Source organism: Brassica napus, chromosome C5, assembly GCF_020379485.1.
Source record: "Brassica napus cultivar Da-Ae chromosome C5, Da-Ae, whole genome shotgun sequence".
In the NCBI taxonomy this organism is placed as follows: Eukaryota; Viridiplantae; Streptophyta; class Magnoliopsida; order Brassicales; family Brassicaceae; genus Brassica; species Brassica napus.
Genome location: NC_063448.1, coordinates 29,850,953 through 29,923,041, shown reverse-complemented (window position 1 = coordinate 29,923,041; position 72,089 = coordinate 29,850,953). Strand labels below are relative to the sequence as shown.

The 72,089-nt window shown below is 39.3% G+C and overlaps 2 protein-coding genes and 1 long non-coding RNA gene across 6 annotated transcripts; 1 reads left to right on the top strand and 2 right to left on the bottom strand.

The window, feature by feature from the left end:
* The first annotated feature begins 6,219 nt into the window (after positions 1-6,219).
* LOC125587197 lies at positions 6,220-6,906 on the top strand. Its single transcript, XM_048757391.1, has one exon. The coding sequence runs from the start codon at positions 6,220-6,222 to the stop codon at positions 6,904-6,906; it is 687 nt and encodes a 228-aa protein (XP_048613348.1).
* Positions 6,907-30,392: 23,486 nt separating this feature from the next.
* Positions 30,393-36,826, bottom strand: LOC106376392 (protein argonaute 1). Of its 4 annotated transcripts, none has more exons than XM_048756594.1 (22): positions 36,574-36,826; positions 35,243-36,060; positions 34,951-35,159; positions 34,719-34,868; positions 34,494-34,633; positions 34,283-34,392; positions 34,072-34,178; positions 33,840-33,978; positions 33,649-33,765; positions 33,160-33,267; positions 32,992-33,063; positions 32,780-32,902; positions 32,541-32,703; positions 32,191-32,450; positions 31,942-32,084; positions 31,778-31,840; positions 31,622-31,685; positions 31,398-31,533; positions 31,227-31,300; positions 31,053-31,147; positions 30,925-30,956; positions 30,393-30,828 (listed from the first exon to the last, which is right to left on the bottom strand). In XM_048756594.1, the coding sequence occupies exons 2-22, from the start codon at positions 36,050-36,052 to the stop codon at positions 30,614-30,616; spliced, it is 3,330 nt and encodes a 1,109-aa protein (XP_048612551.1). In that variant the 5' UTR covers positions 36,053-36,060; positions 36,574-36,826; the 3' UTR covers positions 30,393-30,613. The 4 variants fall into 4 exon arrangements, with proteins under 4 accessions (XP_048612551.1, XP_048612552.1, XP_048612550.1 ...); XM_048756595.1 differs by having other exon boundaries at positions 36,565-36,824; XM_048756593.1 differs by having other exon boundaries at positions 35,243-36,075; positions 36,574-36,822.
* A 3,876-nt stretch (positions 36,827-40,702) lies between these two features.
* Positions 40,703-45,321, bottom strand: LOC111207995. The gene is made up of 2 exons (XR_007323365.1): positions 41,581-45,321; positions 40,703-41,495 (listed from the first exon to the last, which is right to left on the bottom strand). It is a non-coding gene; the product is annotated as an uncharacterized LOC111207995 (long non-coding RNA).
* Positions 45,322-72,089: the final 26,768 nt, after the last annotated feature.

Below are 72,089 nucleotides of genomic sequence, written 5' to 3'. Positions count from 1 at the left end.
GATGCCCCGCGGTGGCGTCGACCAGCTTGTCGATGTGAGGCAGAGGGAAGGGGTCCTTTGGGCAGAACTTGTTGAGGTCTGTGAAATCTATGCAGACTCTCCACTTCCCATTCTTTTTCTTGACTACGACTACTTTGGCTAGCCATTCCGGATATTTCACCTCGCGAATGAACCCCGCGCCGAGCAGGCTTTTGACTTCCTCGTTGATGTTTGCGTCCCTTTCGGGAGAAAACTTCCTCCTCTTTTGTCTGACGGGTTGATGTAGGGGATCCACCTGGAGCTTGTGCATGATGATCTCCAGTTCGATCCCGGGCATATCTGCGTGGGACCAAGCGAAGCAGTCGGAGTTAGACTTGAGGAAGTCTATTAACCTCCTCCTTAGTCCTTCGGTCAGCTTAGAGCTGACCTTGAGATGTTGGGTCTGGTCCCTTCGTTCAATGGCACGTCATCCATTTCTTCGACCTCCGTTTCCTCGGTGTGATGAGCCGGAGGGTTGCTTTGTAATTGGTATAAAACCTTGGTCTTTCCATTCAAGGTGGTCTGGTAGCAGGAGCGGGAATTCTCTTGATCCCCTCTGATTGCTCTTATGCCCCAGGGTGTAGGGAATTTCACCATCTGGTGAAGAGTCGAAGGGACGGCTCCCATGCCATGAATCCAGGGTCGTCTCAGGATCATGTTGTAAGATGAATCACAGTCAACGACAAGGAACTTGGTTGACATGTTGATTACTTCAGCATATATCGGGAGGGTCACCTCTCCGGTGGTCTGTTTGACTTCTCCGCTGAACCCTATGAGTGGGGTTATCCTCCGAGTTAGAGCGCTTTCCTCCAGCCCCAAATCCTTGTATGCGGCCTGGAAGATGATGTTGCCGGAGCTTCCATTATCTACCTGTATCCTTTTTATCAGGCAATTCGCTACAGTAAGCGATATGACCAGGACGTCGTGATGTGGCGTGAGAACCTTTTCCTGCTCCTTGGCCGTGAAGCTTATTTCGTCTGTACCCAGGAGCATGCGTTTCAACTTGGCTGCCTCCAGGACGTGCCTGGCGTTCCAACTTGGCTGCCTCCAGGAGCATGCGTTCCAACTTGGCCACATGGACACTGCCATCCTTTCTGCATTCTCGATCGGCCGGTTCTGGTATCTGCCCCGGTTTCTGTTCCCGGAATCCCTAGCTGATCTTGGAGAGGGTTTCTCGTCTCGCTCGGTTCGGTCCGGTTTGGCCGCCTTGGGGTCTTGCTTTAGCTGCGCCTTAGCGCGACTGGCAACCGCGACTGGCAACGTCTTCCTCCCATTTTACCTGCACCAAGGCTCGGGACAGGACGTCTTCCAAGGTCTTGCACTGATATTTGGTCAGCTCCCTATAGAGGTCCCCGTCGGGGAGCGCATACCTTCTCTTGATTGAAGTGGGCTATGTAGCCTCGCAGGGGCTACACCCGGTGTTGGAGGATTTTGTAGAGGCTATCAGGTCCCTGCTGCTGGCGAATTGTTCTACAAACTTGTCGCTGATAATTAGGAGGCTATGGATCTGGAGGGTAGGGTGATGTACCATTGCAGAGAGGGTCCTGTCAGGGTTGAACCAAACCCTTTGCACATGGTAGCTTCACGCGACTCCTTTGGGAGTGCTACAGCGAGCATCCTTTGTCTGTATTGGGCGACATGATCGTCTGGATCGCTGGTTCCGTCATATGCCTTTATGTCGGGCAAGGAGAACTTCCTATGCATCTCGATTAAGGTGATCTCATCCGTGAAAGGAGTGTCGGCATAAGAGTCGGGGTTGCTCCTCCAGATGGGGGGAGCTACTCCTGGGAGCCTCTCTACCATGGACTGAGTGGCGTCGAGCCTCTTGGAGAACATCTACTCAAGGTAAGCAACCAGGGGAGACTCCGCTTTTGCTGCTCCCACAAGTGCTTCTTTGTCGGGTTCCGGCTCAGATTTGCTGTCTTCTACGTCGTAGGTCTGAGCACTCTTAGCCTTTTCGCGCATTGCTGCGTCTACTTGCGACGCCGTAGGTGGGAGATTCAAACCCGTTCCAGAGTTGGGTGTCTCCAGAGTCGGCATGGGCCGGATCTTAGCCCGGAATTGACACTTCTTAGAAACTTTAGAAACTTTAGGCATTATTCTCGACATGTTATGTTTCTATGACTGGCACTCGATTACTAGACGAACTCGCAAAGGCGGTTCGATCTCTTGCTCTACTCTTTTAATCAAAATACGTTCGACTTAATCCTCGAAAGGGGTACGTAGGCACCCTTTCATAAGGTTCAGTCTGAAATCAATCTTTTTCGTCTTCTGTTATCGAGCTGCGACTCAATTAGGTTTAAGGTTTTAGGTTGCTAGAACTAGGTAATTCGCTGACAGCTCTTTCGGCCAAAGCTTTTATAATCTCTTTTAGTGATCGCAACGCTCTTACGCGGATTCGAAATAAGATCAACCTTTTTCAATGAGTTCGTTTTGTTATATTTTCGTATTTTTCGCATTTATTTGGTCACTTGTCGTTGGCTCTCACAGAGAATCCGGACCTCAGGGAAAGTTAGGGTTTCTTGACTTTCCTCCTATTACGGAAATCGATGGTGTGAATTTCGGTTCCCACAGCTACATTCGCGCAGGAGCCTACAGAGTCATTCAGAAGCTCCTGGATCAGATTCAAGTCTTACCAGCGAGATCGTCCACACCATGGATGCAATGAAGTACAACTGCTCAGTACTTAATTCAGAGGCATCGCAGTGCAGTATCAGATGGCTCTTGATGCTTCCAGCGATGGGAACTTCAACACTTGGAATCCAGAAGAGGCTGTGAGCGTTATTGAGAACTTGGCATCCAGCAATAGCACCAAGAACAATGATTTTGAGAGAAAGAGATCTGCAGCCATCCTTGGGAAAGACCAGATGGATGAGGTGAAAGCAAAGCTGGACAGTGTTCACAAGCTTCTCGGGAAGCAGGCTTGCTTTGTAGAGGATGTGAACTTCATCGGTGGAACTGTATTTCAGAGGTCTGGAAACCAGCGTGGAAACTTCTATGGCAATGGGAAGAGGAGTAATTCCAACCAGAGTTCACGGTACCAGAAACCTTGTAGCCAGAACTACAGCAGCAACAACAACAGGAGTTATGGAAACTCATCTTACCAGAAGTCACCACCACATACTCAGGAGAGCAAGATTGAAACAATGCTTGATTGGGTTCTTGAAGGACAGCAGAGCATGACGGTGAACTTCAATGGGAAGATTGATTATGTCTACAACAATCTGAATACAAAGTTTGAGACTTTGAGCACTCATGTGAAGAAGCTGGAGATGCAGGTAGTTCAGACAGGAGAAGCTGTTAAGAGGCAAGAAGCCTTAACGAGGGGGGTAGGAGATGATGTAATGAAGCACCACGTGAATGACATCATAGATGATGATTTCTGGCAAGTGGTGAAACATGAGAAGCTGCAAGAAGGAGATTTCGAAGTAGAGAGTTCGATGAGTTTCGGCGGATCGCATTGGTGTCGATCGACGTAAGACTTCGAACATCGATCGACGTATTTCAACCAAAACCGATCGACAGCCTGTCCAGAGAATCTACAGAGTCGACTGCATCAAGCAATGCCGTGAGGATCATGACTCACGAGGAGTTCGCAGCAAGACACCCACATCCGCCCAGCCCTATTTTTTTAAACATCGATCGGCAAACAGAGCTCGCCATCGATCGACAACGAGAGACTGCCATCGATCGATAAACTCCAGCACCCATCGATCGACGAGCACCTATCACATACTGAGTGTAGTTGCCTAAGATATACATCGCCCGAATCAATGAACTCAAGCCACAGCCCAAACCTTCAGCTAACCCACCAGAGACCACAAGTACACATTCAGAGGATGCAACAGAGCCTATGAAAGTTGATAAGGCTCCTATGGGGAAAACCTTGAGGAAAAGAAAGGAAAAGGTTGCCAAGCATCTGAAGAGGGGAGCTAATGAGAAGGAGATGGAAAGTTTTCGAAAGAGAGTCCTTAGGATTCCACTGGAGAAACCATTCGAGGAGACCTACTTTACCCACGGATTGTGGATGTTCTTCAGAGAGACCAAGGAGACTGAAGAGGACATTAGGAGAATGTTCTATGAGGCTAGAGATAAGATGAAGAATAGGAATTACACTGAAGAAGAAGAGTGATCCTGGGAAATTCACAATACCATGTATGATGAAGAGTATTAAGTTCCCACATGCATTGTGTGACATAGGAGCATCCGACAGCATCTTACCTAGGGTTATGGCAGACCATCTAGGTCTGAAAGTGGAGCCTTCCAAGGAATCATTCACTTTTGTGGATTGTTCTCAAAGGAGCTCAGGAGAAATTGTCAGAGACCTTGAGGTGCAGATTTGTAATGCCCTCGTTCCACTTGATTTCCATGTCTTGGATATCAAGCTTGTTGGAGAAAAATACTCAGGTATTGATTTTCTCCAGACCCCAGGTAGGACACCGGCCTCAGGGTTCCCGCCAGGAGGCACCCCGGTTCCCCGCTATGAAGTATTCAGGGTCCGGTCCCAGGGACCGCCCCCTTCCCCCGGGAAAAGAAAAACTTCTGATAAGGAGAACCTTCCATATTTCCGAATATGGAAGAGTTTAACCTACTCCAACCGACTAAGGCCCACCTTGAGAAGACTATATGAAGGGAACCTAAACCCTAAAGCAAGGCTCGACACTTCAAGACTTAGAGATTAGAGTTAGACGGCTAGAACTAGGGTTTATACACCAATCATTCTAGTTCCGGCTTCTTTACTCAATAAAACATCTCTTCAAGTCTATTTCTCTCAAACTATATACGAAATCTATACAAATACCAGCCTTGTCCATCGTTCTGTGGTACTCACAAAGATCATACACAAAAATCCCCTAACAGTTTGGCGCTAGGAAGGGAGTAATCTAAACTACATGATAATGGTGGTGGATGAGCAGAACGAGCTACCCGAAGCTACCCAAAGAGAAGCCAAACTCCAGAGGCAAATCGATGGTCTGCAAAGTCAAGTAACCGAGTTGCATAAAAATGAGGAGGAGGCTAATCCCGAGCTCTCCTAGGAATTCCAGAGCTTGAAGGAGAAGCTCAACGAACACTCAAAGCAACTGGAGCAAAGCGCCGAGAAGCTCAGCCAGCTCGAATTAGAGAATCTTAACCTCCGAGACGAGAACCAAGCCCTCAACACGGCGAGTAACAAGAAGCGTCGATTCCGGGCTCAGGTCCTCCCCATGCCAACTCTGGAGACACCCAACTCCAGAACGGGTGTGAATCTCCCACCTACGGCGTCGGGAGGAGAAACGTCAACGCACGAAAAGGCTAAGGATGCTCAGACATATGACATGGAAGACAGCGAATCTGAACCGGAACCCGATAAGGAAGCACCTGACGGAGCAACGAAAGCGGAGTCTCCTATGGTCGCTTACCTGGAGCAGATGTTCTCCAAGAGGCTCGATGCCATGCAGTCCATGGTAGAGAGGCTCCAAGGAGTAGCTCCCCCATCCGGAAGAGCGACCCCAACTCTTATGCTGATACTCCTTTCACGGATGCGATCACCTTGATCGAGATGTCCAGGAAGTTAGCTTCCCCAGAATAAAGGCGTATGACGGCACCACTGATCCGGACGACCACGTCGCCCAATACAGACAAAGGATGCTCACTGTAGCACTCCCAAAGGAGTCACGTGAAGCTACCATGTGCAAAGGGTTCGGCTCAATCCTGACCGACCCACTCTGCAATGGTACATCAACCTACCCTCCAGGTCCATAGCCTCCTTCGCGATTCTCAGCGATAAGTTCGTGGAACAATTCGCCAGCAGCAGGGACCTAGAGAAAACCTCTGATGGCCTCTACGAAATCCTCCAACACCGGACGGAACCCCTACGAGGCTACATAGCCCGCTTCAATCAAGAGAAGGTGGCTATCCCTGAATGCAGCATCCCCACTGCTATCTCTGCCTTCAAGAGAGGCCTGCTCCCCGACGGGGACCTCTATAAGGACCTAACCAAAAAACAATGCAAAACCATGGAAGATGTCCTGTCCCAAGCTTGGGCGCAGGTAAAATGGGAGGAAGATGTCGCCAGACGCGCTAAGGCGCATCAAAAGCAAGATCCCAAGATGATCAGATCAGACCGAACCGAGCGAGACGAGAAACCCTCTCAAAGACCAGCCAGGGACTCTGGGAAACCGGGGCAGATACCAGAACCGGGCGATCGGGAAGGCAGAAGGGATGGTAGTGTCCACGTGGCCAGATATCTCTCACCTCTCCATATCAAGGGCGGAGCTGATCAATGTTCTGATGCAGATGGGCCAACAGGTCAAGTGGCCTCAGAAGATGAAACCACCCGACTCTTTCCGGAACCCTGGTCCCTGGTGCGACTTCCACCGAGACAACGGTCACAAAACGGAGGACTGTGTCGCACTGAAGATCGAGGTCAATGAGTTGCTTAAGAAAGGACACCTCAGGGAGTTCCTTTCCGAGACGGCCAAGAGCCATCTAGGCAAGGAGACAACGGGGAAGCCCACTGAAGCTGCTCCCGTCTCGCCACCTCGACAGGACCGGGTGATTCACGTCATATCGGGCGGTTCGGAGATCAGCGGCATAAGACACGTAGCGGTGGAGAAAAGCACCTGGAATGCCAAGCACGGCCTAGAGGCAGCCAAGCGAAAACGCCTGCTCCTAGGTACAGCCGAAATAAGTTTCACGGCCAAGGAGCAGGAAAAGGTTCTCACCCCACATCATGATGCCCTGGTCATATCGCTCACTGTAGCAAGCCTGGTAAAAAGGATACTGGTAGATAATGGAAGCTCCGGCAATATCATCTTCCAGGCCGTATACAAGGATTTGGGGCTGGAGGAAAGCGCTCTAACTCGGAGGATAACCCCACTCATAGGGTTCAGCGGAGAAGTCAAGTAGACCACCGGAGAGGTGACCATCCCGGTATACGCTGAAGGGATCAATATGTCAACTAATTTCCTTGTCGTTGACTGCGATTCATCCTACAATATGATTCTGGGACGGCCTTGGATCCACGGCATTGGAGCCGTACCATCAACTCTTCAGCAGATGGTGAAATTCCCTACACCCTGGTGCATAAGGGCAATAAGAGGTGAAATTCCCGCTCCTGCTACCAGACTACGCTGAAGGGAAAGACCAAGGTCTTATAGCAATTACAGAGTAAGCCTCCGGCTCATCACACCGAGGAACTGGAGGTAGAGGAAATGGACGATGTGCCATTAACCGAAGGAGATCAGACCCGACATCTAAAGATCGGTTCTAAGCTGACCAAAGGATTAAGGAGGAGATTAATAGACTTCCTCAGGTCTAACTCCGACTGCTTCGCATGGTCCCATGCAGAAATGCATGGAACGACCCGGAGATCATCATGCACAAACTGCAGGTGGATCCCCTACATAAACCCGTCAGGCAAAAGAGAAGGAAGTTTGCTCCCGAAAGGGACGCGATCATCAACGATGAGGTCAAAATCCTGCTCGGCGTGGGGTTAATTCGCGAGGTGCAGTATCTGGAATGGCTAGGCAGCGTTGTCATAGTCAATAAAAAGAACGGGAAGTGGAGAGTTTGCATAGACTTCACGGACCTCAACAAGTCATGTCCAAAGGACCCCTTCCCTCTACCTCATATCGACAAGCTGGTGGACGCCACTGTGGGACATCGGCTTATGAGCTTCATGGATGCGTTCTCTGGATACAATCAAATACTTATGCATCCGGAAGACCAGGAGAAAACATCCTTCATGACGTCCAGAGGGATCTATTGCTACAAGGTTATGCCCTTCGGCCTAAAAAACGCAGGATCAACCTACCAGCGACTGGTGAACATGATGTTTGCGGACCAGATAGGGTGAACCATGGAGGTCTACATCGACGACATGCTGGTCAAATCCCTAGAGGCTGAGGGCCATATATCTCATCTGCAGCAAGCCTTCTCCACTCTCCGGAAGTATAACATGAACCTCAACCCAGCTAAATGCTCATTTGGGGTCAGTTGTAACCCACCGGGGCATCGAGGCCAACCCGGAGCAAGGCCATTCATTCAATCCCTTCCCCGAAGAATGTCAAAGAGGTCCAAAAGCTAACAGGAAGAATCGCGGCCTTAAGCAGATTCATCTCCAGACTCTCCGACAAATCTAAGGCCGTCTTTGGAACCCTCAAAAACCCAAAGGACTTCCAGTGGACGGGGGAGTGTGAATCCGCTCTCCATGAGCTAAAGGCGTATCTCACCACTCCTCCTCTCCTATCCAAGCCACTACTCGGTGAGGTCCTACTGCTATACCTAGCAGTCTCGGAACACGCCGTAAGCGCCGTCCTAATACGGGAGGAGGGAAGCAAGCAGCTACCAATCTACTACGTAAGTAACGCTCTTCTGGATGCGGAAACCCGCTATAGCCATCTAGAGAAGCTGGTCTTAGCCCTGATAGTCGCCGCTCGTAAGCTACGACCCTACTTCCAGGCTCACCCAATCGTGGTCGTCACCTCCTTCCCAATAAAGTTGGTTCTCCACAAACCCGAAGTCTCCGGAACTAGGGGAGTACGACGTAATCTTTTGACCTGCTACAGCTATAAAGTCACAGGTCCTAGCAGACTTCGTAGCCGAATTCTCCCCTGCCTTGCTCCCAGCTTTGGAGCAAGAAGTACGCCTCCGAAGCGAAATTAAGGAAGAGGGAGAATGGATCATGCACGTTGATGGATCCAGCAACGTCAGAGGAGCTGGAGTGGGAATAGTGCTTACCTCGCCGACAGGGAACACGGCCTCAAGGGCCGTGAAATGCAACTTCAAAGCAACCAACAACGAAAGCGAGTACGAGGCCTTAATCGCAGGACTAACTCTCGCCCATCAAATGGGGGCAGAAAACATCCAGGTCTTCGGTGACTCCCAGCTAATAATCGACCAGGTGCAGGGAGAGTACCAAGCAAAAGACGACACCATGATCCAGTATCTGGCGGTTGCACAGCGACCGATCAAGAAGTTCAAGAGTTGCAAGGTCACTCAAATCCCCCGGGAACAAAACTCGCAAGCCGATGCCATGGCTAATCTGGGGTACGCCCTCAACACAAACAGCCAGATGAGCATACCCTTGCTTGTGCTTCAATGGCCAGCCACCCTGGAGGAACCCCCGTCAGAGGAGGTCTCCACTGTCGAAGAAGGCAAAACCTGGATGACCCCCTAGTCCGGTACCTGGAGGTCGAAATTCTCCCAGAAGATCGAACGAGGCCAGAAAAATTAAGAAGCTAGCCGCAAGGTACTATATCTCCCAAGAGAAGCTATACCGAAGATCCTTCTCAGGCCCATACCTAAGGTGCGTCACACCTCAAGAAGCCGCTAGAATCCTTGTAGAACTACATGAAGGAGATTGTGGATCCCACTTTAGCGGCAGGAGCCTGGTGCTCAGAGCCAGAAGGGCAGGCTACTATTGGCCCACGATGGCCGCCGACGCCAACAGACAAGCCAAACGCTGCGACCAGTGTCAGAGGCACGCTCCAGTTTCCAAGCTCCCTCCGGAGAACCTCAAATCCATAAGCTCACCGTGGCCCTTCAGAAAGTGGGGCATGGACATAGTGGAGAAATTCCCTATGGCACCGGGGCAGAAGGTCTTCCTTCTGGTTGTCACTGACTACTTCTTCAAGTGGGTCCAAGCAGAAGCACTCAACAGGATAACAGACCTCCAGATCCGCAAATTCATGTGGACCTACGTAATCACTCGCTTCGGTGTCCCCCACGAAATCGTCACTGACAATGGACCCTAGTTCATGAGCAACAACTTCAAGGAGTTCTGCAAGAACTGGGGCATAAAGCTAACCTTCGCCACACCCCGACACCCCCAGTCTAACGGACAAGCTGAGTCCACGAACAAAACCGTGGTCAACATGCTTAAAAATCGACTGGAGGGCTCTCACGGGAAATGGGCTGAAGAACTACACGGAGTCCTCTTGGCCTACCGGACCACTCCCAAAACAGCAACAGGGGAAACTCCCTACTTGCCGGTCTACGGCTCTGAAGCCATAATACCCACGAAGATGCACGTGAGAACGACGGTCTTAGGGTCTAACTCTCAGGAGGAGAACAATGAGCTGATGGCGCTGAGCCTCGACCTACTCGACGAAAGAAGAGAGGCCGCTCGGCTAAGAAATTGGTCCTACCAGCAAGACGTCGCCAGGACATACAACAAAAAAGTCAGAACCAGGACCTTCCAGCAAGGGGATTGGGTTCTACGACGAGCAGAAAAAACAACGGGGAAACTCACCCCCGTGTGGGAAGGACCCTATAAGGTCATCGAGGTGCGGAGAGCTGGCGCCTACAGGCTGCAAGATAGCAAAGGTAAAACACAACCCAACTGCTGGAATTCCTTGCACCTCAAAGCCTATCATTATTAATACGGTCCCCGGACCATGATTTCTATTATACTACTATATACTATTTAAGCATTATGATTTCCTACTCCTATGTATGCTAAACGTCTCCGGACAAAGCTTATAATAAAATAGTTCCGACTATAAGGGCAGAGGGGAAATCATTATACTTAAAGGATACAAGCTGGATCAGGTCTCCAGATACCTCCGATCCTGGCCAACCCTTGCAAAACGTGGCACGTCCACAAAATCAAAACGAGTATGAGACATAAAGCAGGAATGGGTATGCGCAAGCCTGAGTATGCTGTCGAAACAACCTAAACCCTCGAAACTACCTAAACCCCCTATGCAGCCTAAGGCGCATCGGGGTCGCTAGAGTACCAATGTGAAAAGTACTTGTATTAAAACGCTACTAGCTACACAATACATGGAACACATGGTATATTTATTGCAAAAGTACTGCGAAATACAGGGAGCAATCAAAGTCCTGCTTCTACAGACGTGGAAAGCAGCGAAGCCTGGCACTTGAGTCATAACACCCACACCAGCACCCTCTAAGCATGTCAGTGACTTCCTGCAGAAGTAGAATACAACATAGGAACTCGATAGTGGCCAGCTTCTGAGCGGCAGAATGCGAAATCCAAACAGGTACTGGTAGTAGTATTGCCTAGGAAGGCAGAGTATGGTCCCTGCGAAAGGAAATATTCCGGGTTCCCAAGGAACTTCGGGTCCTTATGCAAGCCCCCGATCTAAAGAGGAAACCCACGGTTCCCCATACGATTTTGGGTCCTATGTATAAAATATGAGGAAGGACCTCCGGGTTCCAATCAAAGATCTCAGGATCTAAGGAAGAACCCTTGGGTTCCTATATGGCCTCAGGGTTCCAGAGATAAAAAAGAAGCTAGAACCCCTGTGCAGCCTAAGGCGCATCGGGGTGATTACAACTTCAAGAACCTCTGGGTTCCAATCTAAGATCTCCGGATCTAAGGTAGAAACCTCCGGGTTCCTATACGGCCTCAGAGGCCTAAATATGATTTTAGAAAGTGGATAGAACCCATGTGCAGCCTAAGGCGCATCAGGGTCATTACATCCCTAAGAACCTTCGGGTTCCCATGCGACCTCAGGGTCCAAAGACAAACACCAGGGTCCCGATACGATCTCCGGATCTAAGGGAAAATCATGTATTCTCACACGACCTCAGGGTCCAATCACTATTTTGAAAACCTTTGGGTTCCAACTACGATCTCAGGATCTATCAAGGAACCTCCGGGTTCCCATACCGCCTCCGGGCTCCAGTCATGATCCCAGGATCTAGAGAAGGAACTCCGGGTCACAAATAAGACCTCATGGTCTAGGGGAACCTCCGGGTCCCGAATGCGATCTCAGGATCCAAGGAGAACCTCCGGGCTCCTCCATGACCTCAGGGTCCCCAGACCACCCCCGGGTCCTCACGCAACCTCCGGGTTACGAGATCAGTCTCCAGACTCCAAGAGTCCATATTTTAGCTCGAAACCTCCGGGTTTATAGCCCATCTCCTGGGATCCTGTTATCTAACCTACGGAAAGAGAGGGATCATAGACTACAAAGTTCCACTTCGATTGTAAAACAGGCAGAAGGAGATCCTCTTAAAAGAAACACGCAAAACACTACTATCAAAAGCATGCGAAGCAACAGGAAGGAGTGGATAAAGAAGAAAAAACTATGAAGCATCATTATTCGAAAAATCAAAGGGGGCTACAAAGAGCCTTTATTCAAAAAAGCCACAAAAACCAGAGTCTCTAAACAAAGAAAGGAATCATTCAGAAAGAAGGCTCCTCCGAGAATCGCGACCCCACAACGGATCTCGGGGTAGCAGCCTGGGAGAAGCTCCCCGACTGATGGTTGATCCCTCCGGATAGGAACAAGTGACGCCGATACTCTTCTTCCGGATTCTAATGTTCCACACGCTTCTCCAGCCATTCCTTCATGAGCTCCCATCTAGTCGAGGCTTTCACTTGCTGAACTAGTAGATCCCGGCGAGCCACCATGTCCTGCATCTGGCCATGAAGAAGGAATACCTCGCCGATCAATCTCCGGTGAGCGTCTACCAAAGGATCACGGTTAGGCCCAACCTCAACACTTGTTGATGAGGTGGAAGATAGACCATTAGCCGATAAAGCAGCCCTGGTCAGTCTTGGCGGAGGAGTGTAAGAAGGACGCCGCTTCCGCGCTTTAGCCTTCTGATACTCATCATAGACAACCGATACCGGGAGCCTCGCCACGTTCCCTGGAAAAAGCTATGTAAGAAATAAACGAGACAAAGTCTTACCGAATAGAAAAAGGGAAGGCTTACCCCAAACACGACTATGACGCAAGGTTTCCCTGCTCACCAGAAAGGTCACCCATCGGAATCGTCGAGGAACTCCCATTATAAGCTTCGCTACTGCTTCTCCAGCAAAGGAAACCGGGTGGGACACATCTGACAAGCGAAAGCCCAACATTAAATCGGGCTCCCAAAGGAATGGTAAAACTCTAAACCCAAAGGAGAACTTACCAACAGTACGCCAAGACGTAGGATAACCAGCCGGCTCCTGGATCTTCACAAACACGTATCGGCTGTTCCAGCCATCCCCGAAGGGGTAATTGCCCCTGATACCCTCGAAGGTTCCTCGACAAGAGGAGTGCCATCACGGGATCGAAGGTGATAGAACCCCGCTTTGTTCACCAGAGGAGCAAAGTAATAAGAGTATTAAATCTCATGTACCCCGATAGAAAAGCCATGGAGTTCCCCAAGTACTTGGATGGCCATTAAAGTCCTCCAGGTTAGAGGAGTAAGTTGAGAAGGACAGAAACCAAAGAAAGATGATACTTCGCCTATAAGAGAAGGGATAACGCCCCGAAAGCTTGCTTCCAGATATGCTTCATAGACAGCTACCTCACCCGCTCCCCCATCAGGAACACGTTCGAACTCGGTCGGACTCCTCATCCCCACTGAAGGATGAATAGCATACTTCCTCCTCATGTTAGCCAGGTCTCCCTCTCGGATTTCATAACGGGGACTGTCGTCGAAGAAACAAGAACGGCGCCTTCTCAGGGGTGCCATCAGAACCGCTTCACTATCAGCGTACGGAAACATGAGCAACTCGGGATTCATCTTTCTCAACTAGGAATCAGCACTGAGGATGGAGTGACGCCAGTTAGAAGATATTGTGAGCCCTTATATACATCCGATCATTCCCTTTCGTGGGATGAGAAAAGGAAATAAGGATTTTCCCAAATATTCTGAAGAATCCCTGACATAAAGGATAAAGCAGCAAAAAGGAAATCCGGCCCCTTCAGGAAAAAGGGAAATCCTTCCTAAAAAAAGGAAAGTTTCGAGAAAAGATACGCGCTTTTGAAGAATAAGAAGAGCATCTAGCATCATCAACCGAACGGGCACCAGCCTCCTGATCTATTCCCATGCATCAAGCCTTTAAGCTCCTCCTTAGGAAACATCAGAGCTCCAGGCTCCGCCGTCTCCAAGACGCCATCACAAGCCCAGAGCTTCTCCATCTTCGACAAGAAATCAGCGATTCAGAAATAGCGCCCGACCCTGGTCTGGTATAAGGGAACCGGTCCTCCCCTGGGTTTAGAGTGTGGTTCCGACCTGAGTGGAACCCGGGATCGCAGGATTACTGGAGCGATGTCCTGCCTAAGGGAAGCCTGCTGAGAATGAGCAACTCCGGTTGACTTGAGTGCACAGGTTATTCCCCGAGTTCGATGACGAAATCGAGCAATAAGGGGCAAACTGTTGGGAAAAAATACTCAGGTATTGAATTTCTCCAGACCCCAGGCAGGACACCGGCCTCTGGGTCCCTGTTAGGAGGCACCCCGGTTCCCCGCTATGAAGTATTCCGGGTCTGGTCCCAGGGACCCCCCCCCCCCCCCATTCCCCCCGAGAAAAGGAAAACTTCCGATAAGGAGAACCTTCCATATTTCTGAATATGGAAGAGTTTAACCTACTCCAACCGACTAAGGTCCGCCTTCAGAAGACTATATAAAGGGAACCTAAACCCTAAAGCAAGGGATTGACACTTCAAGATTTAGAGATTAGAGTTAGACGGCTAGTACTAGGGTTTATACAGCAATCATTGTAGTTCCGGCTTCTTTATTCAATAAAACATCTCTTCAAGTCTATTTCTCTCAAACTATATACGAAATCTATACAAATACCAGCCTTGTCCATCGTTCTGCGGCACTCACAAAGATCCTACACAAAAAAACCCTAACAAGGCTGAACTGGAACTCTTCTCTGTTGCTTGGAAGAGCTTTCTTGTCAACAGTAGGAGCAGTATGCAATATGCAAACCAACCAGTTGTTCCTGACGCTCATAGACCCACATGTCCACTATGATCCATTCCAGTCATAAATTTACAGACGTCCTCCAGAAGAATCGATGATCCAAGACTCATAGCAGCATGCCACTGTGGAGCAGAGTACGAGACAGAGTATGTCACGTCGATCGAAACTCACAACCCCACATTGATCGAAAATCACCTCAAAGAATCGATCGACAGTAGTCTAGACGATTGGGAGAATGACTACTACAATCCGGCCTTGGCATTACACACTGCAGGACCTTTAGCCAGAGCTACTCTGCATACAGAAGAGTATGATGAGGATTATGAGGAGGAACGAGCTACAGAGTATAGAGGAATTCGTTCTGAGGAAGATAGACTCCTCCACCATTCCTATCGGACATGTAATGCGACGTCGATCGATAGAGGAATTAGAACATCGATCGACACTCATCATCACAAGACAAACCGTAAACGAGCATTGACCGACATTGCCTACTACACATTGATCGATGATGGAGTCGACCGTGCACAAAAAGGAAACTACTCCATTGGCAGTTAGGCAGATGATCGTTATCATGAGAGCTATGCAGTAGAAACAGCAGTACATGAGCCAGGACCAGACGAGTTACATGAAGGTTTCACGACTGAGGAACTTTTCAACCACCAGGAACGTTCAGATACAGATTCACTCTTCGCAGAAGCTTGTGGAAGAGGCACTCGTTTCTATCGTTCTTTCACCAGGGCTAAACGCCCATCGATCGACATCAACGCCTCCACATCGATTGACATTCGTTCACAACCACCATCCACTGTAAGGGAAAAAGCTAAACAGAATAGTAACTATCTAAAACCGGATGAGTTTGGTATAGGGATCCAGAACGCTATGCAAGAGCGCTGCAAGTACCAAGAGAGGACACTGCAGACATCCTTCAGATGGCTAATAGAGCAGAAAATCTCTTCATGCAACAATGCAACATTCCAGAGCACCAGCAGAGAGTTGCAAACAAGTTCTATGACACAGCTGGTGGAGTAGATAATTGTTTCAAGTCAAAGTATCGAGAGCATACTCGACCTTCGATCGACATTGGAGACCCAACATCGATCGACAGACGTCTAGAGTTTGGAAAAAGAGCCTATGACCGTGATGGAACTAGGAGATTTCACTAGGAGGAGAAGGATGAGTATGGCGTCTACAGAGATGATCATGGACATGCCCGAGATGTAGATGGACACATCATCCGTGTATCCATAGATGATATCAGAAATTTTCCGGAAAGAGCTTCAATGGACGAGCACAGCTACCTATGTTTTCCAGAACATGCTAGGTCATTCACACAGACCAAGCTAGTACCAGAAATCTACACCAAGGATGAAATAAATGAGATGCTTTATGGAATTTTTGAAGCCCAAGAAAAGAATGAAGATGACTTCCAGGTGAAGCTTGATGGTGTCTACTACCCACTGAATGATAGCATCGGTTGGTTGACTACATGCATGGAGGAGATGAGGCAAGACATAGCCAGAATGCAGACACAGCGTGCGGCCAAAGCAACTAGACCAGCATCGATCGACAAAAACCTTCCAACATCGATCGACAGAGACCTTCCAACATCGATCGATGATGACCCATCACCATCAAATCTAATGAAGTCTCAACAAGATTCTTACACCAGAGCAGAGATTGATCAGATGGTAGAAGAGATCTGCAGAACTCTGGGAGCTGCAGAAGAGAGGCTTGATAAGAGATGTGATGACATCTATTTCCCATGGGACATCACCATCAGTTCTTTGACTTCTCACACAGAAGCAATGCAGAGGGAGATAGTGCAGATTCAGAAATACATCGCTCGTCGACAAGAGGCATCGACATCGATCGATAGACGCATCAACATATCGACTGACAGTCACAGAAGGACATCGATCGATGAAGCTACACCAACAAACCGAGGAGGGCTAGTACAAAAGGTGAAATCGGATATGTCTGATATAAACAACCATGGAGAGGAGATCTCAGCTGACACATACACCACATTTGTGAGACATCAGTTCAAACTTGAATGTCTTGGAGAAAGATTGCAGAAGATAGAGAATGCAACTGTAACAATGAATGACAAATGGCGCAGAGGAGACAAGGCAATGAGAGACTTCACTGGTACATGGTTCAACAAGAGCAGAGCAGAGATGGAAACTTGCTTCCCAACAAGTACCATCTCTCCACATTACTAGACAAATCACCTCCAAAGTCAAGCTAAATGACTATAACAAAGCGCTGAGTAGGAGGCAACCCACTATTAGGTAATTTCTAATTGGATTTTATTAGTTTAGTACTTATGTTAGTTTTAAAATTTTTGTCGGTCATAAAAAAAAAGAGAGAGAGATCAAAGTAGACAATTGCCAAGAGTATCGACCGACGAAACACTGCCGACATCGATCGACAGAACATCACCAGCCGCGACTGATGACAACATCTTTACATCGATCGACATATAATCCGGTCTGGTATATCGTTCTAACTCGTTACATTGAGTCCTCTTGTTTTAGTTATCACCATAACTCCAACTGAATTTACACTGGTGACACTGTAGTTTAAGTCTGGGGGGAGGTTTACTGATATTAGTTTATTTCGTGAGTCTTATTAAAATGTTTTGCTTGTTATCTAACCACACCATTCTAGACTTACTAGTTGCAGATAGCACTAAGGATACCAAAGTGGATCAACATGTCAACTATGTTACACTTGCTGAGAATGTTTGAATGAACCAAAGCTGACCTCCAACCTAACTGAGCTCAACTTTGCTTGTCTTGGGGCTTGGTATACATGGGATCGGATTCTTCAAACAAGTCTGGAAGGTAAAGCCTTGTGTAGATTTATCACCCTTTCTCTCTCTATTTCGAAATATAGATATAAAAAAAATTATATTTATATATATATATATAGTTAAAGATAATAACTTAGGAAAAAAATTCGAACATGACTTGGTGGCTACAACCATTAAGGCTTGATTCACAAATAATCCTAGGATATAGGTCAAAAAGAAGTGAACAGGATTTGGTGGCTAAAATCATTAAAGCTTGATTCATGGAAGCATGTCCAATCTTGGTCAATGATCTTGCAATATAAGCAGACTTTGACTAAGAGAGAAATTAGTAGAGAGAGAGGAAAGAAACTCTTATTTACTTGCAGATACAAATACTTGTTTGAGCATCCTTGCATCATGTGATCGATACCCCCAAGGTAAAGCCTACACTCTTATTTATGCAAGAATTGAGGTTGTGGGAGGGGATTGTCATACATGATTTGCTAAGTTGTTGACTAGGTGAATTTGGTTGCAAGACTAGGATATGGTAAAGTGTGCTTCTGAGACTAGAATTTTCTAAGGTGATGATTATGAGTTTTAAATCTGTGAGTCCTTGCTGTTTTCAAACCTCTTTCAGAGAGCTTGCCTGTATGTTTTGCTTGAAAACAAGCAAAAGGGTAAGTCTGGAGGAGTTGATAGGCCATAAATTTTATCCACTTTTAGCCATGGTTTATAAGTGTTTTAATAACCAATTGCTATATTCTAGAGTCTATTTAGTATATTTATAGGATCATAAGTGATTTGGAAGAAAGTGATGATTTTGGAGCATTTTGGAGATAATTGGAGAGAGCATCTGAGCTGGCCATCGAGCAAGACCAGCGGTCGACATTCAGAAGAAATAATCGATCGATGCACATCCTGTGACATCGATCGACAGCGAAGCGCGCAGAAGCCCGTTTGGTTCCAGCCGACTTAGAGCCCAAGACTTCACCAATTTACAAGATTACCCCTGACGATTTCTTAACCTAATATATATAGCTTGCCAACATGTTAGAGGCAAAGTCTGCTTTCTTGTTTTCTTATTTTCACAGTAAAGGTTTTCTAGGATTTTAGTAGAGTTGGAGAGAAGATCCAAAGAGATTTGTGATTGGAACTCCATTAATATCTATATATTTATCTATGCAGTTTTTATACCTAATTGCTTTTATGAATTGCTTAGCCATGTCTGAGTAGTTCTATTGTTAGGTTTAGGGTTTAAATAGGTTATGAGGATTAGCCCCAACTATAGATTGCTAAGTTATGATATTCATCATTAGGATTGTCATTAATGCATGTTTCTAGTTTAGCTTGCTAGAACCTTGATCTAGGAGTTGTAGACTCAAGTCATCACTTGCATCTCACCTTGAATCCATCGTAATTGAGCTAGGATTTCTAGAGTAAGGCGAAAGCTGATCTAGGAAGCCTAGAGAGCAAATTCAACCCGCGCGTAAAGCTTGACCAAGAACGCGTCGATCGATATTCCTATAGAATAATCGATCGACGGTACAACAAGTGTATCGATCGATATTCCTCTAGTATCATCGATCGACACTTATATCTGGTCAATAGACAAACCTAGAAAGCGAACGCCGATCGGTTTGTTTATAAGTGTTTGAGCTCTATAATATCATGCATACAACTTGTTAGGCATCTGTAGGATTATAATCTTGATTACCTGAATAAAACCCTAAGTCTAGCTATTTCATCTAAAAAGCACCAAAAACCCAATCTCACAAACCTGCTATTTACATTTAATCATAATCAACCTAGCTTAATCACTCTAATTAGATTTATTAGGTTCTCTAGCTCCCTGTGAATTCGATCCCTAAGTACTACAACTGAACCTCTTATTTGAGAGAATTCACTCCTTAGAGTAATTTGAGTGAGATCATTGTCTTCTAAGCTCTTTAAATGTTTTTTAAACTGATGGGTTGATAATTATGTGCCTCACATTGTTTTTGTTTCTATGGATAGGTTGAATCAGAGCTCATTGAATGAAACAGTATCGCGGTGCAGATGATTTGGAAGGTACTTTATAATTCACTTCATTGCTAATTAACTGTTTTTAGCAGCATGCGTTTAAGTAACTAAATCCGTATTTTGGTCTTACTTGATTGTCTCCACTGGGATCAGTGGGCTTATGCTACTGTCTATAGACTACAGATTCCAACGACATCATATCTTCACAGCCAAAAACGGGGAAGATGAACATGGCGACTTGAAGACAACCTTTATCTCTGCGGGTAGAAACTAAATCCTAGAAGGTTCTCACAGGTAAACACTAAATCCTTTGTATTACGTCTTCTTTGTTTTTTTTTTTTGTTATTATTCCTTTCTATATATGGCATCTTACCAGATGTTTCCAAATGAAATTTGGTAGTTCATCACGAAACTTCTTTATTTGATTAACAAAGGGGAGTCATTCACCAAGATTTTTTTATGATTACATGGATTCCAGTTTTATTCATTTGAAACTCTGATACATGCTTATCGAACAAAACAATTTTTAGCTACATTTGTATGTACATTAGTGAATTAAACATTTTACATGGTTTCTCATATTGCTTCATTTGCAGGTTGAAGCAAAAGAAGTTTTCTTTTCTGTTACAAAGCTTCCCCAATCTAAAGAGGTTTGGGAGAAGAAGGTTTACTTGATCATAAAAGAATTTTCTCCACCAGCTGATAAGGTTCGTAGTTTGTAATTTGCCTAAATAGCAGAATCCTAACACTTATACTGTAGGTATAGTTTCTGATAAGTTGTTTGTCTTTCTATGGTTATTATTGTTACAAGCTCCCTGATAAGGGATATGAATAGCAAGATACATATATATGTATCTTGCTAATGGTATAACTCTCCTATTCCGAATAATAGACGAAACCATTTTCACACAAATTAAGCGGTACTTGAAACAAGCGATTGTTGATAGCAACTATGTTATTTCAAGCTATCTGTTTGCAAGTTTTTTGCATGCTTCTTAGTTGCAAAAAAAATATTTTCCTAAGATGGCTACGCTACCATGATAGATGCATACTACTCAGGTTATGCTGCAAAATGATCAGTTTCATAGGTTTCACCTTATACATTGATATATATGTAGAAAAATAAGAGAAAGAAGAAAAACTTACAAGGAGTAAGGATATTAAGGGTGGCTAAAAGGATAAAGCACTGAAAGAAATGAACGGCAAGAGCAGCATTTTGAAGTCTTGGATGTAACGCGTGTTTTTTTTCTTGGGAACTTTTGCTTATGTACTGCTATTAGATTACATTGATAAGATATGTATTTCTTAGTTTGCTTCACGAGTGCCAACAATCACGAAATTATAATTTGTTCTTTCTTATTTCGGCTTCTAATGATTTGTTGTTATTTGAGTTGTTTGTAGTTGATCTTTTTAAATTTCGTTTTATTGTGTATAATCAAATTCATGATGAGAACGGTGACTAAGAAGTTGAAGTTTGTAGCATAAGTACAGATGGCTGATTTCTTTGTCTTCTTTATTTTTTCTTAAATTATTATGGGAATGATTAAAGAGACTGCTTTTCTTTTTCATTCTATTTTCTTTAATACTTCCACAGATAGTTTATTCTCTACATGATTTAGATTCTTATTTTATAAGTTTGCATTCTCATATTTCTGTTTTCACATGTGATCAATTCAAATACAATTGTATAAGAAATTTGGTAAATAAAATTGATTTATTTGACCAAGATAATGGCCATGATTAGTAGAGTTGATTTGGTGACAAAGCAGTACACTATAAAAGTTGTATGTTTTTATACATGCAATTAATAATGATTGGTGGAGTAGTTCATTTTATTTCAGAAAAATGCAAAATCCGCATTGTACAATCATTTGTTTTGATTATGGAGGATATTATATTAAAGATGGGGCTGAAATGAAATGGATTTCGGGAGATGGTGAAGGGGAAGATGAAATTCACACTATTGTGTTGAAGAAATCAGTGGATGAGATCACACGCTCTGTTTTGGTTGAGTGTATTTGCAGAAAGATAAAGGTAGATGACTATAAGATGGAAGCGAAGATTAGTTACTTTCCAATGGTAATGTATTCGAACAAGCAATCATATATCTGAGAAGATGTAGACGTTTTTGGTTATCTAATGCAAGTAAATCAAGAGAATTGTAGAAGTGTTCTACATGTGGAGTTCAACAAAAGGGATGATGACACTGATTTCTATGGCAGTCTATCGGATAGAGAGGCTACTGAAAGAGGGGCTACTGATAGAGAGGCTACTGATAGAGAGGCTACTGAAAGAGGGGCTACTGATAGAGAGGCTACTGATACAGAAGCTATTGATACAGAGGCTACTGAGACAGAGGGTGGTGATGAAGAAGGTACTGAGAAGGATGCAACTGATAATGAAGGTACTGGTGGTGTGCTCACACTTTACAAAGACATTGAGATGCATGAGAATGTCACCGAAAGAGAAGCAGGACCCTCAGTTGAAGTCACACCAGTTGTCTATAAGGAATGGGATGATGGTATGGATTTGGTTTTAGATCAAGAATTTAGAACCAAGGAGGAAGCGCAAACTCATATTCAGGCGGCGTCACATCTGAAGTGTTTTGAGTATGAGGTAATTAAGTCGGATACTAAGAGATATGTGATAAAATGCCGAGGAGACAAAGAAAGCTGCAAGTGGTTTGTGTGTGTTGCAAAGTTAACGAATTCAGATCTTTGGTCAGTTAGAAGTTACATCAAGCAGCATAGATGTTCTGTTGTTACCACAAGAACACTGCCTAATAGAAGGAGAGGCACACCACAAATCGTTGCATTTATCCTGGCCCAAGATTATCCTGGAAGTTTTGACACACCACGTCCCAATGCTCTGATCGATTTGGTTCATCAGAGAGTTTCTGTGGAAGTATCATACACAACGGCATATAGAGGAAGAAGACTAGCTGCTAATAAAGTGCGCGGAACTCCTAAGAGAGTTATTATTTATTATATTGTTATATGCACATGCTGGAGCAGGTGAATCCTGACACAATAACTCGTGTGGTTGTGGATGAGGGCAAAATATTTAAGTATCTGTTTTGGGCTTTGGGAGCTAGCATAGAAGGATTCCGCGCGATGAGAAAAGTCCTCGTTGTGGATGCAACACACCTGAAGACTGTTTATGGTGGAGTGTTATTTATTGCGACTGCTCAGGATCCCAATCATCACCACTACCCAATTGCGTTTGGTGTTGTAGATGGTGAGAAATATGAGAGTTGGCTATGGTTTATGGAACAGTTGAAATCAGAGATATCGGATCTCCCTGGATTGGTGTTTCTTTCGGACAGAAACAAAGGCTTGATCAAGGCAGTACATCAAGTGTTCCCTCAGGCCACTCATGGGTATTGTAAATGGCATATGTCTCAAAATGTTAAAGGCTACATCCGTAACAACAGAGAAACATGTGCATTTAAGTTTATGGAGTGCGCACACGCTTATACAGAGGTTGAGTTCTTGGTCCTTTATGACGCTTTTGGCAGGAAATATCCTAGTGCAGCGGAGTATCTTGACAAAAGTTGTGAACAAAAGAAATGGGCTAGATGTTACTTCGAAGGAGTTAGGTACAATGTTGACACCACCAATTCAGCAGAATCTTTTAACGGTGTTATTAAGGATGCAAGAAAGTTCACCTTACTTCCAATGTTTGATTTTATCATTGGAAAAATTGCTGAATGGTTTAACAAGCACAGGAAAGAGGCAGCTGAAATGCCACCCGCACTAAAGCTTGTGCCTATTGTGGAGGAGGAAATGTCTAAAAGATGTGTTGATGCATGGTTTCTTCGGGTTGACGAGTTAAACAGCTTCCATCTCGAGTACAGTGTGCATGGTAGTGACGGGAAGCGTTATACCGTGGACATTGCTATGAACACGTGCACCTGTGGGCAATTTGATAAAGACAAATATCCATATGTTCATGCAGTAGCTGCTGCCACATTCATGACTGATAAAGCGGGAAGGGAACTCCATCTATCTGAGTATTGTTCTAAGTACTATTTGGTGGAGCAATGGGCTTTGGCTTATCACAGGACAATATATCATGTTCCTCATATGTCTGATTGGATTATACCAGAAGAAATTAGAGCAAAGAAAGTACTTCCTCCAGAATTTGAAGTCAAGAAAGTAAAACCACAACAAACAAGGAAACCATCAGCAGGAGAAGCTCGTGGAAGAGGAAAAAGAGGCAGAGGGAGTGGAAGAGGGAGAGCCACAAGCACAGGCACAGGCACAGGCACAGGTAGAGCCAGAGGAAGAGGTATGGCAGCGTATTTTGAATGTGGAAGTGGTTCAGGTTCAGGTGTTTGATTGTTGAAATTTGTTTCATTGTGCTACCTGTATTACTAGAATTACTATGTGTTATTTGAACTACTAGGATTACTGCAATTACTATGTGTTATTCGGACTACCTGTATTGCTGGAATTACTATGTGTTATTTGAACTACTAGGACTACTGAGATTACTATGTGTTATTTGGACTACATATATATTAGTAGGAGTATTTATGTTTAGTATGTAAAATCGATATATATTTTATGATTATTATCAATTTGTAGACTAGTTACTTAATAAATATATATTAAGACTATTTTTTATGATTATTTCAGCAGTTTAAGAAAAATCTTTTCAGTTTTTCAAAAAACTCTCTTAACTTTCATTGTTATTGTATGAATGGTTAGGCCATAGTAAGGAAAATCTAAAAAAATAAGTATTTCTGGCAAATGCTTGCTGAAAATGTCTTCTTTAATGATTATTATAGTGTAAAAGCATCAGTTTTACTACAAAAAAAAACTCATTTTCTCAGGGTTTTACTAGATAAACCTAAAAATTGTCAAAAGATTACTATGTGTAAGGTAGTATTATTATGTCCTTGAAGCTTACCAAGAATTACTAAGTGTAATCAAAATATAATATCAAAATATATGACGGCTGCACGTTTTACATGTGCATTTTTTATCCATGCACGTTTTACATGTGATTTGCATTTTACATGTAAACAGTTTTTAATTATTTTGTCAATTGGAGTATTTTTCCAAATTTTTAAAAGTATTTTTTTCAAAATTTTGAAGTATATTTCCAAAATTTTGAGCAGAGTTTCCCCTGTAATTTTGAGTTACCACACCTGTTTAAAAAACATAAAACATCCAGAAACATAACATTACATCCAAAAGTAGAAACATAACATCCTAACAAGTTCAAGAGAAGCATTTTAGGCAGAAACATAACATTCTAACTTGAATAATACATATACATAACATAAGCATTTTAGGTTTTTGTTTTAAGCTTCTTCTTTGGCACTTCTAGCTCATCAGTCTTTCCCTCAGTGAAAGGGGACTGCACCCACCGTGATGGTTCACCTTTTTTCTCCTCCGGCAGCGGTGTACATGGCTTCAATGTAACATCAGTCTTCTTCGGCCTGTCTTTTTTCTTAGGTGTACCATCAGCTTTAGCTTTCTTTTTTTCATCTTCAGCTCTCATTTTTGCTAGTCTCTCAGCTCTGGGAATGCCATACGGCACTGCAATGACCTTGACCCTAGGCTTGCGCTTAGTCTTTACTTCTACCTCAACTGAATTCTCAGCTAGCTCAGTCTGTTTCTCAGAGGGACTCTCCACAGGATTATCTTCACTTTCCTCTGCTTTTTCCTCCTCTTCCTTCACATCTTGATCGACATCAGGATTCTTGTCACTTTCCTCTGCTTTTTCCTCCTCTTCATCCACATCTTGATCCTCTTTCTCAGCTATCTCAGCATCTTTCTCATTAACCTCAGCCTCTTTCTCAACAATCTCAGTCTGAATAGCTTCTTGCTCTGTTTGAATAGCTTCTACCTCAGCCTCTTTCTCAGCTAGCTCAGCAATCTCAGTCTGAATAGCTTCTTGCTCAGTTACCATGGCTTCTTGTTCACTGGTTTTTTCCTCTGTTACCACAACAATCTCTGGTGGTGTAGAGATTACTTTCCTCGCAGCTGCTGCCTTAGTTCTACCACGTGGTGTAATGATTATTACTCCGGTAGAGGTAGGAGTTCCCTTGGATTCTTCTTTCTCAGCCTCTTTCTCTTCTTGAACCTCTTTCTCAACCTCTTTCTCACCATCTTTCTCACCCTCTTCCTCAGCCTCTTTCTCACCATCTTTCTCACCCTCTTCCTCAGCCTCTTTCTCAGCCTCTTTCTCAGCGTCAGACTCATCATCAATTGTCTTCCAAAATTCTTCCGCTTGTACTCTCACTCTTTCATAAAGCCTTAACAGAGAATCTTCTTCATCTGATTCCTCCACGTTTTCTTCGCCTTTCTCAACAGAGTCACTGTTTTCTTTGTTTTTTTCAGGTTCTTGCTCTTCCTCTTCTTCACCCTTCTCACTGTTTTCCTCGTCTTTCTCACTCTTTTCCTCGTCTTCCTCATCTTTCCCACTGCTTTCCTCGTCTTCCTCACTCTTCTCACTGTTTTTCTTCCATGTCTCAGCCTTCTCTTTATCCTTCTCTGCCTCAGCCATCTCTCTATCCTTCCCATGATCTCTACCATAATCAAAATCATTCCACTGTCTATATTCCTCATCCTCATTTCCCTTGCTTTCAATAGAAGTCAACATGTCTTCTATTTTCTTAGTCTTTTTCTTCAAAACTCGCTGGTTCTTCTCAAGTTTACTCATCGTCCAGTTCATTGCCTCCAGCTTTGTCTCTACCATTAAATTAATTCCAGAAAATCCTTCTTCCATGGCCTTCACAATCCTCTCTTCCACACCTTTCAACATCGACTCCAAACCAGAATTAGAAGATGAACCTTCTACAATCGTCACCTTTTCTTTGTCTTCCGTCTTTGTAAACTTTCGTGCAGCAACATCTGACTCATAAAGTTCTTTCCACCAAATCTTCTTCTGCTTCACATTTAGCCAGTTGTTCCACCTATCACTTGTGCTACCCTCACGGTGATACTCTGGCTCCGGATCAATGATACGAGCCAGCAAAGTTTCCTCATCCACCGTTGGAACCAACACACTGTTAATAACCTGAAAATAAAACATTCAGAAATATCAGTTTAAATATTCTGCTATTTTCTACTAAATGAAATAAAGATATACCTTTGTCTTTCCAACCGCAGCATATATATCTTCCAAAGGATAACCCTTCATGCTACTCTTTGTAAACCGACTCTTGCACATCCTAGGACAATATCCACTGGCGCCGTCTGAAGAGATTCGAAATTTTTTCCCCAGCTTAGGAATACACTCAAAAGCCAAAACCTACACAAATGAAGTGTCATAGTGTCAGATTTTCGGTTATAAATAACAAAAATTTCACTTCATGCTAAATTGTATGCTTTACCTCTAATGGAATTATGAATCCATTAAAGCCGGTTGCATGGTGCACTTCACCCTTCAGAAGCTCCATTACATGCTTAATCTCCTTTATTGCATCCTCAAATGTTAGACGACCCCAAGGAAATTTTCTGCAAACATCCAAATCGTCCACTATCCTTAAGATGAACGGGTCTAATGCTGCAGAATCCTTCGCCGTTCCTCTGATAACCCGACCAAGGAAGAACAGGACAGCCATCTTCAATCTATCATTACATGCCGTCCCCATAGATTGCAGCTTCTGCTTCACATCTTCTATGGTGATCTTCTTCTTATTACCGAAGTAATAATCCACAAACTTAGTACCCCCGAGCTTCAAATGTCCACTCGGATACTCATGGCAGTCCAAGCCAGAGATGATGGCATGCTCCCTCATAGAGTAGCGGATGGGCACACCATTCACCGCAAACCATGCAGCATCTTCTCTTTCAATACGAATGGTGTGCAGCAGTAACATCCACATTTCTTGGAGCTTCAGGAATTCTTCATCAGGCATGTGGAAGAAATGACAACTGAGGATGGCTTGTGAACCAGCCGACCTCCTCCTTAAGTTCGTTAATCACATCAACTGTCTTCTTCACACGGCACTTGGTCTGAATCTTGCAAGTCTTCAGGTACTGTGTGTTCTTGAAGTACATTTCAAGGGGTTGTGGTGGTTGTCTTTCCTGCAATCAAAATATATATGTATCAGTCATTTTTTACTAGTAAAACTAATAAAATGAATGATTAAAATGAATGCAAAAATTACCTTGGAGGAAACAGCAGACATGCCTTCACTTTCGGTATCAAGTGAGAGCGAAACTACAGTCGTTCCTCTCACTGGATTACTCTCTTCTCTAACCGGCTCATTCTCATTTGATACCGCCTTTCTAGCTCTAGTTCTACTGGAGACTCCACCTCCAGTAGATGGACGCTTTCTTTTTAGGCCCTTCATTCCATGTACAAGATGTTAATCACAACAACTCAATTACGCCTACCAACATCAATAAAGCTTCAATTCAAAACTAATACACAACAGTAGCACTTAATTAAAATAAAACCAATACACACACAACCAGTGACACTTTATTCAACTAGAATTATTACTTTGCCTAATCTCAAACCTTTCATTCACTCAATAAATCACCTACTCCATTTCAGTTTACATTTATCCTAACAGTCAAAGAGATTTCGTCATATCACAAACAATAAACCAGGAAAACCAATTGGATCCAGTAAGAAAGAACCCATAAAAATCGCGAGCTCTTGGTTTTTGTTCCAATTTATACCAATTTTACAGTTTCAAGATGTTTTCCCCAATTTCAAACCACAATCTCGCTTACTAAGATCCTACTAAACTTTTCGTCTACAATTTACAAGTTTTCCCCAATTTTTATATGACCTAAATACAAAATACAAGGAAATCAAGGTCAAGAAATCACTTACCAGGATGAAGGATGTCGTTTCAGAAGATGAAGTCTTGATTAGAACAGAAGAAGAAGAAACGATGAGTTTGTCGATTTTGTCGCCGTTTCTGGAAATCAGAAAGAATACGAGGAGAAATAGAGGAGAGAAGGGAAAGACACGACAATTTTTTTTTTTGTCCAAACGCAGAGTTTAGGTTTAGGAAAAGGGTTATACCCGTATGTGTTTGGGTGGGCCGGGTTCATGTTTGGGTGGGCGGGGTTCGTGTGATTAGATCATGTAATTATGTAATTTTGTTAGGGTTATAGATGTATTTAGCCTATTTTCATATTTCAAAATAAATAAATAAATAAACTATATTTTATTAATGGAAGATTTGAGCATTTTTCGTGAGTCAAAGGCATCTGGAGTTAATCTCCCATTATGCTGCGTTGTTTTGATATTTCTCGATTTTTTTATTAAAGAGGGGTGCAATTGTAAAATCGTCTTCTTCTTCCCCATATTTTTTTTCAGATATGTATATTTTTACAGCATTTTCATGATGAGCCAACCACCATTTTCTACAAAGTTCATGAAAATTTCATGTTGTTCTTTTCTTCTTTTTTAAATATTATATTAATAATTATCCCAAACCGGGCATTGGTTAAGTGGTTACAATAATAAAACTGGACCGTAAAACTATAACCTAGTAAACTGAAGTAAATCGGGTACAAACAAAAACCCTAGAATCCACGTTGCTGCAACCGTCCTCAAGTCGTGCCGTCGTTTCCTCTAGAGATCCTGTTCGCTGCGTTCAACAGTAGGTGTCTCGAACTCTCCCGGTCTGTTGAAACCACTCCAACGGCAACCAGACGAAGACGATGGGGAGCGAGACCCAAAGAAGCCTCGTGTTAACCTCGCCGGAGCTGTAGAGGTTGTCGGGACAAACCACCTCCACTGGCCAAACTTAACGCGCCGTGCATATCCACCATGACCGATGAACGGAGACCATGAAGCTTGAAATCTGCGACAACCGAAAGATCCAGATCTGACTAAACCTCCTCAACTCTCAGTGTCCTCTAGCGAGATCTGGAGGAGAAGAAGCCAAATCTGCCACCCACTTCTGGGAGCATACATCTAACCGTCATGGCCTCTCGGTCTCCACACCACGCACAACCGAAGAAGGAGAGTGAGCTTCGGTGACCACATGTAACAACAACCGCATAAAGGATTCGCCGGAAAACAAAGAAAGAGAAAGGACAGAGCCCTCTCACACCTTCCCACGTCGGACGGCGGAAAGGTAAGATTGGAGCTCTTTTAAAGAGAGAGGTTGGAGAGAAAAGTTTTAGAGAGTCACATGTGTTTTTCATGTTGTTCTTTTCTTTCATGCCTCGTATTTGTAGATTTGTCATCTAACACCCAATTTGAATCGTATAAAAATCAAAAAAAAAAAAAATAGATGTCACCGATTTGTAACATTTGTTACCCGAATATGGCATTATAATCTAAGTGCAATTCTTATATTTATATCGGCTTCAAAGTCGAGCCCAAACCTTCTAATTCATATTTCCATTGTATCCTTGTTATGTCCTAAATCCATCTTCTTAGCTGATTACAAATCCTTAATTTTTCTCACGGGAACTATTGCCATGTCCAATTCATTTTCTTGTGTATATCCGTATTCTTCTTTTTTACTCTGTTTTTAGATTTGTTTTCATAAAAGAATCTTTTTTTTATGGTTCATCGATGAAAAAAAAAAGCAAAAAGATCTTTGATTTTCTTTTTAGATCAAAATCTATGTATCTGCTGCTAATTGATTTGATTTTGTTAGAATTGGACAAAAAATGCCAAGTGTTGTAGTTAAGTAAACTGAAGGATAAATATGGTATATAACACATAAAAATTGTTTCATTATTGTGTAAATAAAAAGCCAAATTATGTATAGTTTTTTCCTAGAAGAATGTATTGCTCCGTCCAATATTTCAATAAAAATTGATAGAAATCAAAAATAAATTATTTTTAATTAATATTTACTTGTGTAAATAAATAAATAAAAACATTATGTGCTGGACTCGGTTTAGTATCATCTCCTAGAATTATGAGACAATAATCGTAAGAAAAGGAACTAAAAAACAGAAAGCAAAAGCACCTCACCCTTGAGAGCAAGAGTGGCAAAACATAATATATCCAAACACTCACAAACTTAAGTCAGCTTCAATAAGTTCACACCACACGAGTTCAGTAGAGACATAAGGGTCGCAAAAGCAAACAATTTATTTGGCGACAAGAGTCTTGATAGCTCATACAGTCATACGAGATTTAAATAAAAGAGAGAGATAGATAGAGCTGAATCGAATCAGCAGTAGAACATCACGCGCTTCACATTATCTTTCAGAGGTGGGAGTGGTCTCACTGCAGCGTTCACGTGTGGCCCACCACGTGTGTTTCTACCACCCATACCACCTCCCCGTGCCATGCTCCCGCTAGCCATCGAACCACTGTCTGACGTCTCTGGCTCCATGTAGAACCGAGCCCTGAACGCTGCTAGATGAGCATAGTAAGCGGGCGGCACTACAAAATCCCAACAACATGAAAGAAACTCATTACTGGTCTTTCAAAAACTCCAAATCAAAAAAGTATACCATTAAAATCCAAAGAAAAACTCACCAATGGATACAGAACGAGTACATCTCGCATACCTACACAGCTCAAACAAGTTATGTTTGTATGAGTTTACGTCTGTTTCATATCTTACAATTACACAAGACATTTAAGAAAGAGCAAATGAATCTTACGTGTAACATAAGTTATTTGTCAGAGACTGGAGTCCATCTGCAGAGAAGTTGTTCTCATCCCAAAGAACGTGGTAATGAGCAGGTCGGGAAGTACCCTGTTCATGGAATTATAAGTTTTGAACACTTGAAAGAAAATCTAAGCCACACAAACATCTTTTCCATATATAGACTTACCTGAATACCAGCATGGCTACAGAGGTAAAAGTCGAACTCAGTGGGGTGACAGATTTTGGAATCCACGACGGTTCCTGCAAACAAATTACCCAAAATGTTTCAAAAAAATTCAAAGGATGAGCAGCTAATTTAGTCATACGTGAAATCCAAACCAATCCAAACTTGTCTTACCTGGTAATATGTTTCCACTTCTGTCCACTGAATTGCGGTCATTGTGATTATGAGCAAATAGTCTTGTGTGATGGCGCTTCTGCACCACCACAAACGTCACTGGTGGCTGATAACCTGCTTCCAGCGAAGCACATGCCTGAAGTGGTTCAAATAAAATCATATTTAGACATAAGATAACTATCCACAGAATTAAACACACGTCATTTGCTAGTTGTAACTCTTACCTTGCGGATGGCATCAAGCTCATAGAGCAAAACCTGATAAAACTGTCCTTCACTGACTCCATCCCTACGGAATTGTACCATACAATAATAACATATGCCTTTATAAAAGGGAAGATGTACAGTGTTAGTTAAGTATACGCCAAAAAACAAACATACCTGTAGAATATGATCCTTAACGGCTTATGACCAGTTGATCTACGGAAGGCGATAAGTAACTCCCTGTTGCAAAGTAAGGAGAAAGAGGCAATGATCTTATACAAAGAGCAACATGAAGCGAAAAGACTGATTCGGAGTAGAGTTCAAAATATCGAAACACGTACTTAATCATGCCACCGGTCATTACCCCTTTCTGCGGGTCCTTCCATTCTTTGAAGAGATCCTGAATGAGCTCCTGTCTATGCGCTTGAGCACAAACCAAGCCAGCATATTTCGTAATTTCAGGCCAGTCTTGGGAAGCGACGACCTGAAAGAAAATAAAATTAAATTTTAGAGTAATTACATCAGACCAAGGTTATGGAGAAAAAATAAAATATTCACTCTCAGAACAAGATGTTGAGAAAGAGACTTACGGCAGCAATGGACGGGCTTGAGTCCTCTCCAGGATGAGGATGTGTTACATCAGCACCAAAGATTATGGTGGGGCGATCACTGACCAGAGGAATTCGCCTAGATAAGGCATCAACAAGTACAGTATTCCTTCCTCCAACTTTGACATTAATTTTCAAAGCCACGTTAGCCATATACTGTTTGCTCATCTTAAAGACATGCTTAGTCAGGCAGCACTGAGACACAATGCCGAGTTCGGTCTCACAGATGCGCTTCAGATCACCTGCGATGGGAAATTAGAAGGGAATGACGATTAGAGAGCTCGTTTAAATGTAAAAGCAGACAATGAATGGTACTAAGACATGGCCCATACCATATAAGGATCCATTATTGTCTGGGAGAATGACAATAAGGAGATCAATCTCTTTTCCTTTAGAGAGCTTGGCCATGGCATCATGATATCGAGTTTTCAAGACTTTCTCGACTTGCTCAGGGCGAGCACTGACTGGTGGAAGGACTGGTTCCGGATTAAATGCCTGCAGGTGAAAAATAATACACATCAAGGTGGGAAAGGTTAAGAAGGCGATAAAAGTTGTGCTTTACAAAAATTACCATCCCAGAGGTGTGGCACATCTGAGCAAGTTCCTGACAGAAAGTACGTGCCAGATTGTCGGGAACTTGCCTAGAGAAGTTGACGCAGATCCAGTTGCTCACTGTACCGCCATTTATCATTTTCTGCATACACACCCACAACCATATCATGAGAACAGAATTATATGAAAAAGCGCTAGGCAGACAGATGGATAACTACTTCATCTAGTTACCTTATTCATCATATTCCACTGTCCAACTTGCGGCAGACAAGTCCCTTCCCTCCCAGAATCATGATACTTGAGCTGCAGCATAGAAAATTTAAATCATATTACCACTCTGTACTAAGCTTAAGAGTGACAGAAAGAAAATTGAAAAAATCACAAGGGAAATTAATATACCCATGGAGGAGGCAGAATTCGAGCCTCAACAGAAGCAAGGGATGCGCTTATCTTGATTCCAAACTCCTTAGCATAGGGATCGTGATCATAATCATTGAGCCCTACCGTCTACGCAATCAGAAAACACCAACACATATCAGAGATATATACATCAGAGTCTACAACAACATATAGGATAAAATATCTACAAGCTTAAACAGCTCAAGAGAATAAGATGTATTTACATAAATTGTAACTAGATAAAGGTAAGCAGGTAGCTAGTAAGAGCACAAAAGCTCCCCAACTTGGCGAAGTGCCTCAATAATCATGAACTAAAAAGGCTAGAGAGAAAAGCAAGAAGAAACATACTGTAAGTTATACAATTCATAACCAGCCTTTGCTCAACCAAATGTATATGATTTTTAAAACAAATTAAAGAGATAGACAGCAATAACGAACTAGACATCTAAATGAAAAGGATAATATAATATCCAAAACAAAGAAATATACCCGCAAGATATCTTTTTCACGTTCTTGGGGGCGCTGACAAGTCACCTTCAGAAGAGCAGTGATCTGTCTCTCGTTCAACCTTTTTGAGTACCTCTGTCCCTCAACAATCTTGCAGACCTGTACAGCAACAGAAAATTAGCATATGAAGTATTGGTCAGCTAACAGTAATTGATGACGAACTTCGAGGTTACCTCCATTGGTAAATAATTTGGCCTGTTAGAATTCCCAACTTGCAAGCATGGTAGCTGCGTGTGCTGAATGCGAAAGCCATATGTTTCGTAGAAGTATTCAACAACAGATTTCTGGGTATTTCTTTCATCCACAGGAAATCTGAAAGTACAATACAAAAAAAAATAGAAACATAAACTTCTCCTGGTTCAGCATTCACGAAATAGTAGTTCGCAAAGCTAAACAAACACTTACGTCAGTTCTCGAGTGGCCACAGCGGTCAGCCCCGAAATGCGGTACTTTCGGCGCATGTTTCCTCTATGGGTCACTTCAACCTTCACACCTCTAAGCGCCTTTTTTATCTGGCACAGAACAAGATTCGAAGTCAGTAAACACAGGAAGGTTAAGAATGCACCATTTCACTTCAGTTATGGAAGCATAACAGGAAATGACAGCTGAACCAGACCTTGACACGATCAGCATCGGATAAAGGCCGGGATCTAATATCCCTATTCAGCAACTCGCAGACAAATTCGGTAACAGGAAGTGCCTCTATGAATGCTGTAGATGACATATCTACAAAAAAAAACAAGATTGCATCACAAGCATGAGCTGGGACAACAATATAAAATTTATTATTGAAAGTTTAGTGAACGTAATGCAGAAAGCCATCGCACCAATGTTGAGGGACAAGCCCATCTGTGTGGGACGAATGCTTTGATAGAATCCACGCCAGCTCTCCAGGCCATCCCCCAATGATTGCTTTCTTCCTATATCCGGAGAATAAAATGACCGGCCCACAGGAGTATACCTCTCTCTAACATGTTAGCAAAACTAAAAGAGCTGAGCCATGTAAGCATAGCAGTTTTGAGTAAAAACATCCACTAGATGAGTGAACCTACTTTGAAGTTGGCAGCTCACGAAGAACAATGTCAAGAACCTGAAGAGCCTCCTGCGGGGCATCAGCTTGCTTCCCCTGTAAAAACAATCCTAGGTGATGTAGATCAGCACGGGCAGCTAGCTTGATCACAACTTTGAACTCCCTTTCTCGTCTGTAAAAGAAAAATATTTTTTTACTCCGAAAATTCCTTAAAAGGATAAAGATAATAACAATATAACTATATATGAACTAACCTTTGTCCCCCCGCCCCTTCTTCCTCGTCCTGAAGTAAGATTCTGAATTCTTTCGAAACAAACGGAAGCGGTCCAGCAGTGTACAGACTTTTTCGCCCATCATATGCAGGAAGACGCCTTCCAAGATGTGTTTCACGATACAAGTCAACCAACTGTTTCATCACAGCACGATTGACACCCCTTGATGTAACTTCTGGAGTAATGGTTACCTGCAAACACACAAAAACAAGACAGCATTAGATGCACTGTAGCTAAAGTATAAAAACAAGGGAACAAGCACATCAAAACTTACGTCATACTGGTGCAAATCTTTATCAGGTAACTCGGCAAAGAAGTGGTTGGCCTTTACAATGCATCGCTTGCCAATCTGTCCTTTACCAGGCCTCAGTGGAAACTTACAAGCTTTGCTGGAAGATGGAATGGGCTGGATTGCTTGGCTGGGAGCTCCTTGCTCAATAGAGAGCTGTTCAAATTCTTGTACCGGAGCAGGAGGATCCGGCATCTGAGTAGGCCTCACCTCAGACGGTGTAGGCTGAGAAGACACCGCTTGATAAGTTGGTAAGGTAGCTTGATGCAGCTCGGGAACTGATTGTCTCTGCGGCAGTCCAGCAGAGGATGCACCTCCACGGCCACCACCACGAGGAGGTCCTCCTCTTGGTCCACCGTACTGTTGGTGCTGCTGTTGTGGTGGCTGGCCTTCTCTTGATCCACCATACTGTTGCTGTGATGGTGGCTGGCCTCCTCTTGGTCCACTGTACTGCTGCTGTTGTGGTGGTTGACCTCCTCTTGGTCCACCGTACTGCTGCTGTTGTGGTGGTTGGCCACCTCTTGGTCCACCGTACTGCTGTTGCTGCTGTTGTGGTGTATGGCCTTCTCTAGGACCACCGTACTGCTGCTGTTGTGGTTGGCCATATCCACGACCACCACCACGACCTCCCGGTTGAGACTGAGGACTATAACCTCTTCCACCTTGCTGCTGTCCTGCTCCTCCTCCTCCTCCTCTCCCCTGCTGATATCCACCACCTGAGGCTGGAGCAGCATCACGGGAACCAGATGCTTCACCTCCTTCAGATGGACCATCAGTTCTCTTCTTCCTCACCATAATGAATCCTGAGAAAACAAACACTGAGTCGCAAAAACATAGAAAATCCACCTTCAGAAACCAATAAAACTACACTCATAAATATAAATTTCGACATGATTTTCTGAATGTTAAAGGAAATACAGGAAACACAATACATGTTACTTAGCAAGCAAATCAAGCAGGAAACACATTCAGAAGCCGCTCAACTCTTACAAAAAGATCAAATTTCGAAATTATTCTTAACAAATTCAACCATTTGAGAGAAAGAAACAATAGTACAATTGCTGTAAACTACCAACATTTTACCCCAAAAAAAAACTATCAACACCAGCACAAACCCTTAAAAATCAAAAACGAACGAACACACACGCACAAAGACCGCTACGATGCTACTAGATCCGATCAACGAAATCCACTAAAATCTCAACTAATCATAACAAAAAATTAAGCAGATCCACCCAATCGAGTGGACAACCTAATTATTTAGACAGATCGAAGATAGAAGCAGTGACGAACAAGCACGTTAGGACCTTGATTACCGAAAAAACGGCTATTTCACACCGGGGATGCTACGATTGACCAACCCTACTTCTCTCTGCCTGCTTTCTTCGCTCCACCTCTTTTTTTTGCTTAACGAGAGAGCAAACCAAGGGTTATCTGCTATGTCTTAATTTACGAAACTACCCTCATCGTAATTAGCTGGCGTATAATGGCGTGTCAAGTCAGGGTTGGTCTTTCGTATGCTGACCCAAGGTCGTGCCTCGTGCGACGCGACTCGTACGTGTGCAGTAGTAGCCTGTCTACCTTTACATTATTTTTATAATGCTACTTATATGCGCATCTGACGTGGAATTACACTAATAGTGTTTTAATCCAAAAAGAAACTTCTCGGAAACAACAAGACGAAACACTTTTGTCGTTTTATATACCTAACTAGCATAAAACCTGCGTAAGGTAAATTTATATGAAAATTATTTAAAAAATATTGTATAGAAAAAAAATTATATTATTGATCGAATTAATATATTTGGCTCTTAAACAATTTTTTTAAACTTTTTTTTGTTAATTACATAATTTGTTTACTAATGAACTAATCCTATTTAAAAAATAATTTTAGGTCAAAAAATTATTTATCGCATAAAAACCTAACTTTTAGGCCGAAGAATCTCATGCCTACTATTTGGTTACAATGAAATTATGTCAGCTCGGTTTTATATCATTATTTAGCAATTTAAAATTTAATTATGGTTATGAGAAGTTTACGTTCATGTGCCAATCCTATCTATCTTCGATATTTTTTTCTTTTTGTATCATTTTGGTTATTGCTCGATATAAATATTGATTTTTGATTCTCATTTCTTTCATTTATTTTGGCCTGAGATTTAGAAAATGTTTAAGATTCAAAATTATTAAAGAGATACATACTTAGATTAAGATCTGCGCCTAGTGCAGAATAAATACTTATTTTTTATTTTTCTGCATATTATGAAATAATAAAATAATAATTATATATTAAATAACCAAGAAATTAGTTACTATTATGTAATAAATTGGTGTGCACATATAAATCAAATGACTGTTCTTGTTTATTCGCAATCATTTTAGAATAAATAAATCAAAACAATCAATATTATATATCTTATATGATATATACTTAATTTTAAACGATATGAAGTATATATATATTAACATAAACACGTATTAAAATAAAATTATTTATTTATATGATTTTATTATCATTGTATCTTATTATAGAAAAAAATTTAAACATTGATCACAAAAGTTTATGTGAGACTTTTAACAGTTTTAGTAATTTATACTCGTTTTGAAAAATTCAAAATACAACATATATAAAAAAATCTAAATTTTTAATATATGATTAATGTAATTGTGTAATTTATTTTAATAGTAAAGAATTAAACAAAAATGATAGAAAACATCTTATATATTAAAACAGAAGTCACAACCTTGATTCATGTGTGATTTTTTTAAAAAAATGGACCTAATGGACATATTCCTAGAAAGTCATGTTACATTTAATCTCTAATCTTATCATTTAAATTTTGGGTCTACCATAAATTTTTATTGGGCTATCAATAATTGGATTTTAACAATATATGATCCATTGGATTTATAGATATTATAAATTAAATATATAGAATTTAATGTTGTAATACTATACCTCCATACGTTAAGTATTTAAATATTTGTCGATGTTAAATTTTAAAATTATAAAGATTTTTTTTAAATAACAAAAATCATATTATCTAACAATGATTAATCTTTACTACTCTAAACCAATGAAAACAAATTTTAAACTATATAGTTTATTTTAAAAATTAAACAAAAACTAAATGTTTAATTATTTACTCGATAATATAAATCTATGAAGCGAAAAATTTAATTTTTTAAAAACTTTCTAAATTTGTGAAATGTTACAATATCCTTTGATTTGAATAAGACAATAAAACAATATTTTACTAATCTTTTTATATATAGTTACGATTTTAATAATGAAATAATAATCCGAAAATATATATATAGAAGAAGATACAAATACATGTGAAAGTTTAAAACAATCTATTCAATGAAAAAAATATACCGTAAACTTATTATGTTTTAAAAATTGACAGACACATATATTATAATATATATCATTTTAGAATTGAAAAAAAAAATATTTATATAAACATTAATAAAAACAAAAATCTGCGCGCTTGCGCGGATCGAGATCTAGTCTTATATATTAAAACAGAAGTTACAACCTTGATTCATGTGTGATTTTTTAAAAAAATGGACCTAATGGACATATTCCTAGAAAGTCATGTTATATTTAATCTCTAATCTTATCATTTAAACTTTGGTCTACTATAAATTTTTATCGGGTTATCAATTATTGGATTTAAACAATAGATGATCCATTGGATTTATAGATAGTATAAATTAAATATTTATAATTTAATGTTGTAATACTATACCTCCATATGTTAAATATTTAAATATTTGTCGATGTTAAATTTTAAAATTATAAAGATTTTTTTTTTAAATAACAAAAATCATATTATCTAACAATTAATGATTAATCTTTAATACCTTAAACCAATGAAAAAAAAATTTAAACTATATAGTTTATTTTAAAAATTAAACAAAAACTAAATGCTTAATTATTTACTCGATAATATAAATCTATGAAGCGATAAGTTTAATTTTTTAAAAACTTTCTAAATTTGTGAAATGTTACAATATCCTTTGATTTGAATATGACAGTAAAACTTTGAATATGACAGTAAAACAATATTTTACTAATTCTTATATATATAGTTACGATTTTAATAATAAAATAATAATCCGAAAATATATATATAGAAAAAGATACAAATACATGTGAAAGTTTAAAATAATATATTCAATAAAAAAATATACCGTAAACTTATTATGTTTTAAAAATTGATAGACACAAATATTATAATATATACCTATTTAGAATTGAAAACAAAATATTTATATAAAAATAAATAAAAACAAAAACTCGCGCAACTGATCTAGTACAGATTATTAGCAAATCTTCATTATTTTAAATCATTAATTACTATATATATCATAATCACATTAGGTAATTCCGTAGGTTTTATTTAAGGAAATAATATATAATAAATAGTCACTTTGTATTATTTAATATCATATGATATCATATAGTTGGTATTAAATGTTTTTAGTGAGATATAAAAATCGAATTGGACCAACATGTTTTTCAATTTCAATGTGAGGCTGACACGTAAAACTAATTAACTACCTAATTGATTGACACATAAACAATGGGTTTTTTTAATTATTATAAAATTGAGGTTACATATTTTCAAATATTTCTCGATTAATATATAGGGGATCCTTTTTTATTAGTAGTACAATAAACATATTTTAATCTCATCTGGTTTAATACGTTTTCATAACATACCGCGACTAATCTTAACATTTTGCATTAATTTATTATTTTTGCAGTAGATACTCAGAGGGCATTGAACCATACAGACCAGTCATGCATCTATATAATCATTAAACTTATTAATTATGAATCTTTATTTATTGATATGGTCATCCTTAAAAAGAAAAACTGATATGGTCTTATTTTTAATCTGGTTTACTTAAACATGCAGATGAAGTCAGAGAGGTTGACTCCTGCTAATCTTTTTTGGTTAAAATATTAAAAATTTATACCATCATAAAGAGTTTATAATGTTGTCTTCAGTAATTTATTACAGTGTAAAAGAAACTAAAACAACCTCAAATCAAGTGAATACAAAGAAACACTAAAACAACCCCAAATCAAGTGAATACAAAGAAACTCAAAGAGTAAAGTATAAGAAAATCATCCGTAAGAGGTTGAATATGAGCATCTCCAAGAGGCCCTCAAACCTTCAAATTTTAAAGTTTTTGGCTTTCCAAAAAATTTTCAAACCCTCAAAATAAATAGTAAAACCTCAAATTTACTATTCAAACCTTCAAAACACTATTTACTTTTCAGTTTAGTCCCTATAATTTGTAACTTACATATAATTGTATTAATACTATTTTTCTTATCACTTTAGTCCTTATAACTATATTTCACTTAAGTATTCAAATAAATCTTATATATTATTAATACATAAAATTATAAATATATAAATAAAATAAAAACTAATAAAATTAATATTATTTAACATAGAATAATTATTTCTCACATAAATTATATTACATTCCTCAATATATTACAAATTAAAGATTAAAAATTCAAGCACAAATATTTTACAAGAGAGATTACCCACATAAATATTACACATATAGAATCCATATATTGATATTAATAATTAGGTAGACTTGGTCCTGAGTTTCCAAGATCGCCAAAAAATTGTCCATAAAAATTTGGTGTAGTAGGAGGTTGTTGTTGCTCTTTCCTTTTCTGTATGATTCTTGCTTGTTCAGATCGTATAAACTCTCATGTATCACTATCATCGATGGAGCTTAAATTCGTTAGTAATATTTTATTTTCTTGGTCCATCTCTTTAAGAGCTAATTTTTTTTGCTTGATTTTGTATACGAAGCTGAGTAATCTCGTAATTTTTTTCTCTACTTGTTGCACTTTCCTTTAAGAAACTAAGGATTTGCTCATTTGATGAAACCACAGTAGACATTAATGAGTTATTACCTTCATCAAGTTTTCTTTTGAGTTTTGCTTTCTTCGATCCAATGGGACGTTGTGATGAATTTGATCCACCATCATCACTACTTAAATTGATAGAAAATGAAGAAAGTCCTGGAGACTGTGATGTTGGAGAACCGATAGTTTCACCTTCATTATTTGGAATACCGACATTGACATTGTCGGAAAACTTTGGAATATCTTTCATCAAAATCCACACATGATCAAATTTGAAACCTTTTTTAGTTTTGGATCTTGCACCAATAACTTTTTTGCCTTTTCCATCTACATTTTATTAGCAAGAAATTGTCAAATTCATAACAAATATCATATAGATAAATAACATAAAATTAACAAAATATATACTTACAATGTCATGTTCAGACGCACCACTTAGATGCATATTCTCCACTTGGATAACACAACTCTTCAAATTTCTAACAGCATACAAAATTGTACACATCCTACCTTGAAGAGATCTACTACTTCTAGTTTCCCAACTCTCATATTTTGTTTCATTGTATCTTTGCTCGATTTTTTTTTTGCACAATTGTTTGAGAGCTTGGTTATTGCTAACAATTGGATCTTGTGATATTTCTAAATACACACGACATAACAGCTCATCTTCTTGTTGGTTGAATGATGAACCTCTATTTTTCCATATTTTAAAAGAGAGAAAGATATTGGTTAAAGTGTGAATTTTTTTCATTGGCTTGAATCTATTATTTATACACAATTCTAAGTAGATAAGAATCCAAATGAATGGCCACAATGAGATTTCAATTTTTTGTATATTATCTATGTATATTTTACATATATAGATAAGATAATAACAAAAAATTTCAATCCAACGGTTGATATGAAAGAAAATCTACTGAATGGTATGGATTAAATTCTGAGATTTTCTTATCTTATCTTTAGATATGCAAGATATATGGATAAGAAAATGACAAAATTTTAATCAAACATTGATGTGAAAGAGAATCAATGAAAAAGTATGAATAAATTATGAGGATTTTCTTATCTTGTCTATTGGATATGTTAGACATGTGAAGAGGAAAATGACAAAATTTAATCTAACGATTGATGCTAAAGAAAATATATTGTATGACATATATTAACTTATGAAGATTTTCTTATCTTATCTACTGAATATGCTAGACATGTGGATAGGAAAATGACAAATTTAATCTAATGGTTGATGTCAAAGAAAATCTATTGAACGACATAGATTAAATTATGAAGATTTTCTTATCTTTTTAAATAGTATTATTTGAGTCTATATAAACAATATATGCACAAAAGAAAATATCATTCTTCATCGGATCAAAGATGAATTTTAATCTTGGAAATTCTTCTTCTTTTCAAAACTCTTCCTCTTTTTTCTTCTTCGGATTCATCTGAGTTTGATCAATGGATAACAGATGACCTTGCAACAACTGAGGGAGAAGAACAAATTGCTGTCAATTTATTTCTCAACAATAATTGTCTTATTCACCAACTCAGTCAAAAAAAAAATCATGTAAGTCATCGAGGTTCCATTGCTGGCCATGCAGTTATTTATCGGGATAGAGAAAATGCTCATCGTAATTTATACAATGATTATTTCTCTAACAATCCTGTATATGGTGAACGAGAGTTCCATCGTCGATTTCGAATGTCCCGGAGGTTATTTCTTCATATTGTCAATGCTGTTAAACAACATGACAGCTACTTCAATCAAAGACGTGCTAGTTCTGGAAGACTTGGATTATCGACTCTGCAAAAGGTCACTGCTGCTATTCGTATTTTGGCATATGGTATGCCCGCTGATGCCACTGATGAATACATCAAAATAGGAGAGTCTACAGCAATCGAATGCATGAAGAAATTTTGTCGCGCAATTGTAGAAGTATTTTTAGAGTGGTATTTAAGGTCACCAACAACATAATACGTTGCCAGACTTCTCAACATCGGCCAACAACGGGGATTTCCAGGAATGCTAGGTAGTCTTGATTGTATGCATTGGAAGTGGAAAAATTTTCCAACTGCATGGGCGGGCCAATTTGCAGGTCGAAGTGGATCACCCACAATTATTCTTGAAGCCGTTGCGGATTATGATCTATGGATATGACATGCCTACTTTGGTATGCCGGGAAGCAACAACGACATTAATGTTTTGAAGTCTTCTAATTTATTTTCAAAGTTTGCTCAAGGTACCGCTCCTCCATCTAATTACACTATTCAAGGTAAAGAATACAACATGGGTTATTATTTAGCTGATGGTATTTATCCAAAATGGTCAACCACTGTCCAAACCATAAGCGATCCCCAAGGTCCAAATAAAAAGTTATTTGCAGCAAGACAAGAAGCATGTCGGAAAGATGGTAAACGAGCTTTCGGAGTTCTACAAGCAAAATTTGCAATCGTAGCGGGATCATCACGTTACTGGAAGAAAGAGGTATTGCATGATATAGTGACAACCTGCTTTATAATGCATAACATGATAATTGAAGATGAACATGATATCAACGCACCGGTAAGAGATGCAAGACCGGCACCACAAGCAACCGTTGAAATGGCAATAAATGAAAGTACTCGATTTCAAGATTTTTTAACTCGTAATCTTCAGATAAAAAATTAAGAGACTCATTTTTTACTTCGAAATGGGTTAATTGATCATATATGGGAACACTATGGAAATAACAATAGTGAGTAATTTGTATTTTTCTTTTTATGAATTAATGTGAGTTTTATATTATTATGTTATGTATTTCTGTGTTATAATAAATTGTATTTATAAATATTGTGTTTCATATTTTTAATGTGTATGTATAATTTATTTATATAAATTTTAGTGGTTATAAATAATTTATATTAAAGTTTAGGACTAAGATGCAAATTACATAAAGTTTCAAAGCTAAATTTGAAGTTTCTTCTTGGAGTACTCTACCCTCAAACCCTCATTTTGAGGATTCTCCACCTTTAAAATGAGGTTCCTTCTTGAAGATTCTCCACCCTTAAAATGAGGTTTCTTCTTGGAGATTCTCTAATGTTAATTTATCCTTGTAAACAAACTATTATCAATTAATACATTTTAGTTATCCATATTGTTTTTCTTGCACTCAATTATCTTATGTTCATTTTCTGAATATTTATAATTTCACATTTCTTTTTTAGTCTTCATAAATCCTATTCATACTCATAGACACCAAATCATGTATGTAACTTAACACCAACAAGATACTAATTAATCTCTCTCTCTCTCTCTCTCTCTCTCTCTCTCTCTCTATCTCTCTCTCTCTCTGATAGACCATAGATTTTACCCGCTTTTAGTCATGGTTAATAAGTGTTTTAATAACTAATTACTACTATATAGAGTCTATTTAGAGTATTTACAGGTTCAGGGGCCTGAACCGCGACTAAACGGCCCACTTACGATTTTAGAACATGATTGAGCCCAAGGCTGATATGACGGTCAATTTTTTATTTCGCAGGAAAAGATAAACGTCAAGTTTCCGAAGATAATCATGATGGGTGACAAAAAATGGAAAAATCCATCTCGCGAAGAATCCTGCCCAGGAAAAGGCGCAAACCGACCTAGAGAGAGTATATAAGGAGGGCTTAAGGCGAGGAGCAAGGAGGAGCTTTCTCAGAGCAAACTTAATACTTAGAGCAATTTAGGCATTTTTCCGTTTTTACTATCGAGCTGCGACTCGACTAGGTTAGAACTTAGGTGGCTAGACTAGCGAACGTACCGACAGCTCTCGTGGACTAGGATCTTACTTGTTGTTCACGTTCAAACGCGAATTCGGAAATAAGACCTCTTTGTTCTCTTTTCGCTCTTTTACGATTTATTACTTTCGACTCTTTCATATTGATTGTGTTGTGCGTGGCGCAGCAGATAACCGGGACCTTCAAGGAAAGTTAGGTTAGCTTGGCTTTCCTCCGATTAATAAATCTCGACGGTGCGAATTCCGGTTCCCACAGTTGTCGAGGAGATGAAGGACCGTCGATCGATGAAACAGCATTGGTGTCGGTTGACGGTGATCCCAGAATATGAGCTGAGCATTTTTTATGACCGCTGAAGCCCAGAAGCAACCACAAATTACCAGAACACCCTTGGACGACCTAAAACCCTATTTATGTGTTTTCTAAGCCAATGTTGACGGCTACGCTATCTAAGCTTTGTTTTATTCATTGTTATTATTTAGGAGAGAAAGGAGGAACTCTTTCGGAGTTCCTCCTGGATCTCCTTTGGTTTCTTTATTTCTTTTATCTATTCTATTCATCTATTCTTTCTAAGATTTTCTATGACAACTTCATGTCTGAAAAGATCCACCTGTTAGGTTTAGGGTTCAGATAGTTATGAGGGATTAGACCCAACAATAGATTGCTAAGTTGTGATATTCATCTTTAGGATTTTCATTAATGCATGTTTCTAGATTACCAACCTAGAACTTGCCCCAGGAGTTGTAGACATAAGTGATAGCTTGCATGTCACCCTCAATCCATCCTAATTGAGCTAAGATTGCTAGAGTAGGCGAGAGCTGATCTAGGAAGCTTAGTGAGCATATTCAATCCGTGCATTAACACTTAACCAAGAGCGTCGATCGATATTCCAATCGAATAATAGGTCGACGTTTCAACAAGTATATCGATTGGTATTCCTATAGAATAATCGATCGACATTGGTCAATAGACAAACCTAGAAAGCGAAAGCCTAATGGTTTGTTTATAAGTGTTGAGCTCTATAATATCATGCATACAACTTGTTAGGCATCTGTAAGATTATAATCCTGATTTCCAGAATAGAAACCCTAGATCTAGCAATCATCCTTCCATCAAACCCCAATCAATCAATCGAGCAATTAACTTGCTCACAAACCTATCTTTTACATTTAATCATAATCAACCTAGCTTAATCAACTTAATTAGATTTATTAGGTTACCTAGCTCCATGTGTATTCGATCTTGTACTACAACTCGACCTCTTATTTGAGAGAGTATAAATCGCTCCTTAGGGCAATTTGAGTGATCTCTCTCTCTCTCTCAATGTAAAACTCAAAACTTTTTCAGATCTTGGTCTTCCCGTACCGGTGACGGTGTTGTGAGGGACATGCCTCCTTTTTCTTCATTTATTTGTCTTTCTGGTTGGAGTTTCATATGTGGGTTCTCTCTCTTTGATGTGGCATATGGTATTTAGGTCTTCGGTGTTTTGACGTCGTCATGGTTGTTGTTTCGGTGCGGCGGCCATGCGTGCCATATCTTTAGAGGACGTGATCATGTTTTGCTTCCTATGGGCTGTGGGGTGCTCGTCAGTGCTTTGTGACATCTTAGGGTTTCCAGGTGTAGATTGGCGGTACAAGGAGGAGGCGGTGACTCGTTATGGTGGCGGTTGTGGTGAGGGAGTGGTGGTGTTGCTTGAACTGAAGGGCCCAAAGATTAAGCTTATTGTTATGAGGACGAAGACAGATTTTGAAAGGGGTTTCAGCAACGTTTGACTACGGTGACGGCAAGAGACGATCAGATTGGCACCATCATCACCTTTCTCCCTTTCCTTACCCCCTCTCAGAGAGCCTTTTTCATTTGTAGTCCTCTATTTCTGATTCTACTCTTGGGTTTTCTTAAGTTGTGATTTCTTCGGCGTTTTCGTGTACCAATCCTTCTTCAGCTTCATCTTCGCTTTGCTCTCCATAGTGGCTCTGGTAGTTTCGTCTCTTGGTGGATGTGTTCTCCGGTGGAGGTTCATGTTATAGAGTGAAGGTAAGGGTTTCCAGCTGTTGGGTTGGGCACTTTTGTAGGTCTTTGCTTTAGTTGGATCATATCCAGAGCCCATTTGGGGTTAATTTGGTGACAACTTGTCTTGTGGAGAGTTATTTAAAGGTGAGGTCTTGGGTTCGAGTAACGCCAAGCGAATTAATAACCTACCGGTGGATGTGGAGGCAGTTCCTCCCACGGTAAGGGATTAGGGTCGGTGCGCTGCAACGCTGTGAAATCTGGGATCCGCAGGACGGGTTGATAGGTACAAATCCTCTCAGCATCATTTTTTATGATACATTTCGACAAGTTTGCAATATTTCTAAATTTGGCGATATAGATGGAGTGATCATTACGTGGTTTGATTACATTTTTATGTCTGCTATATTTAAATACTAGTGGTATCTCCGCGCTATGCGCGGGATAATTGTTGATTGTGCAGTTAAGTGTGTATGTGTTTGAAATTGTTTGTGTTGATATTGTCACTTTAAATTTTAATTATCTAGTTCTAAAATGGTAGTGAGTTTTTCTGACTAGTTTAGTAGAACTTATTAATGTTTTTGATATATGTATGTAATGGTGGCTTGTTCCTGTGATAGCTGTAAACACGTTGATTGTGCGTAAAATTTAGTAAATTATTTGGTCCACTTATATTTTTGGAGACCATTGCATTATTTATGAAAAAGTTAGTTTGGATTATTCAATTTTATAAAGAAAACAGATTTCTTAAGAACCATTATTAGCTTTATTGTTGGTTTAATTAAAATCAAGGGAATGTTTTTTTTTTTTTGACGTCGAACGGCCATTCTATTACTCAAGCTTGAGGTGGTCTGGGTAACCAGACCGGAATAGAACAACCAATGAAAAGTAACTCCCTACGAAAGGTCCTATCAGTCTTAGCTAAGAAATCAGAATACTGGTTGCGTACTCGTGGCACATGGGTGATTTTGAAGTCCGGGAAACAAATCTGCAGCGTCTCTATCTTCTCCAATTTTTTCGTGAAGCTTGGCCACTCTTGGTGTTCCTTTATCATTGCAATCAGCTCCTTGCAGCCTGTTCTAAAGCTCTGGCATGGCGAGTGTTGAAGCATATTCTCCATCGCCCATCGCAGTGCTTCTATCTCCGAATGCAATGCTGATTCACATCGAGTGAAATTCCGTGTTCCCATAAGTTGTATGTTCTCTCCACTATCCATCCAGACTCATCCACATCCACTAAATCGATCAGAAACTGTCCAAGATCCATCTAACATGCAAATATTACCCAAGCTTAAGACTTGGTTTTGCTCATTATCACTGTCCTGTACTACTGGTGGTATCATCTCATTTGCATTAAATCATGCTTGACACTCACTTTCTGCGTATCGAACTAGTTCCAAAGGGTCTCTGTCTATTCCCCTAAAAAGTTTATCATTACGAGCCTTCCAAATATACTATATTATCCAGGGATAAGGATCTATGTCTTGGTCTGGTTCTAAGATATCATTCTTCCTCCAGAATAGATAGTCCATGTTTGTGTAGACGCTTGACACTGGAAATGTACTTGGGCTTGTAGGAGTTGCTGATAAGGACCATACTTGGAGAGCTGAAGGGCATTCAAATATTGCATGAGTTACAGATTCTTCTATTTTTGGGCAATTATTATCGCACCTCATATTCCGCCTTACCAGATCCCTCGTTACTGCCACTTGACCCGTTATCAATTGCCATATAAGATGACACATCTTCCTTGGCCCTTTCAGCTTCCAAGCAAAGGCTTGAAGTTTAGTGATACTTGGTTCCAGTATTTCCTTTTCCTCTTATGGCTTCAACAGATTTTGAGCAACCCAGTATCCAAATTTAACTGTGTATTGGCTATTCCTCGTGTAGTTTTAGCAGAAAGTATCACCGCGATGAGTAGAGCTTATGGCCATACTACGTATGAGTGGTATGTCATCGGGATGGACATAATCCTCTAGTATCTCTACGTCCCATTCCTTCGAATCCTGATTAATGAGGTCACTAACTCTCATATTCGGGTGCATCACAGGCGCTACAGGTGTAGCTGGTCTAGCAGGTGTCGTTGGAATCAACAGATCCTCCCAGACCTTGACTTCATAACCAGAATGAATCTTCTGTCTGATCACCAGAAGCAAAAGCTTCCTTGCGGCGAAAATGCTTGTCCACACATATGATGGACTACTTGCAGAGTTTGCTCTTAATGGCGAGGTCATTCTATAGTATCTGCCCCTCAAGACTCGGGCAACCAGTGAATCAGAGCACTGAACCAATCTCCATAATTGCTTTGCCAATAGTGCTAGATTAAACTCATGAATTAAACAGAAGCCAATCACGCCCTCTTCTTTTGGTAGACAAACATTTTCCCATTTCGCCTAGTGTATTCCTCTTTTTGGTGGATTCGAACTCCACCAAAATTGTGCAATGGCACTAGCGAGGTTTTCACAAATCTCCAATGGGAGCAGAAACGTCGACAAAACGTATGTCGGAAGAGCGAGTAAAATGAATTTGATCATTACCTCCTTTCCCCCTTTTGAGAGCCATCTACCTGTCCATCCATTTACTCTATGCATCAGGTTATCCTCGAGAAATGCAAAGAGTTTACATTTGGAGCCACTAATATCCTCTGGGATTCCCAAGTACTTTTCCATCCCACCATCATTATGTATCCCAAGTGCGTCTTTAATCTCTTGCCTAGTAGCTGCATTAATCCTCTTACCAAAGAGTAAGGAAGATTTGTCAAAGTTAATACATTGGCCAGATGCTTTACTATATGTCCTGGCTACTTTCATTACTTCTTCACATTCACGGGGCTCCGTCTTACAGAAGAAAATACTATCATCAGCAAAGAGAAGGTGGGATACCGAAGGACACGCGCGTGTGACACGCATTCCCGTTATCTTCCCTTGGTTCTCTGCATGATTGAGAAGGTTAACGAGCGCTTCTGTGCACAAAATAAAAATGAAAGGAGACAAAGGGTCTCCTTGACGTAGGCCTCTACCTGGAACAATATTTCCTCTTGGCTGCCCATTCATAAAAACTTTATATTTTACCGACGTAATGCACCTCATAATCCAGGTGATCCATGTTTCAGAGAAGCCCATCTTTCGCATCACAGCTTCAATAAACGACCATTCCATCCTATCATATACTTTACTCATATCTGTCTTGATGGCCATCCTTTTATTACGTTTACTCGGTTTAGTTCGCAGGGCATGAAACATTTCTTGAGCAATCATGATATTATCTGAAATCTGTCTTCCAGCAACAAAGGCTAACTGGGTTTCTGATATCAATCCTGGCAAGACTTTCTTTAGTCTCTGGCATAAGACCTTAGAGACGATCCTGTAGCTGACATTGCACAAGCTTATGGGTCTGAATTGAGCCATGTCATTAGGCTTGGTTGTCTTTGGGATAACACATATATTTGTATCAGACCATTGGCCATAGTCCTATCAAAAAGGAATTTATTAACCATAAGAGTTAAATCCTCCTTGACTATATCCCAAAACTTCTGGTAAAAAAGTGCAGTCATCCCATCTGGTCCCGGCGCCTTATCTGGATGCATGGAAAAGAGAGCTAATTTGACTTTCCATTCGGAAACATGAGTTGTGAGGCTGTCATTCATTGATCCCGTAATCGTCGTAGGAACTTCAGATAACGCCTCTTCAATGTCTTCTGTAATAGAAGACTCAAAGATTTTCCGAAAATAGCTAGTAGCAATGGCTACCAGACCTTCCTCGTCCTCAACTATGTTACCATTTGCATCCATGAGCTGCATGATTTTGTTCATTGCTCTCCTTTGCTTCGTTAAGGCATGGAAGAATTTTGTATTTTTATCTCCCTCTCTCAACCAAAACACTCTACTCTTCTGTTTCCAGAACATTTCTTCTGCTTTAAGAGAATCAGAGAGTTCCTTCAACGCTGCTGCAAATTCCTCAGTCGTCGCATTATCGTCTGCGTATAAACCCTCGACTTTCTCCTTTAGCTCCTCCACTAGCTTCGCCGAGTTAATATTGTGTTGTTTCCTCCACTCACTCAAGGCTTTTCGGCAGCTGGAGATATGTTCCATTATAGTCACACTGGGGGGGAAGATCAGGAGATTTCCATCATTCCAGAATGACTTGCCTTAGTTCCTCATTGTCTAGCCATCTTCTGTCGAATTTGAATTTTTTTGATCTTCTCGTTGGCTTTGTGAGTATGTCTGCGAGAATCGGGCGATGGTCCGATCCCCATAGCCTCATGTACTTTACATTAGAGAGTGGGAACTTCTCATGCCAATTAGCATTTCCTACTGCTCTGTCTAGACGACATCGAACAGTTACACGTCCTGCTCTCTTCCATACCCATGAAAGCATGTCTCACGTGAAAGGAAACTCTAACATCCCACAATCTGTAAGCATTTGCTTGAAGGGTAGGAACGAGCTATCAGGACGCTGTCTCCCTCCTTCCTTCTCATTATGACCCATGATTTCATTGAAGTCTCCTATCATGAACCAAGGCAAACAAAATGTTTATGATGTGATAAAAACATGTTTTAACTTTCATACTATAATTTTGTGAATGCCATGAGATAACTTTATAATCATTTAAGATAAAAGAGTTTTATAGCATCACATACCAAACGAAGAGAGAATGAGTTTTCTTTCATGTAACATAGTAAATAGTGTGATAAATTTTAGAATTGAAGAAATGTTAAACTTAAAGGTACAATAATGAACTTCATGGAGAAGATTAAATTCATGTTTTCTCTTAAATTTCTAAATATAGTAAATTTTATAATATTTAGATTTTTTGATGATGTGTCAATTTGTGATTCTTTACTTGATGATGTGTTTCCTTGAGAAAAACAATATTCTACTTTCTTAATAGAAATATATTTATTAGAATTTATTACTTTCTTAAAAAAATTGTGATTTGATTATGTAATAATAATTGTTGTGTTTTTCTTTTAGTTATCATGTGAATATTTTAAATCTGAGCTTGGTAACGACACAAGAAAAAACTATCCATGCTTTTTTTTGTTTTTATTTCTCTTGGTTGGTTTTGATGAAACGTCAAAAAATAATATAGTGAATGAATTTTCTTTTTCTCGTTCTTATTAATATTTTTTATTTTTTTGTTGTTTTATATTTTGGGTTAGATCATGTTAAAATTTCAATAAATTTTTATTTTTAATCATTTTTTTCACCAATTTCAAGTTCTATAATGTATTTTTTAGAGAAAAAAACTATTGATTTATTTGTTATATCTCCACTGCCCTCTCTAGCTATAATAGAAGATCGCGAGACATGAGTAGAGACTTGTCTTCGTGTCCATAAATATAGTAGTGTAAAAAATTAGTGAGGAACACATGGAAGCTGGAAGGATGAAGAATTCGTCAATTGCTAATCTGTTATGACTGATGCCGTCATTAAGAAAAAACTATTTAATTATTTAATTGACAAGGAGTGGATGATTGGAGTTAATTCAGGCGGTAGAAGAAAAAGAAGTGATACGAATATGATAGCAAGTCATGAAAGGTTTTGGGTGATTGGCTCTTCCCCTATTTTAAAGATGGTTTAGGCTATAAGAGATTAAAACGGTGTAGGTCTTCATCACATCCATAACACTTATTTATAGGTCGAGCTTGTATCTGTTACAAACATGAATGTGAATAAATGAGACGGAGTGGGAGGAGAGGTGGGTTGAGTTTAATGATTGAACTAAAGTAAGAATTTAAGAAAGGGAGAAACGTTACAGAATATCTCATCGGAGAAGATGGCTAACGATGAGTTACAACGTCAAATTGGAGAAGAGCGTACAACTAAACCTAAACACCAAACGGGCCAGAAAGATGAAAGTATTCAAGCCCAATGAATAAACAGAAAGCCCGGCTACTCCTCCGCGAGTTAGAAACACAGAAAAAAAAGCTCCGCGAATTAGAAGCAAAAGAAAAAAGAAGAAGCTATCTCTCTTTGCTCGACACGTGTCGCAAAATGGAGGTATGAGGGATGACGTGGCGCATTGTAGAGAGTTTCTCTTCTACTTTATTATTATAGATAGATATAGACACCTTTTATCATATAGTTGATCTTTTTGTTTGTGAAAGATACTTGAATACATATTGATGGATCTCAAAATTCACTGAAAAATAGAGGATAAAATTTATGATAACATATGTAAGTAATATTCTAAAACGGTATATTGGCTCTTGATTAAGTATCAAAATGTTTGTTTTATTGATAATGCAAGAAGATACAACTGCAGAGAGTCAGGAGATCTCGATTAAGAAGAGAATGTAAACATATAACCTGATGAGAAGAGAATGATTAGGAGTTGTTCTTTTTGATAATGCAAAATGTATGTTTTATGTTTTGGTTGGAGCAGGTCAGCTCAGCTCGGGATGGGCCTTCGACCTACGAGGGACTATTGTCTTTTCTCGGGCCCTAATGACATTGAACCTGATGTTTCTTGCATCGGGTGGTGAAACCAAGCCGACAACAAATATATACTTTCTGAAAGTACTTTTCATTTTTTAAATTATTATTTTCTTAGTCAATCATAAATATCGTTTTCACATAAACGATCTATGTATTATAGATTGTAGACACTAAAGGACTTTGTAGAGCTATTTTTTCAGTGGATCCAACAATCGATTTGATATGCATGGATTTTTACTTAATATCTGAAACTGGCTTGATAAACTATAAAAAAAAAATCTTTGATAGAATTGGAGTTTACATACCAGCTTATGGTTATTTTCTCTTTTTCTATCTACTCCTTATAAATTTAAATCCTTTCTCTTTAGTCTCACATCTTATCATTCTCATTGTCATTTTATCAGTTGTTTTTAACATGTTTTTATTAACATGGAGTATTTCATGCCTATGAAAAGGTCTAGACTAATCTTCAAAGAGAGGTACATCCCCAGATATATATTATCTTCCCAGATATGCAAATGGACTGAAAACAATGAATCATATCATTGTGAGTTTCCATGAACAATATGACGTGTATTTTCTATCTTCAAATTCTCTTTCTCTTTTTTTCACAGTTAAACCTACAAGATGATAGTTTCGATTATTTGTTTCATTAATTAAAGGATGGAGGATTACAACATGATAAAGTATAGAAAAGCTTAAAGAACAACTCCTAAACATGACGATAACAAACAAGACTTCTACGTATTTTTCTAACCCTAACATTGCTGTTCATTTTCTAGGAATCTTATTTTATGTTGAATGCAAAATCTCTTAAAAAGAGTAAGAAAAAAAGTTTTGAGTAAATGCTAGAAAACAAAGAATTATATATATATCGAAAACGTTTTGTGAATGCTAATAACAAAAGTTACAATGGATTTATCTTACACTTCAAAGTTGTGAAGCTTTAATTTCAGTTATACTTATCTCCATCACACAAAGAAAACAAAGTTTTTTGCTTCAAACCAAGCTATCTACCCAAGCTAAAGGTCATTCCCCTACCACCATCATCTGATATGTAGCTTCCCTAAAGACAGTTTCATAGACCTTGCACAGCCTAAGATTACCATTGTCCTCATCTATAGATAACACACCTTGATTATTGAATATGTTTGCAGATTGCCACACCTTGTAACACTTGCATGCAATATTCAAATGTTTCTTCTTGTTAAATATTCCCGATTTGGTTGGACATGCGAGCTCCTTCCCACAGTAGTTGAAACTAGCTTTGTCGTAGTCTTATTTCTTTCTAGTACATTGATCACATACCGATGATTTTAATCTTCTTTGCTGACTTTGTACAACTGCATCCTTCTACTTCTTTACGTTTTTCGTTTATAACGAGAGTTTAGTGTCTGAACTCCATTTGTTGAATCATTATCAACACCACACATAGGTTCATATATCCCCTTTGGATTCTCACAAAATGACATCTACAATACAAAGCTAAATTAGAAAATTTCTCAAGAAATAACAAAATCAAACAAGGAACATAAGAATACAACATAATCAGACACAACCACAATAGAAGCACTCGGTTTTGAGTCTTGACTGTTAATATTAGAACTTGACCAAACAAGAATCAAAACTTCAAAATCAAGAAGTCAAGAAACAATCAAATAATTATCAAAACCAAGAAATAAGAATCAAAAGCAAGAAACAACAAACACTTCAAAGTTAAAATCGAACACATTCGAATATCCGTAAGTATCGAATCAAAGCAAATTGCATAGTGTGATATCCGTAAAAAGGAACAAATCACATATACTATTTTCTAAAAGCCAAATATCCCATCCGATCCGTAAATTTATAGATATATAATGTAATTGTAGATACAAAAATTTATATCCATACATATTTTATATGAAAAATTACACTCACTAACCAAAACAAAAAACCATAATTCACTAACTAACCAAACTTACAGTGTCTCTCCTCTTTTCTCTTACTATCTCTATCTACCCTCTCTCTACAAAACTAATTTACCTTTTTTTGTTATTTCACAAATAATTCCTAATTTATTTTATAATTTTGGTAAAATTTTCAATTTTAAGTTGTTTTCAACTTTTTGTTTTTGATTATTGATTATCCAGTTTAATATTTACGTTGAGCCAAATGTTAACATATAAGTTTTCTTATTAGGCTTGTTAATATTATTTTTTTGTTTTTACTTTACAATTTCCATTAAAATGTTAGTTTGTTAGTATGATTTTTTTTTTATTATTACGAAGGTTTGTTTATTTAATTTTAATTTTTATTTATATATTATTTTTAATTTTTAATTTATGTTTACTATAATTGATGGATCAAATCAAATAATCTGTGAATACTTATAAGAATTCCGAATATCAGGATATTCAACATTCTCCGGAACGAAGCAAATCGTGAATCTAAATATTTGTTTGGAACGGAACTGATTACGGATACTACGAATTTTCCGCGTATCTGCTATGTGCCCAATTCCAGATCAGGAGGCTATGTTTAAGAGTGGAATGCATTGAAGATGCAATTTGCTGAGAAGTTCTGTATCAGTTCGTGAAGTACTACTTACAGACGTGCATCATGAAGATGGAGCTGAATGAGAGTTCGGGTTTTGTGATTGCGTGGGCTTGCTGAGCTTGGAAAAGGAAAGAGGATATATGTTTGAAGACATATGGACGTTTTCCATAAAGCAAAAGAGAGTTACTTGAAGATGAAGTTTTCCAGTAAAGAAAATGGAAAGTTGTCTTAACTGTATTTGGATGACTTGGGGAGCAAGTTGAAGCCGTGGAGAGCAAGATCTTGTCTGCTATATAAGGAGGGACGTGCCTTATGAGAAAGTTAGACCTCAGAGGAGAGAGAGAGAGAGAGAGAGAGAGAGAGAGAGAGAGAGAGAGAGGGAGGTACTGCTTGGTGTCGAAGCAAGATCTTGTCTGCTATATAAGGAGGTACTGCTTGGTGTCGAAGAACGTTCTGAAGCATTGTCTGATGGAGTCCGATGTGGATTTAGTTTGGTGGCGTTTGGGTTGGCGCTTTGTGTGGTGGAGTTAGCCATCCTGTGTAGCTCGTGTGAGCTTTGTGTGTGCTTGGGTGATCAAGCGTTTTGGTGTCACTGGTGTGCATTGGATGCTGACGTACTTGGTGAAGTACTTCCGAGGAGATGGAAGATTGAAACCTAGACTCAGAGAGAGTTTAGCAAAGGCGGTTTCATTGAAGAGATCTGTGAAGATTGCAGCTGTGGAAGACAGTGTTCTCCGGTGAGACGGATGGTGATCTATGCATGCGTGCTTGATTCCTAATCTTTGTAGATTGCTACTTAGAAAAGAGTGGTAAACACTAGTGTGTGTGTTGAATCATATAGCAATTACAGGTTGCTCCTTGTACTAAGTCAATGAAATTTGGACAAGGTTCCAGAGATGTAGGAAACGAACTCCGTTAACAAATTTTGTGTGTTTTACTTTCTGCACTTGTTTTTCGTCGCCTCATCTGCATTAACAATTGGTATCAGAGCGGGTCACCAAAGTTATTGGTGAGATCGTGGATGATGAGGATGAAAACTGGTTCAGGAAGATAAACAAGTTTGATGAAGATGGCGTGATGGGGATTTTTCCTAGGTTTAGAAGGTGCTGATCTTCGAGTTGGTTTTTGACCATGATGTGACTCATAGGGGAGATTGAAGATGTGGTTTTCAAGCCAGTTATGATGAGTGCACATGCATAGTCAAAAAGGGGGAGTTTGAAGATGAAATTTGCTGAGATGTTCTATATCAGGTCATGAAGTACTACATGAAGTAGTACAGACGTGCATCATGAAGATGGAGCTGAATGGGAGTTCGGGTTTTGTGATTGCGTCGGCTTGCTGATCTTGGAAAAGGAAAGATAATATATGTTTGAAGACATATGGACGATTTCCATAAAGCAAAAGGGGGTTACTTGAAGATGAAGTTTTCCAGTAAAGAAAATGAAAAGTTGTCTTAAATGCATTTGGAAGACTTGGAGAGCAAGTTGACAACGTGGAGAGCAAGATCTGGTCTGCTATATAAGGAGGGACGTGCCTTATGAGAAAGCTAGACCTCAGAGAAGAGAGAGAGAGAGAGAGGTTTCCTTGGTGTGTGGTACTGCTTGGTGTCGAAGGACATTCTGAAGCATTGTCTGATGGAGTCCGATGTGGACTTAGTTTGGTGGCGTTTGAGTTGGCGCTTTGTGTGGTGGAGTTAGCCATCCTGTGTAGCTCGTGTGAGCTTTGTGTGTGCTTGGGTGATCAAGCGTTTTGGTGTCACTGGTGTGCGTTGGATGCTGACGTACTGGGTGAAGTACTTCCGAGGAGATAGAGATTGAAGCCTAGACTCAGGGGGAGTTTAGCAAAGGTGGTTTCATTGAAGAGATATGTGAAGATTGCAGCTGTAGAAGACAGTGTGCTCCGGTGAGCCGAATGGTGATCTATGCATTTGTGCTTGATTCCTAATCTTTGTAGATTAATACTTAGAAAAGAGTGGTAAACACTAGTGTGTGTGTGTGTTGTATCATATAGCAATTGTAGCTTGCTCCTTGTTCTAAGTCAATGAAATCTGGACAGGATCCCGAGGATGTAGGAAACGAACCCCATCAACAAATTTTGTGTGTTTTATTTTCTGCACTTGTTTTTCGTCGTCTCATCTGCACCAACATGCATTAACTATGACTTTTACCAAGACGTAAAAGTGAGATAAATAGAATGTGGTTGTGCAAATATAAATTTACTTAAAACTCTTTTGTTTTCATAGAATTGCCTGCGATTTAGGGGAGTTAATACTTCTCGAAAACTTTGATATTTTTACTAACTAGAGCGGAGTCCCGCGAGGCCTTAGACGTTGTTGTTTCTCATTTTGATTGTGTGAATGGTTACATGTTATTTGTATATGTTGTTGATGGCTCTTCACGTGGGTTGACTTGGTATTAATGTCTACTAGAGCTGGACCCGCCCGGTTTTTTGTTTACGTAATGCAACTAAATATTTTTTACGCCATTATATAATCTATAAAAAATATTATAAAATGGTGACAAAAATACATCACATAATACATATATTGCTGTTACATAATTCCACTAATAGTAAAAGTAAAAAGATTTATATAACTGTAAATGTAAATATCACGCGAATATTTGTTTTTATTTAACACATATCATTTTTATTTACCCTATATTGAGTTGGCTATTGGTAAAGGAACTGCTAATAGTCTTTCATTGGTCAGGTTTGATTCGCGTTGGAAAGAATTACTTACAACATTTGGGTTCCTAGTAAAAAAGAGAAACAACTTTTTCATTTTTAGAAATATACTTTTGTTTTCTATAAATAATATAATATTTATTTATTTTTTCACGTATTATGTATTTTTTATTATGACATTACGCATAATAATTAAAATATATTTTTTTAGTTTATTTTTAGTTTATGTGTGTGTTTTCCATAAACTAAAATATATATGCGAAAATAATATTTGAGATGTTTTGATAGGTTTTTGGTCATAAATGATAACTATATTTAAATTTCCAACCCGTTATATAAGTAGTATTAATTTTAATTTCTCAACCCGATATATAAATATCCGTCATGCATTTTTAGTAAAATATTTATATTATACTTATTAAAATGAGTAATTTGTTAGAATGAGTAATTGCATTTCTTGTATTTATATTATTATCAAATTAATTTCATTTTAACTTTTTGACTTTAACATTTTATTATATGTAGGATTTTTATTTTATATGAACTTTTTTTTATTTTGTTTAGAACATTGTTATCTTGTCTAAATGTTTTTCTTTACATACAAAACTTGAAGAATATTCTTTTGAAACTTTTCCTATTACAATTTTCTCATAAGAAAAAAACTTAGGTGTTTTTAATTTTTTTAATACTAATACTTAAATGTACATGTTATTACCAAATCGAATATTTCAAATCCTTATTAAAGAAAAATAATTTAAGGTAAAATTCAATTTAACATATGTAATATCATACATAATTTAAAAATAATTTTCTAATAGAATTTTAGTTATATTTATTTAAAAAAATATCGTCAATTAAATAGATTAGTCAAATTGGTTATTTAAAAAAATTGATTAGGTACAAATTTAGAATTATCAAATAAAATAGATATTCTTAAATATGTTCTCATTATTAAGTTCGTATTCCCAAATACGGTATGTCCTTTAATTTTTTTAAATATTGTTAATTGATTTCATTAACAATAAAATTTTGAAAAATGTAATAAACATTATTTAATAAAGAATAATACCCACGAATTTATGGAAAGATGTTTTCTACTTTACATATTAAGGTTTATAGTATTAATGTGCATTAAGTGTAATATTTATCATGAATTTGTTGTGGAATAGATTTAGGAAAAAAATTAATTTAGATTTAACTTTATTAATTAAGTTGTATTGTATTGTAATTAAGTTGAAAGTCTTAGGGTTATTTCTTATTTTTACTTCTATTTTAATAAAGTAGATTTAAATTTTCTTTTGTTTCCTTAATTGATTTGACGTGTCTTCAGTTTCAACCGGTTAGGTTTTTGTTTACCTGAAACTGGTGTATCCATCAGAAAGCTACTTGATTGCAAACTATTTCAGTTTTTTGGTAACTGAGTTTTCCTATACAAACGATACATCAGTTGACACAACGATATGCGTACCACAGAAAAACGAATAATTACAAAACACTGGTTTTCAAATAAAACAATAATGGTATGATGGACTATTAGAGAAATAGTTATTTTGCTACAAACATATGTTTTGTGTTTTCAGACTAAAGTTTCATTTATAATATGAGAAATTCTTATTATTATTTTTGTATAAGAAACGATAAGATTGATGCGAACACATGTTAGTAGTACTATCTTGTTTCACATAGGTTTTAGAACACATCCAATCACTTGGATACGCATTATATTTTGACCAGTCGTGCGACGCTTCTCTCTCCTAAAAGTTTTTCTCCTCCTTCTCATTACTCGACAAGTCTTCAGCGCGACGCTTCTCCGGTGGTCGCCGCCGCGTCCTTAGCGCGGCCGCCGGAGCCCCCTCCCCGTGTTGTCCGTTTCTTCTCCGTCTCTCCCTCTGTGTTCTCTATGGCGGGTATAACTCCTCCTTGGTTTAGATCTGGGTTCAGATCCGTCTGCTCTGGAGTCTCCTTAGTCGGAAGCTAGGAGGTGGCGCTTATTGAGGATGTCGGCTGCTCCTTCTCGTTACCGGCGAAGGTCTCGTCTAGGGTTTTCTACCCATCAGTTTTCCTCTGCTAAGGTTGAGTTTTTGTGCGAGTGGAGGTGAGTGTGGCGTCGTTGAGGCCTTTCCGGTGCCTGTGTTCCTTCCCGGCGTGATAGTGTGGTGGCGGTGGTACGCAAAGCTTCGGTATCGGTTCGGATCTGAGATTTCGCGAGTCTAGGGTCCGTCCCCTTTATATCCACCAGTGGTCTCTGGTGGAGGCGCGTGGGGTTCTTCGGAGGTCGCGTTCAACTCGATCTTCCGGTTTCTCCAGTGGCAGCACGTGGTTCTAGCGACGGCGCGTGGTGGCGGCGCGTGACGGTCCGGCAGCACGTGGTGGCGGCGCGTGTAGTCGGTTGTTCTTCATTGGCTCCGTTTGTGAGCGGCATTCCGGTGTTCCCGGTTGTATACCTCGTCTCTTCTTTGGGGCTCTCGGCGTTGAGGCCATTCATCTTCCTCGTTCTGCCCATTAATGGTGACATTGTCTTGTTTTTCCTATGGTCGATGCGGCCATTCTCTTGTCTCTGTGCGGCAGTTTGGCTCTCGGGTTTGCTGCTTCTCTTGTAGGTTAACGTCCGGAGGGTTAGCTTTTGTGCGGTCTACTCTCTTTATATTAGATTTCGGTTCAAAGGGTGTATACGGTCACAAAGGGTCAGGTTTGGAGACGGCAATCTTCAGGTCTGCCGTTTGAACGATGGCATCGTCCCGTGAAGGCTCTCTCTCGTGCCGTCAGTGGTGTGTCTGTCTGGTTTTGTAGTAAGTCTGTGCTATGATTCTTCGAGTTGGTTGTGTTGGGATGGTGGTTGGAAGTTGCAGGAGCCGTAGCTTCTAGGTTTGAGGGCGCCTATCTCTCGGTAGCTCGTGGCAACCGGCTATTTATCTCCGACCTTCTGGCTCCGCTTGGTCTTAGCGCATCTCGCTGTTTAGCTAGTTATAAGGTTGGTCGCTCTTCTTCGGTTTCAATTCATTGTTGCTTTTGTCCGTCTGTTTAGTTTCGTTTATGCAATTCCGCTAGTAGTAGTCTCTGTAAACTCTGTCAAAATTCAAAAATGGTATAATATTTAACATATTACCCAAAAAAAAAACACACATCCAATCCCTAAAATATGATAATTATAATCAAAATAATATCGTACTAGAGTCTGAGTCGTGCGTGTTCACGGATTTTATTTAACTTGTTAAAATTTTAGTTTATATAATAAACACTATATTTAAAATTTGGTTTTATATATTGCATAATTGTACTATACTATTTTCATCATTAATATATAATTTTTTAAAAAAATTACTACTTTATCAATTAGTTGTTAATGAAGTTAATATATTTTTCATTACTTAGTTCAAAATTTGTTAATTTAAATTAGTCAAATAAAAATAATATAAAATCAAAAATAAAAGACAGTTTTTATATTTAATGAAAATCATATAGTAATTTATATTTTTATTAATTATGTTCTAAATTATTTGCTTTAGGAATTATTTTTTGTGTTATTATAATTCACAGAATTTCAGAATTCTAATTGTACTAAAGTTAGTTAATATATTTTGTTTTAAACGAATTCAAACTTCTATACATATATTAAACATGAGATTACTTTTTAGTTTATAGAATTTTATTTAATAAATATTATATATATATTGTACATAATTTATGTACGTTTTTAAAATTATACTTATAATTTTGGTTCAGATTGTTTATTTATATAAAATATTTTTCTTAGAGATTATTATTTAGATATTGAAAACAATTATAAACATTGTTCTACATATTTTATTTTTAAAATTACAAGGAAATATTCGAAATGTCATTTTGATCTTGAATTTATGAAATAAAATGAAAGCCTTAATTTTTAATTTTTAATTTATTCCTTTTGGATTTTAAAAGTGTAATTTTCAATACAAATTTAAAAATATATTTACAACTATATTATTAACTAATATATGCTATAAAAATATAATGTAATGTTTTCCGTTAAAAATATGTACCTTGGTAAAATAAGCATTATTTAAACTAACTAATTCATCTTTATATACCAAATTTTCTGTTTATATGTAATGTTTTTTAATAAAATAATATTTTAAGTCTTACGTAGAAGTGAAAAATCTTGATGTGTATAATATATTTTTTTTTTTGACTGAAGGCTTTGATGTGTATAATATTTTACTTTTGTTATAACTACGATAAACAAATATTTTAGTGAAACTAACAATCAATAGAATTAACTCAATAGTTTCATATATTTTAGTAAAATTAATGATTATGTAATAATATTAATAATTTAAAATTTATTAACTGTTGAAATATATCAACATTTTAGTGAAAGAAGTTATTAGTTTTAGTTGATTGAAATTCATTTAGGGGTCGATTCAATCAGTGATTTAAAATGAGTTGTCAAGTTTTGTAATTAATTAAAATTTTAAATTTAAAAATATTTTTTTTGTTATCTTCCGGTTGATATGAAAGAAAATCTACTGAATGGTATCGAATAAATTCTGAGATTTTTTTATCTTATCTTTAGATATGCAAGATATATGGATAAGAAAATGACAAAATTTTAATCAAACATTGATGTGAAAGAGAATCTATGAAAAAGTATGAATAAATTATGAGGATTTTCTTATCTTGTCTATTGGATATGTTAGACATGTGAAGAGGAAAATGACAAAATTTAATCTAACGATTGGTGCTAAAGAAAATATATTGTATGACATATATTAACTTATGAAGATTTTCTTATCTTATCTACTGAATATGCTAGACATGTGGATAGGAAAATGACAAATTTAATCTAATGATTGATGTCAAAGAAAATCTATTGAACGACATAGATTAAATTATGAAGATTTTCTTATCTTTTTAAATAGTATTATTTGAGTCTATATAAACAATATATGCACAAAAGAAAATATCATTCTTCATCGGATCAAAGATGAATTTTAATCTTGGAAATTCTTCTCCTTTTCAAAACTCTTCCTCTTTTTTCTTCTTCGGATTCATCTGAGTTTGATCAATGGATAACAGATGACCTTGCAACAACTGAGGGAGAAGAACAAATTGCTGTCAATTTATTTCTCAACAATAATTGTCTTATTCACCAAATCAGTCAAAACAATAATCATGTAAGTCATCGAGGTTCCATTGCTTGCCATGCAGTTATTTATCGGGATAGAGAAAATGCCCATCGTAATTTATACAATGATTATTTCTCTAACAATCCTGTATATGGTGAACGAGAGTTCCATCGTCGATTTCGAATGTCCCGGAGGTTATTTCTTCATATTGTCAATGCTGTTAAACAACATGACAGCTACTTCAATCAAAGACGTGCTAGTTCTGGAAGACTTGGATTATCGACTCTGCAAAAGGTCACTGCTGCTATTCGTATTTTGGCATATGGTATGCCCGCTGATGCCACTGATGAATACATCAAAATAGGAGAGTCTACAGCAATCGAATGCATGAAGAAATTTTGTCGCGCAATTGTAGAAGTATTTTTAGAGTGGTATTTAAGGTCACCAACAACATAATACGTTGCCAGACTTCTCAACATCGGCCAACAACGGGGATTTCCAGGAATGCTAGGTAGTCTTGATTGTATGCATTGGAAGTGGAAAAATTGTCCAACTGCATGGGCGAGCCAATTTGCAGGTCGAAGTGGATCACCCACAATTATTCTTGAAGCCGTTGCGGATTATGATCTATGGATATGACATGCCTACTTTGGTATGCCGGGAAGCAACAACGACATTAATGTTTTGAAGTCTTCTAATTTATTTTCAAAGTTTGCTCAAGGTACCGTTCCTCCATCTAATTACACTATTCAAGGTAAAGAATACAGCATGGGTTATTATTTAGCTGATGGTATTTATCCAAAATAGCCAACCACTGTCCAAACCATAAGCGATCCCTAAGGTCCAAATAAAAAGTTATTTGCAGCAAGACAAGAAGCATGTCAGAAAGATGGTAAACAAGCTTTCGGAGTTCTACAAGCAAAATTTGCAAACGTAGCGGGATCATCACATTACTGGAAGAAAGAGGTATTGCATGATATAGTGACAACCTGCTTTATAATGCATAACATGATAATTGAAGATGAACGTGATATCAACGCACCGGTAAGAGATGCAAGACCGGCATCACAAGCAACCGTTGAAATGGCAATAAATGAAAGTACTCGATTTCAAGAGTTTTTAACTCGTAATCTTCAGATAAAAAATTAAGAGACTCATTATTTACTTCGATATGGGCTAATTGATCATATATGGGAACACTATGGAAATAACAATAGTGAGTAATTTGTCTTTTTATTTTTATGAATTAATGTGAGTTTTATATTATTATGTTATGTATTTCTGTGTTATAATAAATTGTATTTATAAATATTGTGTTTCATATTTTTAATGTGTATGTATTATTTATTTATATAAATTTTAGTGGTTATAAATAATTTATATTAAAGTTTAGGGCTAAGATGCAAATTAAATAAAGTTTCAAAGATAAATTTGAGGTTTCTTCTTGGAGTACTCTACCCTCAAACCCTCATTTTGAGGATTCTCCACCCTTAAAATGAGGTTCCTTCTTGAAGATTCTCCACCCTTAAAATGAGGTTCCTTCGTGGAGATTCTCTAATGTTAATTTATCCTTGTAAACAAACTATTATCAATTAATACATTTTAGTTATCCATATTGTTTTTCTTGCACTCAATTATCTTATGTTCATTTTCTGAATATTTATAATTTTACATTTCATTTTTAGTCTTCATAAATCCTATTCATACTCATAGACACCAAATCATGTATGTAACTTAACACCAACAAGATACTAATTAATCTCTCTCACTCTCTCTATCTCTCTCTCTCTCTGATAGACCATGGATTTTACCCGCTTTTAGTCATGGCTAATAAGTGCTTTAATAACTAATTACTACTATATAGAGTCTATTTAGAGTATTTACAGGTTCATGGACGATTTGGAGGAAAGTGGTGATTTTGGTGTCTTTTGGAGTCTTTTGAGTGCAGAGCTGCATAGACGCGTCAAATATTTTTATATGGATCCAGACCTTCCCATCTTTTGACACAAGATAGAGCTTTGAGTAAGCTTTCCAATGCCGCCGGTCAGTCTGCCACGCTAGAGGAAGCTGTTGTTGGGGTCAAAACCGGTCACGACGGAATCAATGCCTGAAAGTTCCCGGAAAACCAACTCTCGATCGATCCTTGAAAATTAGACATTCCCGGAAAACGGTTAATCAAGTAAAAGACAGTTTTTCGCGGATGCAAACCGAGGAACGTCGAGAAGAGGATCAGTCTGGATGAGGTCTGAATCGTAAGCAAGGACCGACCACCTCGTCCTAGGGCGAGGACCGTCTCAACACGGGTCACCTCGCCCATGAGCGAGGACGACCCGCACCGAGGTCACCTCGCCCATGGGCGAGGACGACCCGCGCCGAGGTCACCTCGCCCATGGGTGAGGACGACCCGCGCCGAGGTCACCTCGCCCATGGGCGAGGACGACCCGCGCCGAGGTCACCTCGCCCATGGGCGAGGACGACCCGCACCAAGGTCACCTCGCCCATGGGCGAGGACCGACCTCCTGTCCCGAAACAGTGCATCCTCGTCTAAGTTCCCGTAACACAATCCTCGGGCCCTTGGACGCAATACCCATGTCTCGTCTCGCTTAGGATTATCAAAGAATGACTTCAAGAAAAGTTATAAAAAACTTGGTCGTCGAAACGGATTCCTGCCTGCCGTATAAAACGGCTATGGTTAGCTTGAACACCAGTTGCCTTAACTATACGGGGAATTGGAATCCTTTCGGAAAAACCAACGGCTGTTTCTTAGGAAAAATCGTAAAAACGTCTAAGTCCCAAAACGGCCTAAAAGGGGCCTGAACTGCTAAACGGCCCACTTACGATTTTAGAACAGGATTGAGCCCAAGGCTGATATGACGGTCTATTTTTTATTTCGCAGGAAATGATAAACGTCAAGTTTCCGAAGATAATCATGAAGGGTGACGAAAAATTAAAAAGCCCATCTCGCGAAGAATCCGGCCCAGGAAAAGGCGCGAACCGACCTAGAGAGAGTATATAAGGAGGGCTTAAGGCGAGGAGAAAGGATGAGCTTTCTCAGAGCAAACTTAATACTTAGAGCAATTTAGGCATTTTTCCGTTTTTACTATCGAGCTGCGACTCGACTAGGTTAGAACTTAGGTGGCTAGACTAGCGAACGTACCGACAGCTCTCGTGGCCTAGGATCTTACCTGTTGTTCACGCTCAAACGCGAATTCCGAAATAAGACTTCCTTGTTCTCTTTTCGCTCTTTTACGATTTATTACTTTCGACTCTTTCATATTGATTGTGTTATGCGTGGCCCAGCGGATAACCGGGACCTTCAAGGAAGGTTAGGTTAGCTTGGCTTTCCTCCGATTAACAAATCTCGACGGTGTGAATTCCGGTTCCCACAGCTGTCGAGGAGATGAAGGACCGTCGATCGATGAAATAGCATTGGTGTCGGTCGACGGTGATCCCAGAATATGGGCTGAGAATACTTTATAACCGCTGAAGCCCAGAAGCAACCACAAACTACCAGAATACTCTTGGACGACCTAAAACTTTATTTATGTGTTTTCTAAACCATTGTTGACGGCTACGCTATCTAAGCATTATTTTATTCATTGTTCTTAGTTAGGAAAGAAATGAGGAACTCCTTTAGAGTCCTCCTGGAACTCATTTGATTTCTTTATTGCTTTATCTATTCTATTCATCTATTTTTTCTATGATTTTCTGAGACAACTTCATGTCTAAATAGATCCACCTGTTAGGTTTAGGGTTCAGATAGTTATGAGGGATTATCCCCAACTATAGATTGCTAAGTTGTGATATTCATCTTTAGGATTGTCATTAATGCATGTTTCTAGATTAGATACCTAGAACTTGCCCTAGGAGTTGTAGACATAAGCGATAGCTTGCATCTCACCCTGAATCCATCCTAACTGAGCTAAGATTGCTAGAGTAGGCGAGAGCTGATCTAGGAAGCTTAGCGAGCATATTCAATCCGCGCATTAACGCTTGACCAAGAGCGTCGATCGATATTCCAATCGAATAATCGGTCGACGTTTCAAGAAGTATATCGATCGATATTCCTATAAAATAATCGATCAACATTGGTCAATAAGCAAACCTAGAAAGCGAAAGCCTAATGGTTTGTTTATAAGTGTTGAGCTCTATAATATCATGCATACAACTTGTTAGGCATCTGTAAGATTATAATCCTGATTTTCTGAATATAAACTCTAGATCTAGCAACCATCCTTCCATCAAACTCCAATCAATTAATCGAGAAATTAACTTGTTCACAAACATGTCTTTTTACATTTAATCATAATCAGCCTAGCTTAATCAACTTAATTAGATTTATTAGGTTCCCTAGCTCCCTGTGGATTCGATCACTTAGTACTACAACTCGACCTCTTATTTGAGAGAGTATAAATCACACCTTAGGGTAATTTGAGTGATATCAAATTTGGCGCCGTTGCCGGGGAGCTTTAATCGCCATTAAATCTTGTCTAGTTAGATTTAGTCTAGGTTTTACTATTGTTAAAAAAAAAAACTGATAAAAATTTTCTTGTGTTTCAGGTACATACATATGAGTACTAGAAGCAGCAAGGGAATAGGGCTCTTACTAGTAGAGCCACTGGATTTGGAACGCGTGATCCATAAGTCTAAGAGGGCAGTCGACACTCTCCAAGCAGCGATTGGTAGCGTAGAAATCCAAGAATCGATCGACACTATTCAACTGGTGTCGGAAAACATTGTTCATCATGGTACTGTTCATCAAGGTACTATTCATCCAAGTACTGTTCATCCTGACACTGTTCATCGCGGCCTTGTTCATCTGGGGCACTGTTCATCCAGGAACTTTTCATCCTGACACTGTTCATCCGGTGAAAAATGACACCTGCAGGGAGACAGAGAAGGTCGAAGTGCTCATACTTAAGGTCGATGAGAATGGGATGTTAAGAGACGAAGAAGGTCGCCCTCGCAACAGCACATGACATTTGATTAATGCTCAGGGTGTTGTGCTCCCTGATGTGATTGATGTTGCTGAGATGAATGACTTTGACCTGAGCCGAGAGTGGTATGATTGGGTAGGTCAAGACCCCTTCCAAGGTCATCCTCACCAAGATCCCAGAAACCACATCGCAGAGCTTGAAGATCTAGTTTGAAAGAGTGAGCAGAATGAAGTGTCTGAATACCACATGCTCTGCAAAATCTTTCCATATTCTATCTCTGGGGATGCATTTAGGTGGTTCAGTCAACTACAGCCAGGATCTCTAACCAGTTGGGAAGACACTGAAAGAGCTTTCCTTTACAAATTTATTGATGATGCTGAAGCAACTCGAGAAAGGGAGAAGAATGATAAATGGGATAGGCTGGTTGAAAGTTGGCAGATAAAGAGGGAAGATCAGATTCCAAGACAGGTGGTTGACTACATTATGGCAGAGGGTGATGAACAACATAGATCTGGAGAGCCGAGTAGAGTAGAAGAAGCCGATATTAGTGACACGAGCTCAGCATCAATCGACACCACGACCTCAACATTGATCGACAGTACGACCTCAACATCGACCAACGGCATGCTCTCGACGTCGATCGATGGTACGACTTCAACGTCGACCAACTGCACGACCTCAACGTTGATCAACGGTACAACCTCAGAATCGATCACCCAAAGAATCCAAGCATCGATCGACGTAGACTCCTATTTCCGAACAAGACCACCTATATGGATAGAAGAAGCTTCTAGGTTTCACAAAAGAGTGAAGAGGATACATGATCCTGTGAAGATTGTGGTTCCATGCGCTGTATTTGAAGCTGAAACTCCTATTCCACCTGATAGAAGTATGCAGATCAGTTCTTACATTGAGGTATTGGATGATCATCAGCACGTAGAAGCTTCTCAGAGAGGGTTGCGATTTAGAGATGAAGTTGATAAGGGCCCAACAGAAGCAGCATCGATCGACACCAACCGAATACCATTGAACGACACCATAGATGCAATATCGAACGAAATGAACAAGCCGGCATCGATCAACGCTACCACTTCTCCATCGATCGACACTAGACGCATATCAGAGCAGAAGGAGTTCGATGTGTGTGGAAATCTTAGGGATGAAGATACCACCATGCGATCAGACAAGTCTAGGGGAAAGAAGATGAGGAATTGGAAGAAGAGAAAAAGGATCATGGGTGATTCTCAGTTTTCATTTATTCCTCGCTTCTCAGATGGTGTCAGGAAATCTAGAGTGTGCAGCAGAATGCTTCTCAAAGCCATTTGCAAAGGTTCGAGCACTCCTTATTGCTGAGATGATAGAAAAAGGAGAAGAGTCTATGGAGGAGGCTTTCACACAAGAATGATAAAGCGTCACAGAGTAGAAATTGAGACTTATTTTGGAGCGACTTTTCATCCTCATCCGGACTAAATCAGATCTCCAAAGTCAAGCTAAATGACTATAACAAAGTGCTGAGTGGCAGGCAACCAACTATTAGGTAATTTCTTTCAGTTTAGTTTAGATTGTTACAGATTAAAGTTTTTATTTATTGTAGGTCAAAAAAAAAGTGAACAGTAACGACGGCACTGTAGCAGCGCCGAGCGACACTGTAGCAAGAAAATCGAGCGACACTGTGGCAAGAACATCAACCGACACTGTAGCAGAAAATCGGGAGTTACTGTAGTTGTAATACTGTACCAGGGCTACTGTAGCAGTCACTGTTCATCATAATTTTTTTTAAATAATTGGGTTTATTGTTTATTTATTACTGACTTTTTGTGTTTTATTTATGTTAGGTAAAAGGAAAAAACCCGAGGAATATGAGTTTGCACGAGGATCGACGATGGGTGCGCATCATAGATCGACAGAGCATCACTAGCATCGATCGATCGCTACTTAACTGTGTCAATAGACAGAGCTTCAAGAGTATAGATCGCCACTTAACTGTGTTGGTCGACACTCACATCAAATTCAGATCCGAGTAGATGTTTCCTTAGCACATCGACCGATGAGACCCGCTCGATATCAATCGACAGCACTTCAGATCCAACGATCGATTGTCTCTTCATTGTGTCGAATGATTGCTCTAGCCATCGACCGATGAGACCATGTCGATATCATTCGGCAGCACTTCAGCAACAACGATCGATTGTCACTTCATTGTGTCGATCGACACTGACATCAGCGAGCAGGTTATCGTTCTTACTTGTTAAATTGTGTACTTATGTTTATGTTATTACTATAACTCCGACTGAATTTACACTGGGGACAGTGTAATTTAAGTCTGGGGGGACGTTTACGTATATTAGTGTGTTCATGAGTCTTATCAAAATGTTTTCAAACGAGTTTTATTGAGTCAAGAAGGGCATAATGCACTTATTAGATTTTTGCTTGTCATCTAACAACTCTTTAGCACCATTCTAGACTTACTGATTGCAAATAGTACTAAAGATACTAAAGTGGATCAACTTGTCAACTATTCACACTTGCTAAGATTGTTTGAAGGAACCAAAGCTGATCTCCAACACTAAACTTGACACAACTGCTTGTCTTGAGGCTTGTTATATATGAGATTGGATTCTTCAAACAAATCTGGAAGGTAAAGCCTTGTGTAGATAGATTTATCACCCCCTCTCTCACTATTTTCGAAATATATATTAGAATTATAGATATAGTTTATAATATATATATTTATTATATATTGGAGATTTATTAAAAGAGATTCGAACATGACTTGGTGGCTACAACCATTAAGGCTTGCTTCATAAGAATTCTATAGGTAAAGGATTAGAACAAGACTTGGTGGCTACAACCATTAAGACTTGCTTCACAAATAATCCTAGGATATAAGTCAAAAAGAAGTGAACATGACTTGGTGACAACCACCATTAAGACTTGATTCATGGAAGCCTGTCCAATCTTGGTCAATGATCTTGCAAATATAAGCAGACTTTGACTGAGAGAGAAAATTAGTAGAGAGAACTTTTACCTGCCGAACTAGATACTTGTTTGAAAATCCTTGCATCCTGTGATCGATACTCCCAAGGTAAAGCCCGCACTTTTATTTATATTAAGAAATGAGGTTGGTAGAGGGGAATGTGAGACATGATTTGCTAAGTTGTTGGCTAGGTGAATTTGGTTGCTAAGTTAGGATATGGTATAATGTGTTTTTGTGATTAGGACTTCTTAGATGTGGATTGCAATATTGCAGAGGTGATGATTCTAAGTTTTAAATCATGTGAGTCCCTGCTGTTTTCAAAACTCTTTCAGAGAGTGCTCATCTGTTTTGCTTGAGGACAAGCAAAAGAGTAAGAGTTGATAGACCATGGATTTTACCCGCTTTTAGCCATGGTTAATAACTGTTTTAATAACTAATTACTATTATATAGAGTCTATTTAGAGTATATATTGGTTCAGG

What these genes read in the sequence shown, in the direction of transcription:
- LOC125587197 (XM_048757391.1), top strand. Translation starts at nt 6,220, where the DNA reads ATGGTAGTGTCCACGTGGCCAGATATCTCTCACCTCTCCATATCAAGG.
- LOC106376392 (XM_048756594.1), bottom strand. Translation starts at nt 36,052, where the DNA reads ATGGTGAGGAAGAAGAGAACTGATGGTCCATCTGAAGGAGGTGAAGCA. An exon ending in GTGGCCACTCGAGAACTGAC is followed by an intron (nt 33,979 to 34,071) that starts GTAAGTGTTTGT and finishes TTGTACTTTCAG; the next exon opens with ATTTCCTGTGGATGAAAGAA. An exon ending in ATGACCGGTGGCATGATTAA is followed by an intron (nt 31,841 to 31,941) that starts GTACGTGTTTCG and finishes ACTTTGCAACAG; the next exon opens with GGAGTTACTTATCGCCTTCC.